We start from the raw sequence: 72,089 nt of genomic DNA, 5'->3' as shown, positions 1-72,089 counted from the left end.
AGACCCACATCAATGCGGTTGACTCTTAAATGGCCTGGCAAACCACTCAGAAAATGAGGGCTGGGCAACAAATACTGGTGTTGCCAGCGATGCCCACATTCCACCAGAAAATATGTTTAAAAAGCGTCAAGTGTAGGACATATAAGTCAGCTGGATATTCCAGATAGAAGCAAAATACTGTCGATGCTGGAAATCTAGAACAAAAACAAAAATACCTGGAAAAACTCAGCAGGTCTGACAGCATCTGCGGAGAGGAACACAGTTAACGTTTCGAGTCCGAATGACTCTTCATCAGAACTAAGGAAAAATAGAAAAGAGGTGAAATATAAGCTGGTTTAACAGGTGGGACAGGTAGAGCTGGATAGATGGCCAGTGATAGGTGGAGATAACCAAAAGATGTCACAGACAAAAGGGCAAAGAGGTGTTGAAGGTGGTGATATTATCAAAGGGAATGTGCTAATTAAGGGTAGAAAGCAGGACGAGCAAGGGACAGATAGCCCTAGTGGGGGTGGGGTGGGGGGAAGGAATCGAAATAGGCTAAAAGGTAGAGATAAAACAATGGATGGAAATACATTTAAAAATAATGGAAATAGGTGGGAAAAGAAAAATATACATAAATTATTGGAAAAAAGGGGATCGGAAAGGGGGTGGGGATGCAGGAGAGAGTGCATAATCTAAAATTGTTGAACTCAATGTTAAGTCCGGAAGGCTGTAAAGTGCCTAGTTGGAAGATGAGGTGCTGTTCCTCTAGTTTGTGTTGAGTTTCACTGGAACAATGCAGCAGGCCAAGGACAGACATGTGGGCATGAGAGCAGGGTGGAGTGTTGAAATGGCAAGCGACAGGGAGGTCTGGGTAATGCTTGCGGACAGATCGAAGGTGTTCCGCAAAGCGGTCACCCAGTCTGCGTTTGGTCTCTCCAATGTAGAGGAGACCGCATTGGGAGCAGCGAATGCATTAGACTAAATTGAGGGAAGTGCAGGTGAAGTGTTGCTTCACTTGAAAGGAATGTTTGGGCCTTTAGACGGTGAGGAGGGGGAAGTAAAGGGACAGGTGTTGCACCTTCTGTGGTTGCATGGGAAGGTGCCGTGGGAGGGGGTTGAGGTGTAGGGGGGTGAAGGAGGAGTGGACCAGGGTGTCCCGGAGGGAACGATCCCTGTGAAATGCCGTCGGGGGGGTGAAGGGAAGATGTATTTGGTGGTGGCATCATGCTAGAGTTGGCGGAAATGGCGGATATTCCAGAGTTGTTTTTATTTATCTTTGGTCTTGAGGCATAAAGCTTCCTCTGGAGGTTAAAGGTTTGGGTAGTCCAGTATCAACATTGTTTCATCTGAGTCTGGAGGTTTAAGGCCCGATTCCAGAATTTGAGTATGTAATCTAGGCTGATTCTTTGGCGTTGTGCTGAGGGAGCCCCGCATTGGTGGAGGTGACACTTTTGGATACGTTGCTGAATTTATCTTCCCTTTGGGACAGGCATAAAAGATGCTATGTTGTCAATGAAAGAAGAGCAGGATTTTAACCCTCCGTTTCCTAGCCACCATTCATTTATCAGTCAATACTGTTTAACCAGTCGTACACCTGAGTCCTGCACAAGAGCTGAATCCCAGAGATGAGGTGAGGGTGATTGTCCTTGACAGCAAGGCAGCATTTTACTGAGTGTGGCATTGAGGAACCCTAGCAACATTTAAGCCAATGGGAATCAAGGGAAATCCTTCCACTGGCTGGAGTCATACCTAACCCAGAGGAAAATGGCGGTAGTTGTTGGATGCCAAATATCTCAGCCCCGAGACATCAGTACAGGAGCTCCTCAGGATAGCATCCTAGGCCCACATACCTTCAGCTGCTTCATCAATGACCTTCTCTCCATCATAAAGCCATAAGTAAGGTTGTTTGCTGATGATTTCAGTGTCTAGTGCCGTTCATAACCCCTCTGATACTGAAGCAGCCTATGCCTGCATGCAGCAAGATCTGGACACTACTGAGGCTTGGGCTGACAAGTTACATTTGCACCAGGTAAGTGCCAGTAATGACTATCGCCAACAGCAGTGAATCTAAAGTCCCACTGACTTCAACCATTGTGAACCCCCATCATCAACATCCTCAAGTTCACCATTGACCAGAAACTGAACTGGGCCAGACATATAAATAAAGTGGCCATAAGAGCAAGTCAGAGGCTTTGGATTCTATGACAAGTAACTTGCCCACTATCTACAAGGCACAAGTCAGAAGTGTGATGGAATGCACTCCACTTGCCTGGATGAGCGTGACTTCAACAATACTTAAGAATCTTGGCCCCATCCAGGATAAAGCAGCCGCTTGACATCATCCACTGCCTTAAACACTCACTCCCTCCACTACAGGTGTATTGTGGCAGCAGTGTGTACCACATACAAGATGCTCTTGGCGAGATGCACCAGCGCAGTTACAATCACAAGGCTGTCCGAGTGTTCATGGGTAGGATCAGGGGCACATACTGGTGATCACTTCACGGAAATGCCCCTGAAGGAGGCTGTGTCAGCCGAGGCCCCTGGCAGGGGGAGGACTATTGGAATCAGGCCCAGGCTCAGCCCCAATGCTGTTGGCGAGCCTCAGCTCTTGGCTACAGAAAGCCTACTAGGGATGCAGAGATAGAGAGGGGAACATCAGTCAGAGGTGCCAGAGACTATACGGAAGCTTGTTCAGAGACTGGAGGAGTCCATCAATGCCTTGACAGTTGTCATGGCTCCAGGACCTGAGTGTATGGCTTCCTCTATGAAGAGATTAGCAACTGCCAGGGAGGGCCAGGTCCACCGTACTGCCCGTATGTTTGAAGACCAACTGGCCATGGGCTTAGTACAGCAGTGGCTAGGTGAGAGGGTAAAGGGGCATCTGGACCTCCCTCCAGGTACCCATTCTCCTCAGGCACTAAGAGGGAAGAGAAGTGCCAGCCAGCTGCCCTTGGGATATCATCTCAGGGCACTCAGAGGCTGAGCGGCCACTCCTCATCCCCCATGTTGATGGTCCAAGAGCCTCCGGTAGGTGGGGCTGAGGAGGGCGGCCCTGCACCTGTGCAGGAGTCTCCCTGTAGGCCGGGACCCTCAGGACTTCAGGCTAGAAAAGGATGGTGGCCAAGGTTATTGCAGGCAACAGGACATCGCTCTTCGCGGCTTGCCTTCTCATCAGCCTCTGATGTTGGGATCTCACCATGTGTAGTGGTTGTAAAAGAAAAATTAAGAAGTATTGAGGGCACAATGGTGACATGGGTGCTGAGATGCAGTAAAGGAATGCACATGTACATAGATATCACGAATATTTTGTTCACTTGACTTCACTTGTGCATTATGTGCATTCGTTGTGATGTCCTCCTTCAGTGGGTATTTTGCACTGTCATGCTTCATGTTTGGCAGCCATTGAATGAATGGGACTGAGGGACATACCACCTATCTAAGCAACAATGTGGCAGTTTGTTAGAGGTCAGCCTTTATTGGATGGTAATGATTTGTATTCTCTCGGTAATACGACATGACTGCACATGCAGCATCTGCTGGCCTCGCTATAAATGATGTGCCAGGAAGATTGGTCGAGGTCACTGATGAGCATGAGAAGTGATATGCTACTTGGGCAGTCTTGGCCTTGCCAATGGGGCAAGGAGCAGAGAGATGGCTTATGATAGCTTCATTGGTTTGAGTGTCAGTGCAAAGCCGGTATCCTCGGGGCCAGCCATCACTTTTTATCCCATGTGAGAATGGTCCACTCTCCTTGGGTGTGTATAGTGAGGTATCTCCCGACGGAGGCTGGCAGAGGTGGGCGCACAGTCGGAGCAGGCAAAGACTTGCAGGTGACAAAATGATGGTCAGGTAGGTGCATCACTCGTGGTCAAAATGATTGAAGATGAAGTTGTCCCTGACAGCCCTGGTACGCCTCTGCATGGCCCTGGCATCCGGGCAAGCTGCCACGAGACCTCTATCCTCCTCCTCACGCTCCTCCCTGCCATCCTCAGCTGAGGGGGTTTGCAGATCCTCCGTGTCCTGGATTGGCAATCCTTCCCCCCTTTGCAATATCATGGTGTGCAAGGACATCAGGACAACGTCTCTACTGTAAAGCTCCACCGGACCAGTCAAGGCATCGGAAGCACGTTTTGAGTAATCTTATGGTGTGCTCTACGATTGTCCTAATTGAGCCAGTCCAACCCCTGTGCTGTTTGAGAGCCCCAGCACCACACTCTCCGTGTCCCCTCGTCGTTATCACTACTACACAGCCCATCTTCCCCTGGTCCCCTTAGACAAAGACAAAACCTCAGCCTGATCCAAAGACTGAACAACCTCGCCTGGTTCAGGCTGCCGGGAAACTGTAGGCATGAGTTTCTCATGAGTCTCTGACTTACTCTGGAATGTACGGCTTAATTTGGTGAGGCTCCCATTTAATGAGTGTTCATGGTATGTAAATGAATTGTAAATCGGTAACCGGCACTGGACGGTGTGTTGCCTGCTCCGGCTCTGGCACACTTCCCACTTTACCTCATAAACCGAACCCAAAGTCAGGAAACTGAGATTTCGGCTTCCGCCTAATTATGACCCCAACCGTCATGTTTCCCACTCTTACAGACCCCATTAAATACCGGGCAGTGATAAATAAGAAGATAAAGAAGGCAGAAATACTGAGATAGCGATAGGATCTAAACAGAGAAGAGAACAAAGAGCTTCTTTATTTTTAAATATTTGCCTATTGGCTGCGCTCAGACTGAACAGACCAAGTGCTAAAATCAGATTAAATTCTGTGTACGGTGTGAGCCCGTCAATGTTAGAGATGCACTGCACATAACAAAGAGGCAGAATAAATACCCCTCTCCCCTTCTGTTTGTCCCCCCTGTTATCCTGAACTTGCTGAATGAAAGGCCCTTTGACAGGAGCACCTCCCTCGTTTTCTAGCCTCTCTGAAGAGAAATGCAAGCTCATATTTGTATAGCATCTTGTAAATTGGTGCAAATATCTCACAGCGCTTTATGCACAGGGAATGACTTTAGAATGGAGGAGCAACTGCTTAGGCAACAGAGGCAGTGCTTCCAATGTCCTGATGGGGAGAGACTTGATGGGACGAGCCAGTCAACCAATAAGGTCATTACATCTGCGCCAAGCATGTTCTCACTTAGCATCCATAAGCATGGAAATTTCCCACAGGCGTTGGTGAATTGAATCTTTTTTTAATTCATTCATGGGATGTGGGCTTCCCTGGCTGGGCCAGCATTTATTGCCCACCCCTAGTTGCCCTTGAGAAGGTGGTGGTGAGCTGCCTTCTTGAACCGCTGCAGCCCATGTTGTGTAGGTACACCCACAGTGTTGTTAGGGAGGGAGTTCCAGGATTTTGACCCAGTGACAGTGAAGGAGCGGCGATATATTTCCAAGTCAGGATGGTCAGTGACTTGGAGGGGAACTTTCAGGTGGTGCTGTTCCCATCTACCTGCTGCCCTTGTCCTCCTTGACGGTAGTGGTCGTGGGTTTGGAAGGTGCTGTCGAAGGATACTTGGTGAGTTCCTGCAGTGCATCTTCTAGATGGTACACACTGCTGCTGCTGTGCGTCGGCGGTAGAGGGAGTGAATGTTTGTGGATGTGGTGCCAATCAAATGGGCTGCTTTGCTCAGCATGGTTGGGCCGAGGACACTACCCTGAGGAACCTCTGTAGTAATGTCCTGGAGCTGTGATGACTGACCTCCAATAACCACAAGCCCTGAAGATAACTGTTCGTCCTAACCCAGGGGGACTAAGCTGTACAGCAGTGGCATCAGATGAGACTTTGAAACTTATTGTGAGGGGGTCTGAATTGCTTTTCTTTTAATGAATCCCACCAGAGACTTAAGCACAAAATCTCGGCTGTAACTCCGGTGCAGTACTGAGGGAGTGCTGCATTATCAAACGAGTTGTCTTTCAGATGAGATCTTCGCTCTCACAGATGGAAGTAAAAGATTCCGCGGCACTATTCCAAGGAAGGGCGGGGAGGCAGATTATCCGGGAGATCTGGCCCTCAATATTTACCCCTCAACCAACCATCTAAAACTGATCATTATCACGTTGCTTTGTGTGGGACCTTGCAGTGAGCAAATTTGCTGCTGCACTTCCTGTAACCTCAGCAGTGACTGCATTTCAAAAGAACGTCACGGGCTGTGAAGAACTTTGGGACACTCTGAGGATGTGAAAGGTGCTACATAAATGCAAGTCTTGATCAAATGAACCAATATTTACATTTGCTCACACAGTGTTTCTTCAAAACAGTGGGAGGCTTTTAATCAATTAAGGAGCATGTTACAGAAGATATCACTTCCTTCGGAAGGAAAAGTTTGCCCTGCGTCAGAAGATTAAACACTATCTGGATCTGCTCGAGTGAACTGAGCAGCAGAAAGGTGCTCAATTAGACACAGCATCAAGGACAAGGCTGGATAAACATTTACTAAGTTAAATGGCCTGCTAATCGAGGCTACAGAGGAGAAGGGACATTGGAAGTAGAACGAAGTGTTGAAGAAAGTCAAATTAAGAAACTTGTCCACAGTGACAAAGAGGAAACGGCAGAAAGAAGTGCAGTAGAAAGAAACAGGGAAAAAATGAGGAAAGCTTCAGACGCAGAATCTGAGGCTACCTAGAGAAATATTATGGGATGTTTGACGAAGAGTCATACGGACTCGAAACGCTAACTCTGTCTTCCTCTCCGCAGATGCTGTCAGACCTGCTGAGCTTTTCCAGCTATTTTTGTTTTTGTTTCAGATTCCCAGCATCCGCAGTGTTTTGCTTTTGTAAAAAAGGGTTGGATGTTGAATAGTTCGATAATGCAAAACAGGCATCGGCAGCTCGTTTGACATCTTCCTCAATTGTTTATTTTTTTGTTAGTCCTGCACTCTCGCCATCCCTCTTCAGTGCTTGAACACAAAGATCAGGGCTGACACTCCAGTGCAGCACTGGAGGAGCACCTTCAAGGTGAAAGGGGCCATTTTTTTTTCAGATGAGATGTTAAAGCAAGGCCTCGTCCGCCGTCTCAGGTGGATATAAAAGATCCCATGGCTGCAATTTCTTTTGAAGAAGAGCGGGGCAGTTATCCCCAGTCTCCTGGCCAATACCCGTTCCTCGGTCAACACCACAAAAACAGAGTGTCTGGTCCTTATCGCTTTGCTGTTTGTGGGAGTTTGCTACGTGCAAATTAGCTACGACATTCCCTACGCCGCACAGCGGGCAGAATTTCACAGCTCTGTCACAGCGGGTGCAGGGCCGTAAGATGCAGCGAGCCGTTCAAAGGTCCGTTGACTTTGGTAGGACCGGAAAATCCCAGCAGCCGCAAGATTCCGCCCAGTGACTAAGGAAAGAGTACTTCATTAACTGTGAAAGTGCTTTGGGATGTCTGGTTGCAGTATCTAACTGCAAGTCCTTCTTTCGTTCCTGACTGATGCCATTAATCCCGTACTGGAGCGTCTCTGGCTAATCTTATTCATTAACAGGTCCGAGGGTCCCCAGGAACTTTAATACTGTGCTTAACTGAAACAAAGTTCAGCTTCTGTCTTATCTGGTGATGGCATATCAGTCATAGTCACAAAGACAAGTAATTTGCATATGTTCTACTTACATCAGCGGTCATCATGGTCTCATCCAACTCCTGCACTTAGGCACAAAAACCAGGGTCATCATGGTCATCGTCAGCCCATTGGATGGAAGTCAAGGTGCCCCGTGCCTGAGCTGTGGTGAGAAGAACAAACTTTCACCACTTTACCCTCAACCTATAGTGATCCAACTATATCACCTGACCCTTCTTTGTCTCCTTGTCCACTTTCACAGCAAAACCAACCAGTTGTATCTGGAACAAAACAAAAACTGGACTTCTGTAACATGTGATTTCTTTTATTCATTGGATATGGAGCATCACTGGCTAGACCAGCATTTATTGCCCATCCCTAATTTCCCCAGCTCAGGGGGCATTTAAGAGTCAACCACATTGCTGTGGGTTTAGAGTCACATGTAGGCCAGACCAGGTAAGGACATTTGTGAATCAGATGGTTTTTTACAACAATCAGCCATGATTTCATGGTCATCATCAGACGTTTAATTCCAGATTTTTATTGAATTCAAATTTCACCATCTGCCACAGTGGGATTCAAACCCGGGTCCCCAGGGCATTACGCTGGGCCTCTAGAATACCAGTTTAGTGACAATACCACGATGCCACCACTTACCCTACTCAGATGTGCTCCATAATATCGAGCAACATATAGTTGTTTTTGATCAGTAGTTCTATAATTATCCCTAAACTAACATGTCCACTATTAATTATGTTATTTCTTATAGTTTCACAATCATAGGTTATAATTTGTTTCGATCTGTGCCCATATTTGGGTTGCCTGCGTGGTTTTGTGTCTAATCATATCTTGATGAGGCTTATTCTATGATTGACTTGATGTGTAGATTTTCATGAAACTCTTTATTAAGGACTATTTACAAAGCTCTGAGGATAAGCACATGTTTTCCAGGACACAGTCAGTTCTGTGTCTTGCTTTCTTGAAGACTCTTGGTAATCTGATCCTTGATGTTATGCTTACACCATCAAACGCCATCATGGTCTCATTCTACATAATCTAGGTATGATGTTATAATCTAACCTATTATCCTACTCATTCTTGTTTAAGTTTATATTGTGGTTAATTACAGGACATGCTACCTTATCTCTTTAAGGCTCCACCGAGCCAACTTTAAGGAACGTCTCAACATTGTTGCCTTGGCAACAATTCCTGATCCTGAAACTCAGGCTAACTTCTCCTTCCCATAATTCTGATTGTATCAGCCTTTCCGATCGAATGCATGGCTGCATTCCCGAAAGCCTACACAGAATCCATAAGTTGGCTCCATTGGCATTGTAAATGGGTTTGTACTCGGCCCCAAATCAGATTGAGTGAGACTTCCATAACTAACGTGGTACAAAGATGGCTGGGAAGGAACGCAAGTTGCCCCATGGGTCTCCTGTCAATTCTGCTCAATAAATCATTTGAGTAGCCGGGTGTCACAATGAAAGATGACACCACTGAGGTGATACCATGTAAAGGTTGTCATAGAGTGTAATTCCCAATAGATAATTATCACTGAAATGGACGTCTTCCTCTATTTACCTTTGCACTAAACTGTATTTATTCCAGTGGTTTGGATAGAAACTGACAAATTAATTACACGTGGAGAAGTTCAAAACGTTGCTTGCAAAACTCACTGCATCATCAAATGTCACGATTATTTACTTGTAAGAGTGGTGAGCAGTGTCAAGATGGTGAAAGGAAGCCTCAAAGAACAACACTGATGATCCAGCATTGTACAGCTTGATGCACTAAGCCAATGGTGAGCCTCCGCTTCCAATCAGAGCTGTCAACATCTTCCAACTGGTGACCAGAAGCTTCTGTAATAAACTCTGATTTTCCTTTCAGTCCAAGGTACAATGCTGGACCGCAGGGCAAGTCAAAAATGTATCTAGTGTGGTAGAAGCAAAATACTGCGGATGCTGGAAATCTGAAACAAAAATAAAAATAGCTGGAAAAACTCAGCAGGTCCGACAGCATCTGCGGAAAGGAATACAGGTAACGTTTCAAGTCCGTATATATCTACCATATATCTATAGTGTGGGATGTGTTCTCCTGTTAGCACTGGAATTAGGGTCTCTACTGGGAATTTTAGGAACAGGAGTCAGATATTCAGTCCCAACAACCTGTTCCAACATTCAAATAAATCATGTATTTTTTCTTAAATCTGATGAACGTATCTGATCAGTATCTTAACTCCATCTATCTGTCTTGGCTCTGTAACCCTTAATACCCTTGCCTAACAAAAACCTATCAACCTCAGTTTTGAAAATTTCAATCGCATGGTTGACCAGGAATCTCTCCCTCTCTTACCACCTGCCATTGGCATGTGTTGGAAGGGTTATTAGCCACATTATGAACACATCTTCCTTAGCTATAAGTTCTGGGGTAGGACTCAAACTCGGCGCTTTTAGTGCAGAGGCAGGACCACTATACCACTGTGCCTCAAGACCACCTTCATAGGGGAGGTAAGAGCATCGAAAGCTGCAAGCATGGTTGAGAAGGCTTATGAGAATAGGGAGGAAATTGACAGAATGAAGACTGTTTCGGGAAGGGTTTACAGAGGATTGGGCCCAGCTTTGGCACTGCGTGAAAAACAGTGGAAGTGGATGCACCATCGGCCAGCATCAGAGGAATGTAGGACACAGGCCGAGGTTGTACAAGAACATTGCGGAGAGAGAGAGGGAGACAAGGACATGGAGGAATTTATAGATGGCAAAAAAGGAGAGAGAGAATCACTGAATCAGCAAGACAAGGTGAATGGCAAAGCAATAACAATTAAAGTTTATAATGATTTGCAACAACTTTGAAAAAATTGGTTGCTTAATTGAAGAAACAATGATATATAAGAGAACATCTCTAAATGCTCAAACTCAAACTGATATTATATCACATGGAGGCCTTTAAGAGCATTGTTTTCATGAGAAAGAGGTTTTTTTTAAGATCCTATGGCACTATTTGAAGAAGTGGGGAGAATTCTCTTGGCCCATATTTATCCCTCAACCAAGACCGAACAAACTAATATTCTTTTTCCCTTAATTGTTGTGAAAGCTCACCGTGTGCCCAATGGTATGAGCTGGTTGGGCCAAGTGACTTCCTTCTGTGCGGTATTGACTCGATGGGCAGAATTTAATCTTGGCGATGGGGGTCTCGCCCGTTGGCTGGAGAACTGGTGGGATCCCCATGTCGTCTCTCTCGGGGAAGGCCTGACTGAATTAAATGGAGAAACCCCACCCGCTGAGCGCTGCTGACTGACCAGAGGCTGACAGCTCTCCCATTGCCAGCAATGCCACAAGGAGTTGTGCTTTTGTTGGTAAAGCAATCAGGGAGAGGCCTAGGATCGCTGAGGGACCAAGGCCACTCTGAGTGAGGGCAGGATGAGGGTCACAGAGAGGGGTCAGAAAAAAGGGTAGGGGTGTCGCTCTCGGCAGGTCCCCTCCATTCCCGATGTTGGGTTCATCAATCAGGCAGAGTGCCTCCCCCCCTCCGAAAGCCAGACACCACTCCCACCCCCCCCAACCCTCCTCATCCCCCCCAATGGTTGTATACCAGTGGCTGTACTCATTGATTGTCCACTTAAGGGCCTCAATTAGCCTCTGGGTGGAAAGGCCTTCCTCAAACCTTCCCACATCAGACTTAATTGGGTGGAGGCAGCTGGGTACCAGTACTTGAGTTGTATAAAAGTTTTTATTTAAAAAAAAAGAAAATGTCATGATAATAGTTGATTATGGTAGTGGACTCCAGTATTAGAGACTATACAGTACTCTGTACTAGATAGGGGGGTCACCTGACCTGAGGGTTAAAGGTCAGATAGCAGGTCTTGGAACCTGTCCTGATAGAGTTCAGTTACTGCAGATATGGGTTCATGTTAGGAAAATGTGTTATCAATGAAGGTAGTTCAGCTATAATATCCACGGCTTGTGTACATCATTGAAACAAAAAAAAAACAAGATAGTACCCACCAACGTCCTCCTGCCCAATCAAAAGCCCCAGCCCCCTGCCTCCAAATTCACCTCTGGAAGTGGTGGGGGGAACATTGATTTCCACCTAATGATTCTATGAATATAGTGAATACACTTGACAGTGCGTAAATGCAAGGCTTTTTTTTCCCCAGTATTTAGCTGGGTTAAATGTGACAGTGTCCTTAGCTCACCCATGTTTTGTGGCAATGCGTTCCAACTCTTGAAAGTAAATCCCCAAAAAATAAATACTCCCTGCACCTATCCCAGCTTGTTTTCTCTTCACAACCTTAAACTGGGCCACTTTTGCTTCTTATTAATTTCATGGGAGCTGAGTGTCGCTCTCGAGTCCCAGCATTTATTGCCCCAGTTGCCTTTGAGAAGGTGGTGGTGAGCTGCCTTCTCGAACTGCTGCAGTCCATGTGGTGTAGGTGCACCCACAGTGCTGTCAGAGATGGAGCTCTAGGATTTTGACCCCGCGATGATGAAGGAACGGCAATATCATTCCAAGTCAAGATGGTGAGTGACCTGGAAGGGAATTTGCAGGTGGGGGTGTTCCCACGTGTCTGCTGCCCTTGTTCTTTTATGTCGTAGAGTCCACGGGTTTGGAAGGTGTTGTCGAAGGAGCCTTAGCGAGTTGCTGCCTCTTGTAGATGGTGCACACTGCTGCCACTGTGCATGGGTGGTGGATGGAGTGAATGTTTAAAGTGGTGGAAGGAGTACCAATCAAAGTCAACAATGGTAAAGCAAGCAACAGAGCATTTTTACATGTTTCACTATGGTTTTGATCTCCCTAGGTCATCATTGCCTGTCCACAATGTATACATGCAAAGCATTACAACGCATAACCTTCCTAAGAGTTGGATTTACATGCCAGCTTGTGAGGGCTTTCTGAACTTTCGTTCATCTGCAGAAGTGAATTTGAAATTTCATTATCAAAAAAATTCAGCTTTACAAAAAATGACTTGGATCCCCAGACGCACAGGCTTTCCCTGTCAAAATACCTTGACGCTTTCAACAAACAAGCAATTGTTTGCAACAAGCAATTGGCCCGTGTCAAATTGACAGAAAATCACTACATTTTCAGTTCCATTCATTTGCCGTCAATTTTACAACATTGTAGAGCCTCAATCTAAATATAACTTTGTTTCCTCCGGTTTGTAGAGCTTCCAGAGTTTGAGCTCCAAGGCAGGCCAGACCAGTTAGCCTCCTGCCTCCTTCCATTCGAAATTACACAGGGAGCATGGCAACAACTAATGGAGTAGCTTTAACTGACACCTAGTGATGGTTTGTGTTACAGAAAACCTCAGCGTCAGTGTAGAGAGCTGGAAAGCTCGGGTTATCTAACAGGGCCATATGGCGGGTTTCACTCTGAGCTACATAGGAGACATCAAATGATTGGATTCTGATTTAAACCCAATGGAAACGGAAGTCCCTTGGGGATCTTTCTTGTGATCGTTGTTATTCTTTTGTTACATTAATGACCTCCCTTAGGTGATTACTCACACCGAAAATACTTACACCAAGAAAGTCTCACAAAGCTGCTGAATTAATTGAGGATTTTTTTTTCAGCCTCATGACCATATCTTTCTGAAATGTAGATCCCAACATTAGAAACAGTCCCGATTATACAATTCCACTACATTGATGTAAACGATTCTTTGCTTTTAGTTTTGCCAGTTTGTGTTTTTCTCATAACACAATTCAAACGCAGAGGTCTAAAATTTGCAAAAGGCATAGAGCTAACATGTTGCCTTTAACAGATCCAAAAGCAAAGCTAACTCAACTATGTTTAGTGATCAACTAACTCATGAAGTTGAGTTGTAAAGGTGTGAAAGGGCCACTTTCTGGCAAGGACATCTGAAAGGTTCACAGCTGGGAGAGCTAAGGAAGTGGACCAAACTAAAGAAGCATGGCAGGTGGGGGTGAGGGGCGTGAAGAGCGGCTTCTAAAAGTTTTCATGTTAAAGACTTCTCAAAGTCACTTTTAGAATGTGTTGAACGAGGCAAATTCGTAAGTTACATCAGCAATTTATATGTAAAATAAGGTAATTAATGTCCACTTAAGGGTCCCATTCTGCGAGGGGTTCCCAAAAAGCAAAGTTGCTCAGTGCCTGCTCGAGGGACTTGGCGTCAGGAACTGGGGTGGGGGGCACTTCTCGAAACCATCCTGTTGCCCTTGCTGCCGACCTCCCCCCCCCCACCTCCACCCTTGCCATGACCCACATCCAGTCCTTCGGCCCGAAGCCCCTCATTGAGCCTGGGCCTCAGGTGGGTGCGTTATCAGCAGCTACCACATCAGGCAGCACATCTGCCCACTGAGCCACCAGGAAAGCTGACGTACACATGTCAAGACAATGGTTTTCAACCAATCCTGAAAGGTAATTGCCCGTAATTATTGACTTACTCCTAGGCCCCAGTAAAGACTAGCACCATAGATTCCTGTTATGATCAATAGAAAATCATTTCTAAAATGTCTACAAAGCCAAATTACCTCTCTCTCCTCCTTTGATGCTCCTTAAAACCCAACATCTTTAACCATATCTCCTTATGTGGCTCAGCATTAAATTTTGCTTGATAACACTCTTAAATCTGAAGCATCTTGGGACATTTTACTATGTTAAAGGTGTTGATATCTCAGCTCATTTTCTGCTGGAAACTTCATTCATGCCTTTGTTACCTCTAGACTCGACAATTCCAACCCATGCCTGGTTAGTCCCCCACAGTCTACTCTCCATAAACTTGAGGTCATCGAAAACTCTGTTGCCCGTGTCTTAACTCTCACCAAGCCCCGTTCCCCTGTCACCCCCTGTGCTCGCTGATCTACATTAGCTCCCAGCCAAGAAACATCTTGACTTTAAAATTCTCATCCTTGTTTATAAATCCCTTCATGTCCTCACCCCTACCTAACTCTGTGATCTCCTCCAGCTCCTCAGTATTCCAGGATACCTGCTGATCTTTAATTCTGGCCTCTTCTGCATCGCCAGCTTTAATTGCCCCCCCTTTGTTGGCCGTGCCTTCAGTTGCCTGGGCTCCTACCTCTGAAATGCCCTCCCTAAAGCCATATCAGCCTCTCTACTTTGCTTTTCCCTCTTAAGACAGTCCTTACCTACCTCTTTGACCAAGCTTTTGGTCATCTGACCTCTTAGCTCCTTATGTGACTAGGTGCTGTAATTGATAATGCTCCTGTGAAGCACTTTGCGATATTTTATAATGTTAATGGCGCTATAATTATAAGTTATTGTTGCTCAGTTCGAATTGCAAGGCAGTGGGTAAATCTTGCCCTGCTGCAAGTTAATAACGTGTAAGAAATTGATAAAGTAGCACAGTGCTAAATGCAGATTTTTGAATATATGAAATTACATTACTACTGTACCTGGAAAATATAGAGTCCAACATAAATTACAATACTATATCTTCAGAGTAACTGTTTGAAATGTTAGCTCTGCTGAGGTATAAATCAGAGTGAACTCATTTAAATCAAACTTAATAAAGACACCATAACTTGCATTTTTTGGCTCTGAATTTCATGGAGTCAAATGATTACGGAGCCATTTAAGAACGACGGATGGGACCTGATTCCGGGACTCCCGCACCCCCAGATCTCTGTGTTTGGCAAGTCCGCACCCTGCACTCCTGACCTGGCCAGCTCCGTTGTAGGGGTAGGTATCCCCTAACCCCCTGCAATGTCCATACAGTCCGGCCCGCTTCTCAGATGGGTCATGAACAATCGGTCATGCCGGCATAGGAGTCGCTGAGCAGAGCAATGTCGTCAGCGAACGCCAGAGCTGAACAACACATCTTAGATCCCCTAAAGGGCAAGTGGACACCCAACTGTGCATGAACAATCGTCTGAATTCAGGAACCTTTTGAAAGGTAAGTTTAAAAGGCCCTATGCATACCCCCATGCCCCTTCCATGCCTCCTCAATGTCAACTCATGCCCCCATCCATACCCATAATAGCCCCTCATACCCTCGGTTCCAACTCATGGTGCTTCCATGCCCATTTACCCACTTAACACCATGCACAGAATCAATGAACCATATAGTAACAATGGCATGTGTGGAACAGATCAGAACAAAATAAAACATTCACAGATCTTCTTTTGAAAATAATACTGCTGCTCCTATAACCTTATAAAAGTGTCAGTCAGACATACCATTAAGGTATCAATAACAGAGGCTTCAAAAACTTTACACACTTTAATCTTTTGCAAATAAACATTGAAACATTGAAAAAGCAGATCACAGAAAGAACATTTTATTATAACCACTTAAAGATGTCAGTCAAGCAAACAGTTCTCTTCAGCTGTCAAAACAGAGAACCCTGCTGAGAAATCCTTTTGTGAGTCAATGGTTCAATGGTTCTGTACACAATGTGTACTGAGTGGATGGGCATGGGCGAGCCATGATTTGGCATGGAGGGTATGAGGGGCCATGGAGGTCTGGGTGTGGGCATGAGTTAGTATGGGGTGGCATGGGGGCTATAAGGGGCCATGTGTTGGATGAGGGCAGGAGTTGGCATGGAAGGCATGAGGAGGCATGGGGGGTGAGTGAAGGGGTAAGGACTTTGGAGAGTGAGGGCTAGAGTGCCTAACGGCCTTCAATACAACTTTAACCAGCCTGTCTCAGCACTGGGGTGCCTCTGCTGCCGCCTTGCCCTGCTCCTGGGTTCGGTGGACCCAACTCCATCCCATCCCTGCCTTTCTAGCAAGACAGGTCCGGCAAGTTGGGAAATCCCCCAACTCAAGCTAACTGCCTCACAGTGAAAATCTGGCCCTTTGTTTGCACCAGTTCTGCCAACCTTTGTAAATACAATTTAACGGGAACAATAGCCTTCCTTGCCACGAATGGCATCAAGCGACAAAGCGCCCTCGCCCTTCAACATTTTGTTTACCTCACGTTTCTTGTGGCTGTCATGGATCTCCGAAAAACGCTTGCATAAACAGTTTTACAACGCGATGTTCCTCGGCAAATGTCTGCCCATGTTTCTTCCTCGCCAGCCTGGTGGCTGCTGTTATCCCTACCTCTCCCAAAGTTCGGCAGTGACTGAATTCCTCTCAGCTATGAGACTGATTGGATAGCTCCCTCGAAAAGCCAGCAGAGCCAAAATGGGCTAAATGCAGCCTCTCCCCCACTTGTCCCCCCCACCAACCAACGTCGTATTTTGGGATTCTCTGAGTGTTCAACTGGAAGACTGTTTTGAAACCGCCTTTCAAATTCAGAACTTACACAAAGATAATATAAGCAGCACAGTCAAAGATGCAATGAAAGCCAGGCTGGTCATTTGACACAGAGCACCAACTATTACAGGCTGCAAACTTTCATACAATTTCTGAAAATGCTCTGCCTTTGTGAACTTTTGGGACTCAGCAGAATTTGTCAGGAGCTTAATTCTCAATTACGCGCATTTCTTGGTGCAACTGGTCTCAAATATTTGCGTCCCTACAGCCAGTAATTAGGAAATGAAAACTTAGCGTCCATAAATATAAGAAGGTAGGAACCAATCGGAATGTAGAACATGATACCACATGGAGTGGTTGAGGCAAATGACATCGATAATTATAAGAGGAAGCTAGAGGAGTATGTGGGATGAGGGTTACGCTGATGGGATTAGATGAACTGGAGTATGATGAGGATCATGTGGAGCATACACTTCAGTTTTTAAAAATAATAGTCAAGACTGAGTAGCCTGATTTTGGGCTGTAATCTTTATGTAATTCAATGCAACAGTGAACCATTTGCAGACTGTTGCCAAAGTTATGCATCAATGAACCTATTAGGCGTTGACAGTCTTCATTATTCCCCTATAATTTTTCATCAATATCCTCAGTGCTCATTATTCACGAGAAATTAGGAATTGCAGCAATTGTGAGGCCTTCTCAGGCCGGGATTTTCCGTGCCCACGGGTGTTGGGCGTGTTCGGTGGCATGAACGGACAATATGGCGCCAAGGCCAAAAATCGGCTTCACGACGCCGTGAAACCAGTTTGCGATCGTCCACGCAGCTCATCGATGGCGGTCCGGGTTCCCCACCATCGGACATCAGGAGCCTCAGTGTAATACATCAGCATATCATCACAAGGTCAGCCCGCCGGACTTATCGCACCCTCCCCCTACCACCCCCCAACACCAACCCACCACCCCCCCCACCCCCCCCACCTCCCCACCCCCCCGGTCGGGATCGTCCGCCCATGTTGTTGGGAAAACATACAGACGCGTTTCACAACAGCACATATAAGGTGTGCACTTGGCAGGCTGCACTTCACTTGGGACTTCAAGGTTTGTTTGCCTACCTTGCTTCGGGCAGCACTTGCAGTCATCTGCGCCAGGCTTCACACGCAGCACCACATCACTTATAGGGGGGCTCATGGGTAAGTCGCTACCATGTGTGGGTGGCTTTTCAATGGCTGCAGGGCTGGAGTTTGCTTGGGGAAGGGGGAGAAGTGGCCTCAGGCAAGAGAAGAGGCTGCAGGGCGAGGGCTGTACTGGGGAAGGGGGGTATCCCAGGGTTTGTGGGGGAGGCACATGTTGATCTGTGCAAGTGGCCTCAAGATGGTGAGAGCTGAGGAGGCAGTCTCCAGAGGAGATGAGGCCAGATGGACATGTGAGGGTGTGTGTGTGAGAATGGGTGGTGATGTCCCTTGAGCTGGCAGTGAGTGAGATGCCAGTGAATGTGTGATGGGCTTGAGTGTGTGAGTTTAGAGTGATGGGATGGTTGCCACACCCTGGCTGCATGGATGAGATCATTCATCCTCTATCTGCATTGGATGGCCAACATCTTCTGTGCAGCATTGGCACTGAGCACCACTGCCATCACCTACCATGCTGGAGTGGTAATATTGCTGTCCCTCCTGCGGCCAGAGCGGGGGTAGAGGGCATCACAGTGGGGCCTCCACGGTATCCAAAGGGCGCTCGAGGGCTGCAGTCCTCTTGCCTTTCGGGGCCATGTCTTCTTTGCTGCCGCCCTGGGCTGGAAGCACTGAGCGCGGCTGCACTTTAAATGTGGTGCCTGGTGTGATGAAGCAGCGAGGTGATGGGGTGGCAGGCGAATTGGACCCCGCCCGCCATGGAAACGCTGTGTATCCCGGGAATGCATAATTAATGCGGCGGGTTTGGGACGATACAATGTGAAAATCCGCCATTGCTACCGGCGGGTAAAGCATCGTTCTTCCTGCCCGCTATCGCAATTAATGCAAATCTGGGACGATTCCCCCTGCAATATATCCGAATGCATTGCATGATGGTGAGCAATAACCACAAGGCTGAAGAGTGTTGGTAATGTGAGCATTTCAGCCTGAAGAGCTGTTTTAAGTGGCAAGATCAAGGAAATCCTTGTTGGTAGTCAAGTGAATGCCAGCTACCTCCTTGTATTTAAAGGCACAAGGCAGGATTCGTGTAAAGGCATTGAAACAATTGCAAAAAAATCTGCTGAGAGTCTCAGTATCAGAACCACTTAGGAGACGGGAACCACCTGCAATTTTATAAAAAGCTCAGCAAAAGATATAGTTGTTCCCCTTGTTTTGTGTCAGTGCATTAATGTAGTGTGCTCTGACAATGGGTTTTACTTTATTAGGTGCCCGTATTTTTAGTCCATTCCTTCACAGGCTGACGCAGCTCGTTTGCAGGATTTTAAAGGAATTTATTTTTGCGTAACCGAGAGTGGAATTTGTACAGCAACATTAACCAATAATGCAGAGAGTAAAGTAAACCTGAGCATGTAGGACACATTTGGGTAACGAGAAAGATAAAGTTCGTGAGTGAATAACAAATATTGGAATTGCCTGAAGTGCTAATTAATCCAGAGTTTATTAAGGCAATAGAAACAGTGGCGAACAGAAATTATGCATGCGCAGCCTAGTTTTTCTCCATCTATATTTCCCAATAAGCGCTCCGCGTGAGTGAGTGAAGGTCCACCCTATGTGACTGCAACTTAACCATTTATTGACCGTGGTCAGATGTTGCTAAGGCGGTGCTAAGAAGCTCAATACACAATGGATATTGTATGGTTCTTCTTTTCCCAGAGAGTATAGAGCCTCCGGAATATGTTACCACCTTCTCGGGTGGATGTTGACTCTCTCCATGTCCTCAAGAGGCAGCTAGGCTGATTCTTCAAATGCGAGGAGATCACACCCTATAGATGCCCAGTGTTTTTATAAATAATATTTGGCCCATATGATCCTTTTTTGATCACCTGAGGGGGTTGAAGAGGAGTCTTCCAGATTTTTTGTTTCCCTTATTGGCCCTTGGTTTTTCCTCTTTTTTTGGCGTCTGTCTGGATATTGTAAGGCTGTGGAAGGTAGGTGGTGGGGAAGGGGTTCAGAAGGGTTTAGTCACAATGCTTCAACCATCATAGACAGCAGGGCAGGCTTGATGGACCAACCGGTCATTTACACCTGGAAATTTTGCATATCCACATGTTCATAAACTGTTGTGATCTCACTAGATTCAGACACCCTTCTCAGGACTTAACTACCTCGCCCACTGTTATGTAAAGATCTGTATTTTCAAGGTGTTCTTGGACTGCTGAACCCATTGAAATGCAGCTTCTGTAATGTTTTGAAAATTGCATAGTGCATTTTGTCTGCTTGAGACTACCATATGCACAAGTACCAGCAGAGGGAGTCCGCTAGGCAGAGCTAATATAGGATCCACGTTTAACAGCTGGTGCAGTTCTAAGTCTAAATGTCTCTGAATGAATATATAACTTATTCTGTCCCAAGAACCTCATAGCCCCTCTAATTCTACTCTTTTCTCTGTTTTAATTGCTGTGGGGAAGTTTTCTATTCACAAGGATGAGGGATGTTAGTACTGAAGAATAGAGCATTTCCCATTTTGAGTATCCGGGGGTCAGCATTAAGCACTTTCTGGCCAGGTGCACTGGTTAGTAAGCCTGCCAATGAGCCTCAGCCTTATTCTCAAACCATTTGCCAAGCTATCGCTGCATTGTTCTCCTTCCCTCACCTCAGCATCCTGTGACTGCTCTTATTCAGCCGTGACTCACTTCTGACTCTGAAAGTTGAGAATTTAAACTAGAACACAAAACCAAAGGTCCTCTGGTACTAAAGGAGTGCTGCACTATCGGAAGTGCAGCCTTTGATCTGCCCTCTAGGGTTGATGTAAAAGGATCCAATGGCACTATTGTGAGAAATTGATTTTTTTGGAATTTTTGGGGAATATTGTGTTATTGTGTGTGTGTGTGTTTGTTTGGGAGGGTGTAAAACATGAAACGGGTACATGTGTTAAGTTTGAAGGACAAGTGAATAGGTTAGATCTAACATTTGCATTTTTAGATAAGTGGAGAGTTTGTTTGAATATCAAAGGGGAATCGGAGGCACAAAAGAGACATGTTTGCATCTTGCAGGAGTTCCATAAGTAAACATAAGTGTAGTTATTATATTTTAATGACCCAAAAGCAAAGACAAGATGAAGACATGAAAGATCTTATACTTGGAAGAGTTTGAGTTTCAAAGAGGTGTGAAAACAATGGAACCTGAGGTGGAAGGAATAAAAAGGTATTTTGAGTTACTGTGGAGAGTTTAAGTGGGCTGTAGCTGTTTGAGCTGTTGGGCTGTTGAGCTGGTGGTGTAAGACGTAGCAGCTGGAGCTAAAGCTGGAGCTGTGGCTGAGAGAGGATGCAGTTTGAATCAACCACCTATTCAAGCCAGAAAAGTCTTAGGCTGCAAAAAGCAGTTTTATTCTGAAGTTTGGATTTTCAAAGCAGAGCAGAAGAGAGTTCAAGTCATGTGGTATACCTTTATTGAAGCTACAGCAGTTTTCCTTGGGTAATATTACTGGATTTTTAAAAGTTAACCATCTATCAGGGAGTATTGCCTGGAAGCTGTTTACTTGTGGGTCTGATGAAGTGTGAAGTCTTTTGGGGGAAATGTTTTGTAAGACTAAGCTTAACTGTGTATCTGTAATCTTGTATGATTAAGTTTTGTTTTATTCTTGTTAATAAAACTTGTACTTTTAATTTTTAAAACCCCAAAAGTGTTGCTAGACTCATTACTGCTGAGATCAGTATGTCCCCTTCTCATTTTCAGAATACAAAAAAAGGATATGGCCCATTAGCCAAGTTCCCCTCTGAGATTTGGTTTGCACAGCAATTAACACCGGCTATGGTCAGAACACTATTCAAAAGAAGAGCAGGTGAGTTCTTCCCAGTGTGCTGATCAGTATTTATCCCACACTCAACACCACATAAAGACAGACTATCTGGTCATTGTCACACTGTTGTTTGAGGGAGTTGGCAGCTTCATTTTCTACATTACAACAGTGACAATGTCTCATGAGAAGTATTTGGCTGTAAAGCACTTTAGGACTTTTTTAAAAAGTTCTTTCCCAGGATGTGGGCACTGCTGGCTAAGTCGGTATTTGTTGCTCACCCCTAATTGCCCTTGAGAAGGTAGTGGCTCGCCACCTTCTCGAACCGCTGCCGTCCGTGTGGTGTAGGTACACCCACAGTGCTGTTAGGGAGGGACCCAGAATTTTGGCGATCTATTTCCAAATCGGGATGGTATGTGGCTTAGAGGGGAACTTGCAGCTGGTGATGTTCCCATGCATCTGCTGCCCATGTCCTTCTAAGTGGTGGAGGTAGCGGGTTTGGAAGGTGCTGTCGAAGGAGACTGATGGGGTGTCAGTCAAGCGGGCTGCTTTGTCCCAGAATGGCGTCGAGCTGCTTGAGTGTTGTTGAAGCTGTACTTATCCTGCCAAGTGGAGAGTATTCCATCACACACCTGATGTCTTGAAGACTTACAAGTCTTCTTTTTGGACTGATCAAACAATTTGTGCCTCAAGCCCAAGTATCTGAAGCTTATTACAAGCAATAATTATATATAGTTCTGCAAGGCCTTGACTTGGCCTGGGTCCTACCAGTTACGTAGGCTGATTACTTGACTATTTTCCTGACTCAGAAGATGTACACAGATGGGAGCTTGTTGATACCGGGTCACAGGCAGTAGTGAGCAATGGAGAACACAGGCAATAATGAGCGCCCAACATGGAGGCTGTACTTTTATACTCCAGCCTCACACACAGTGGTGTCACAGTGATGTCACCCTGCAGTTTCTTAAAGGTACATGCCATTGTCTGCATTGACATGTATATAATGTCGCAAGAGGTACCTTCACAAAATATAGATCAAAGACTTTCTTGAATTATAAGTGCAAGCTATCATGTCACCACTCCATTGCGCAGCATGTTGGAGTATCCTGTGAGAGCATGTCAGCTTTTCCTTCTGCTTTAAACTCTACCTAGAAGCCATGACCTTTTAATGAGAGCATGGAGGGAACCAGAAGCATTTTGGCTTTTGTATGGTTGCAGAATTTAATCAAAGGAAAGTAACTTGCTTTTAGCCATGACAACAAGGATTCGCAGCAAGAATTCAATAGGCCCCAACAATAGTCTTTATAAAATGTATTCTTTCATGGGTCGTGGGGCATTGCTGGCAAGGCCAGCATTTGTTGCCCATCCCTAATTGCCATTTCAGAGGGCAGTTGCTCTGGGTCTGCAGTCACACATAGGCCAGGCCAGGTAAGGGATGGCAGATTTCCTTCCTTAACTGAGATTAGCCAGATGGGCTTTTGCAACAATCGATAATAGTTTCAGGGTCACCATTACTGAGACTAGCTTTCAATTCCAGACTTTATTAATTGAATTTAAATTCACCAGCTGCCGTGGTGGGATTTGAACCCATGTCCCCCAGAGGATTAGCTGGGGCACCTGGATTACTAGTCAAGTGATGTTACCACTATCCCCTCATCTCCCGCCCATCAACACCCTCCAGGCCCAATTTTGTCAATATTTTAGCTACAAATCGGGCAAGGCTGAGATGGTAAAAGAGGTCAAATTCAAAATAATTTAGCTTTTAAAATTTTAGGCTTGTACTTCTGCGTAACTAATTGTGAACTTAAAGAGCCGCAGGCTGTTTAAGCGCAGAAAGAGGTGATTTGTCTCATCTTCTACTTCTTTGAGAATACTACCCATTTATTCCCATTCCCTAGATTTTCCTTATGATATGACAGGTGGTAATTGCTGGGCTGACCAAATCCCAAGGGGAACCTTGGTCAAGCTATCACAATGATTTGCAATTTGTATTTTATTACGAGAAAGTATGCGCACTGAAGTCAGAAGTAAATATTAAATTAAAACATCTATTAACAAAAGAAAATAAAACTTAAACACACAAAATTACAGTTACACACTTAAACTTAGTCTTATAACATTTCCCAAAAGATTTCTACTTAGCCAGACTCCTAAGTAAACTCCCTTTTCCAGGCAACAGTCCAAATAGATTCTTAATCTTTAAAACATCCAGTAATATTAACACAAGCCAACCGCTGTTGCTATAAAGGAGGTATTTCACAAGCTTCCCTCTCACTCACACTCAACAATGGAAATCCAAGACTTGTAGCAAAACCTTGCTCTCTGGAACAAACAGGCATATCTCTGGTGTGGCTAGAGGCTGCTTTTCACAGGCTTGTCTTTGCACAGTCCACCTTTGAAGATCTCACATGGCCACTCACATACAGCTTTCAATTTTTCCTTAAATATATTTTCTCCCCTTTGATATTTAAACCCACTGTTTTAACTTTGTTTGGAAGTTACCTTTCACAGAATATAAAACATCTTTCATGTTGTCATTATGGCCAACAATTGCTGGAAAAATAAACTTTGCCATATTTATTTACAATTTTTGACAGTTGTAAAACTTCCTGTTATGTCTCCTTGAAATTCAACAGCTAACAACTCACTCCGCACTTATCTCCTAATGCAAATTCCATTCACACTGCATTTATTGGGATCTCATTTTAGCTTATCCATCTCCATTTCAAACTGCCTGCTTTTTCACCTAACCCTTTGATGATTTAAACCTTGCTGTCTGACTGTCTTCGGTTAAATTAAATTAGCCACACACACACATCTAACACACACATACAAACAGTCCCCACTGTAATATTAGGAAAAATTATATCCTCTTTACACTTAATATCCTTTTAGATCATTCTTTTTTCAAATATTTGTCCACTTTGCTCTAAAGTGCCATTATGGATCCTGCACTGTTTCTTGCCAAGTCTTCCATGACCCAACAACATTTTCGTATATATAAAAATAAAAACAATTTCACTAACTTCCCCTTCAATGAAGATTTGATATTGTTACCTTTTAGCTATTGCCCCAGTGGTAAGGCAATAGGTAAAAGGTAACAATTTAGCCAGAAGCTTCTTTTCCATTGTAAAAACTCTTTATAATCCTGTGCATCTTTCAGTTCTCTGCTTAATCTAGTGAAAAGGACCCAGTTCCTGGAATCTCTCCTCATAACTGAAGCCTCTGATCCCTGGGACCATCAAAGCAAATCTCTTCTTTGTTCTCTCTGTGGCCTTGATATTAAACCTGAGGGGACTGCACAGGGTAGATAGGGCGAAACTGTTCCCAATGCCGGGAAGGTTAAGTGCCAGAGGACCCCGATGTAAGGTGATTGGGAAAGGGGACATGAGGAAAAACCTTTATACGCAGCAATTAGGATCAGCAGGACACTGCCTGAGAGCGTGGTGGAGATAGATTCAATCATGGCTTTCAAAGGAAAATTGGTAATTATCAGAAGAGCAAAAATTTGAGGGACTACTGGGAAAGGCAAATTCTGGGTAATGGCATTGGCCAAGTTGCTCATGCAGGGAGCTGGCATGGATATGATGGGCCAAATGGCCTTTTTCTATGCTATGAAGATTCTATGATTCCTAAAGGCCATCCAACAGTGGACACAATAGCATAACTACCAGTGGATTGCTTTTGCTTTGTGCCGCATTGCTGTTTATAAAACTTGGAATTGCATTATGTTTTTTTTAAATGGCAGCATCAGCTTGTGCTCCCATGTTTAAAGGCTAATGAATCTTGGTCTCTGGCCCACGCGTGCATGGAAATGCACAAACCTCCGCCCCTTGCCTGGGAAAACTCCCCCCACAGAGGTCTGGGCTGTGTGTTGGGCTTGGAAAGCCCCAGGAAAGGCTGCAGCCAAGTAGAAGTTAACAGTTAATAACAGTTAATATCACTTTAAATGCCCACATTTAATATTTCTCTTTCCTATGTTTATACGATAGGAAGCTTCACACTGGTAGGAGTTAAAACTCAAAGGTGGTCAAAGAAATCCACACTTCCTTGTTTCTGCACCATAACCCTGCCCCATGCTCCTAAACCCTCCCCAGAGCAAAACACTAGAACTGTCCATGTATGGTGTTGGCAACAAACTCAGCCGTATCAGTTTATATCAGCGGAGGCATTTGATACTCAGGGACTAGAAAGGACTTTGTCAAACTGTATGGGGAAGAAATTCCTCTCGCACGGTGTTGCAAAATGAATGGCGTCATACTGAATATCAAGCACTCAGCATAAGGGGGAGGTGATGGCATAGTGGCATTGTTGCTGGACTAGTAATCCAGACACCCAGGGTAATGCTCTGGGGACCCAGGTTTGAATCCCATCATGTTGGAGTTTGTTGGTGGAATTTGAATTCAATACAAAGGTGGATTTAAAAGTTTAATGGTGACCATGAAACCATTGTCAATTGTTGTAAAAGCCCATCTGGTTCATTAATGCCCTTTAGGGGAGGAAATCTGCCACCCTTACCTAGTCTGGCCTACATGTGATCTCAGGTCCACAGCAATGTGGTTGACTCTTAAATGCCCTCTGATCAAGGCCAGTAATGCCCACATCCCATGAATCAATTTAAAATAAATAAATAAATAGCGGGTAGCTGATATGGTATCCCAAAGCCAATATCAATATCAATTGCCATGCGTCCATTCAGTATTACAAAGGTTAATCCTGCGATATAATCTATAGCAGCTATAAGGTTAGCCTTTTTGAAAAAATGTTCTGATATTCTATACATTACACCTGCCTTACATACATTAAATCACTAATTATATTCACATAATGAAAAGGTATGATTCACACATGGGCTGTATTAAATTGGAGAGAAACAGCTCTAAATGATTGAATTGGATGTGCGCATTTGCTAAGGAGTGAAAAACTAAAGTTATAGACATACGTTAGGGTGGAAAAGCTTTTTGTAAGTCCTATGCTGATCTCGTTTTCATAAACGATCTAGTTTCTGAAATGCTGCGACTGGAGAGAGGCCAAGAATAGCACTGATAAGTGAGTGAGCATGATTCGCACTGCACGGGTAAGGGCAAGCGAGTGCAAAGGTGAATGAAATTGGATGGCCACCTATTATTCGGGTGAGCAATGAGTTGTGGGTGATCCGGCGAATTGGCAGCAACACAGCTGGGAAACAAAGGATCTGTGTGGGTGAGGGAATGCTCAAGCACATGACTCAACAGGAACAAATCTGCCAGATATTGTAAGCAACTTAATTGGCAGCTGGTCTCATGCCTTACACCCTTATTTTTTTTTTAAAAAAAAGCTTCTATTTGGTTTTACAAACTAGAATAGATATATATGAGCCTTCTTGACCAGTGCAATACTGTACTTTTTCAGATGGTAGGTCTATTCTATATATATATATGGGGAAAAACACAGTTTTGCTCCATATTAAAATAAACGGATGAAGGAGATGTCAATGCATTTTCTTTTACTGAAATCAACTGGTTAGCTCCTAAAAGCAAAATCTTACATTACCCAAGCAAAAAAATAATAATTTGTTCTACCTTCACTGAGTGATTATATTCTCTGACTGCCTTTGAGTTTATAAGTGCCCATTATAATGTACAACTGAGACAGGACAGCATGAGATAAACGTTAATTCACTCTTGTTTTAAAGATGAAAAATAAAGGTTTTGAAATTCCATCGTGGGATAATGGTATATGGATGTGTGATATGTATATCTGAGACTCCTCCATCCAATATTTCAGGGAAGATGTTAACTGTTTTAAATGGATTAATGCCCTTGCTACAGAAGTGCTCATACATAGAAACTTACAGCACAGAAATAGACCATTCGTCCCATGTGGTCTATGCCTGTGTGCTTCCCATAAGCCCCCTCTCACTCTACTTCATCTCATCCTATCAGCATATCCTTCCATTTCTTTCTCCCCTATTTATTTATATAGCTGTCCCTCAAAGGCATCTCTACTATTCACTTCAAACAGTCCATGTGGTAGTGAGTTCCATATTCTAACCCCCTTCCCTGGGTAATGAAGTTTCTCCTGAATTCCTTATTGGATTTATTTGTGACTATCTTATATTGATGACCCCTAGTTTTTAACTCCCTGTGCAGTGTGTAACATTAGCAGATAGAAAATCTGTGCTTAAATCCACATCCGTGGGGTAAAACTGGACATGGACATGCAAATCAAGTGGCACCACATTAGGTACCTGTTACACAAACCACTCAATGTTCGGTTGCACTGACTTCAATACAACCGGGCATTGGATGTGCGGCATAATGGTAAGAAAATGCAATTCTGCCTAACTTATTCCATCCGCACGATCACCACACAGCATCATTTGAAGGGCAGTGGTGTGCTGATGTGTAGCATCTAATTCAGATTTGGGAAAAAGCCTTATTGAGAAAAAGTGCAAAAGAGCAGGAGCCAAATGAATGAAAATAGAACCAATATTCAAAATTTCAGACGGGTGAATTAATAATTGTGTAGAAGGGAGCCTCTGATGATAGGGGTCAACTCTAGATTTAATGGAGAATGGAATGATGGCCGAGTCCAATTGGAATTCGTTGTAGGGATGACTTGCAGAGTTTGGAAAGAATACCAGAAATTGTTCAACTTCACTTTAACTTTAGCTACATCTGAACAGTTTCAAGGCCCCACGGACTGGCTGTTGCTAAACAGGTGCAAGCGACTGAGAAGGGGCAGCAGGGTCAAATAGAAAGAGGGCTGAAAATGTTGGAATGAAATGAACTGCCGCAAATCATGAAGCTCTTTAGAAAAGATCGCTCTTGCGTTTTGAGTGTAAGAGACCTTAGAGGTTTCTGTAGTTTCCACATCAATATGTTAAATATAGAGCTTAACCACATAAGAGAAAAGGCTTCCACTTATAAAACGCTTTTCACAATTTTGGGACATTCCTAAGTGCCTTGCCGTCAATGCACCACCTGTTTTTGAAGTGTAGTCACTAGTGTAATGTAGGAAAACATGGCAGCCAATTTGCACACAGGCAGGTTTCTGAGCCAACTCCTCAACCAGCTTCACTAAAATACAAGATGTGGTTATCGCTATATTGCTGTCTGTGGGATTATGTTGTATCGAAAGTTGTTCCCTCATTTCCTACATTACAAGAGTGACTTTTTAAAACTTTTATTCTTTCATGGTATGTGCCCAACACTGGCAAGGTCAGCATTTGTTGCCCATCCCTAATTGCCAACCGAGTGGCTTGATAGGCCATTTCAGAGGGCTGTTAAGTGGCAACCCCATTGCTGGGGGGTCTGGGGTCAACAAGGCTCCTTAGACAGCACCTTCCAGACCCATGACCGCTACCATCTAGAAGGACGAGGGCAACAGCTAGATGGGAAGACCACCACCTGGAAGTTCCCCTCCAAGCCACTCACCATCCTGACTTGGACTTGGAAATATATCGCTGTTCCTTCACCGGCACTGGGTCAAAATCCTGGAACTCCTTTCCTAACAGCACCGTGGAAGTACCTACACCACAGGGACTGCAGCGGTTCAAGAAGGCAGCTCACCACCACCTTCTCAAGGGGAGCTAGGGATGGGCAATAAATGTTGGCCCAGTCAGCAAAGCCCAAATCCCGTGAATAAAGAATAAGAAAAATGTAGACCAGACCTGGTAAGGATGGCAGATTTCCTTCCGTAAGGGAAATTAGTGAACCAGATGGGGTATTAGAACAATCAATAATAGTTTCATGGTTACCATTACTGGGACTAATTTTATACTGCAGGTTACATCCTCCAGTTGCTATGCTGGTGTTTGAACCCATGCTCCCAGAGGATTAGCCTGGTACTGGGGATTATTAGTCCTGTGATAATACCACTATATTACTGTCTCCCCCACATTGCCTGAAAATCACCTTGGGTCAGCCTCAGCTGGAGAACGATGCTATATATATGCATCTTGCTTCCTTTTATAGTGCCCATAAATTATTTAAAAAATAATTCCACAGCAACTATCACTTAGTTCAAGATGTTCAATAATTTCTTATCAGCTCGGAACAAAATATCCCTCAGCACATCAAGGATTAAATGATATACAGGTAGAGCCGCTGCAAAACTGCAATAAATTTTACAGGGAAAAGAGAATTGGTCTCCGCACAGTTGCTGCGTAACCAGTATCCATCTATTCCCAATTATTCTGAACACACTGGAGAGGGTAAAGGTTAGACAAAAGAGCAGCCTATTAACTTGCACAACAGCAAGCTATTCATTTTGTGGTGTTTACTCATTTTCCTTTGGAATGCGATCCTCTGCTGATGGACCTTCAGAGCATCACATCAGTGAGCAGAACCCAACGGATAAGTTCGGAGCGCCATTTTGAGAGTGAAAAGAGAAAAGCGTCGGCGAAGCTAAAGCCTTGGGTAAAGGTTGGGTAAGGACTTAATTCAATCTGAAGCCAAATCTGATCACTGAACGAGAGGTTGCGCTGAATAAATCTGAGTGGAGTGTTTGTGGAAATTCGAACAGCTTCTTACCGTTGCTATTGCTAACGTCGGTTGCTTTCGCAGTGATAGTGTGCAGACTTCAGAAACATGTTCCATGCTCTAGGTCAACCAGACGCATCTAGTGATCGTGTTGATACTAGGGGCCCTGTTCTATTCAAGCAGTTTGTTCAGATTAAAAGCAAGTAACCATCAGCCTTGTCGACTCAAAAGGCCATTTTAAACCCAAATACTGAGGCAGTCCCTTCAACAGCTAGAGGATTACTGGTGTAAATAAATACCTTAGCCTTTTGCACAAAGCTTGTCATCATTAAAGGCTGAGCGGTGATCGAATGATTTCTTCATGGTCAATACACATCCTCATGCAGGGATGAGGAACATAGGGGCACAGAAACAGGAGTGGGCCATTCAGCCCATCGAGCCTGCTCTGCTTCTCAATTAGATCATGGCTGATCATTTACGGCAATGCCACTTTCCCACGCTATCTCCATATCACTTGATGTCATTAGTCTCCAGAAATCTACCGATTTCTGTCGTGAACGTGATTGAGCTCCCACAGCTCTCTGAGGGATGTCAGTTCAGTGGACAGGCTGGAGAGCATTGTTCTCCTTAGAGTGGAGAAGGCTAAAAGGAGAGTTGAAACAAGCAGCCAAAATCATAAAAGGTTTAGGTAAATAAAGGGAAACCGTTTCCAATGGCTGAAGGGTTGGTAACCAGAGGACACAGATGTGAAGTGATTGGTAATACAGTCAGAGGCAAGATAAGAAAAAAAATGTTTTCATACAACGCAGGATTAAGGTTTAGAATCAGAACAGAAGAGCATAAGAAATAGGAGCAGGAGTAGAGCATACGGCCTGTTAAGTTAGCTCCGCCATACAAAGAGGTCATGGCTGATCTTGGGCTTCAACTCTCCCTTTCCTGCCCGCTCCCCAGATCCGATGAATTCCCTCAGAGACCAAAAATCTGTCCAGCCCAGCCTTAAATACACTCAACATGGGAGCATCCACAATCCTCCAGTACACTACCTAATAGGGTAGAGGAGATAGATTCAATATCAGTCTTCCAAAGGAACTTGGATAAATACTTGAAGAAGAAAAAATTGCTGGGTTTTGGGAAAAAAGTGGGAACTGTGAGACCAACTGGGTTACTCTCCAAAAGAGCCTGCATGGACTTGATGGGCCAAATGGATGTTCTGCACTGTACGATTTTATAATTGCATTTCTAACACTGAATGGAGGGCTGACATTGGTTGTGGGCAGGTACACAAAACAGTTAGAATCTTCACAGGACAGCACAATATTCACTTCCACTGACTTCAATCAACCAACACGAGCATATACTGAGGGATCAATGCAATTCCATTTGTTTTGTGTCCACACCCATGCCCACTTTCATTCTCTTCAACTCTTGCTTGCCACGGTCTAAAGAAAATTCTGTTCGAATCAAACAAGTGCCCTCAGCACCAGATTCAGTCTGAGATGAGAATGTAGCTCTAATCTTCAACTGGGAATCTGCCCAATTTCGGCTGGGTGAGATGGGAAAGGGTAGAAAATCAATGCTGGGTGTGGGGATGGGGGGGTGGGTGGTTTGTCAGATGTGCTTTCCATCAGCAAGCCCATCACTCTCCATCACTTGGAATTAGAATCGCACAGCACAGAAACAGGCCACCCAGCTCACTGTGCCTGTTGTGCTTCTTACAAAGAACTAACTAATAAATCCCACGCCCCTCCTCTTGGTCCATAGACCTGTTAAATTTTGTTTCCCAAGGATCTGTTCAGCTTGTGGGAATTGGTGTCAACGATGACAAGGACCATTGAGTAAGCTCATCCACACACAGCAATTCTGTTTCTTAGCAAGACCAGTACATCACTGGTGTCCATTATGGTTATGGTAACCTGGAAGGGATTTACAACTGCTCTTGCTAAGGGAATGGGATAGCTTATACAGGGTGATCGGTTACACTTATAGGGCCAGATTTTTGTGGCGTCGGGAAGACTCCATAGTGTTATGATGTGGCAGGTGGCATTTGCTGGGCTGAGCAAATCCCAAAGGGAAACTTGGACAGGCTAAAACAATGGGTTTTGCAATTTGCATTTATTACAAGAAGGTATATGTACTGAATTCAGAAGTAAAAATTCCACTACTGCTTTTGGAGATTTTAAGCATGAAATTAAAACATTTATTAACAAAAGAAATGAAAACTTAAACTACAAGATTATAGTTACATAGATAACTTTAGTCTTATAACATTTCCCAAAAGGTTTCTACTTAGCTAGATTCACAAATAAACACCCTTTTCTAGGCAACAGTTCCTATAGATTCTTAATCTATAGAACATCCAGTAATATTACCACAAGGCACTCACTGTGGCTATAAGGGAAATATTTCACATGCTTCTCTCTCCCTCTCACTCGACAATGGAAATCCAAGGCTTGTAACAAAACCTTTGCTTTCTGGACCAACAAGACACTTTTCTGGGGTGGCTAGAAGCTGCTTCCATCACAGGACAGTCTCAGAGGTCACATGACGATACGCACACCTCATACAGCTATCAATCTTCCCTTAAATACCTTTCTTCCCCTTTTGCCTTTACCCATTGTTCTTAACTGGCTTTTGAAAGTTACCTTTCCCAGAATCTAAAAATCTTTCACGATGTCTTTATGACCACTACTTTTGGGAAAAATAAACTTAATAACCTTGCTTCATTCATTTATTTATTTATGGTCTTTGCCAGTTATAAAACTTGCTTTGATTTCTCTTTAAAATTCAACAGCTAAAAATTCAACTCCTCGCTCAAGTCCGAATGCAAATTCCTATTCATGCTGTGCTCACTGATATCCCATCTTAGCTCACCGATCTCCACTTCAAAAATGCTTGCTTTATACCCAACCCTTTGATGATTTAAAACTTGCAATCTGACTGTCTTCAGTCTAATTAAATTAGTTACACACACACACACACACACACACACAGACACGCACACACACAATCTACACACAACCCCCACAAGCCTGCTTCACAGCATCCCACAGTAATATTGAAAAAAAAAACTACTTTCTTTACAATTGGCCTTTCAAAAGGCGGGGAGACATGAACGCCACCCCCACCTCTGCAGGAGGAGCTTAGCTCCGCAAATGGCCATCCTAACCCCAGGGCACTCCCACCCATTGTCACCATCAGCAACTCATGGCCCAAGTGAGACCAGTTCGCTCAGGATATTATGGGGTGCTTTGCCACACATTCGATCACTGATTTAACTGGGAGGAACTGACACTGGTGACTTTAATTCCATACTATAACCTTCAGGCTTAGCAAGTATACGTCACCAGTTGTTCAGTGAGACACAGATCCGGGTGGTGCTTTCTCCATTGTATTGGGAATGTACATTTTGCACATGGCTGTAGAAATCCAGACAGATCCAATTTTTGCTGAAGGGGAAGGGGATGGAACGTGATTCACATGGGAGGTCAGTCCAAACTCAGCAGTGCCATTTGAACTTAGTGCCGAGTTCAAACAGACCCCATTTTGGCTGTTGCAAAGGCTTTAACCCATAATGTGAGGGTCATGGATTGTTGGAGTAGTTACACGTGCTCTTGGAGGGTGGGTAAGGTCTCTTTAGCACCATGATCTGTAGCATTTTAAATCCCATGCTCTCTAAACATGAAGAAAACCAAGGTTAAGCTGTCGCTGAGAGTTTTTTAAAAATCCTCCGCTGGACTGCTTTGATTGACAGATCATCTGGTGTAGGTTAGAAAATAGTGACCATATGTTCATGCAGTTTTAATAGAGGTCTTTGTTGACATTTTTCAAGGACTAGTATTATGCCATTATGAATGCTTGGTTGAGTTTTAAAAGCTACAATTATATAAGCTGGAGATTTTGAGCTCACAGTTTGATTGATAGGTTAAAGAAGCTATTAAAGGATTATCTGACTTTGATGTGGCTACTGACTAGAAGTATGTTTGTTTTTATAACAGTTTAACCACTTGAGGAGATTTAAAAGCATTGAATGTGTTTCATGAATGGGAGTTTTTTCACTATCAAGCATGTATGAGTAAGAGCTGTATTAGATTGTTAGAAGTTTTTTTTAGTCTCCACATGGCTCCTGAGGTCTGACCATGGTGGATACTGTATGAGAGGCTATGGACATAGCATGGGGGCATGAGGGTCAATGGGGTGTATGTGCAGTGTGATGGAGGTGAGATGAGTAAGGGCTAGAGGGCCAAAACAGCTTCTAAAACAACTGGGTAGAAATCTCAGAGAACCAAGGTGAGCCTTCTAACCAGCCTGCCTCTGGACTCGCCCGCCCTCTTGGCCATCTAAAATCTGCTTCTGGGGTCAGTAGGCCTGACTGCATCCCGCCCAGCCCCCCAGAGTGAAAATTGGGTCTAACGTTGCCAGTTAAACCGAAGCGGGTCTGCTGAATCAAGGAATCATCTGACTCGAGCTACCTGCCCCAGTCTTGAACAGTCCTCCAAATGCTGAAAAGAGGCCATTCTTCCCATTGTGCATGTGCTAGCTCTTTGGTAGAGCTATCCTATTAATCCCACTCCCCTGCTCTTTTTCCATAGCCTGCATTTTTTTTTTGCCTGTCAAAAGTTTTGGAGACCTTGGTAGCAATTTTAAGAGGTTTATTTTATATAAAGGTAGATAGCAGAAAACACAATACAGAAACATCGTCAACGATTCAGAAGGAAGCATATTACCTGACAGGAACAGTTTGTCCAGCCCTGCGCTGTTAACCTTGGGCTGAAACTACTTGCCTCATTTACTAAGAGTCTTTCAGTTCAGTGAAATTAATTGAGAGAGAGAGAAACAAAGACATTGTGGCATAGTTACAAAATAGCTTATTATATAGTTCTGATCGCGAGTCTATGCTGTCAGACTTGCTGAGATTTTTCCAGTGCTTCCTGTTTTCATTTAATATCACCAGCATCTGCAGTATTTCGCTTGTGTTATTAAGGAAATTATAGATCTGTTAGTTTAATATTTGCTGTTGTAAAGTTATTGGAATCTATAATTACGGAGAGAGTGACTGAGCAGATAAGAGAAACCCAACATGGATTTAGTAACAGGCAGGTCATATCTAACAAATTAATTGAATCTTTTTTGGAAGTAAATAAAATGGTTGATTGGGGACTGTCTATAGGGATTTCCAGATGGCTTTCAATAAAGTTCCATATAAGAGACTGTTTGTTAATATTAAAGTTCTCCCCATCAATCTGGGCTGCAGCCTCCTGGAACTCTGTGATGGCGATGATGTCAGCCATGTCACCACACATCCCCCACCCCCCAACCTCCCCCCCCACCCCCCCACCGCCCCCCCACACCCCCACCACCCCCCCCCCTCACCCCACCCCCCTACCCCCGTCCCTGGTCTGGGAGCTTTCCCACCTGTTGTGGGCAAGTTTGGCCTGGGTGAAGACACAAGAAAGGCATGTGATGAGCAGGGATGGAGCATAGGTTAGCAAAGATTCAGGCCCCCTGTGTGTGGTGAGCCCTCCCCAGCAGGCCTGGGGATGGAGAGTGCGCAGTATGATAGATGGGGTGGTGGTGATGGGAAAGGTTCCTTTAGTCTATTAGTGCTGACATGTGTCTCCTGGTCATGGTTGTGTGAGATCCCTGAAGAGTGCATGATGCCATGATGAGAGTTGGATATTGGAGGGAGTTGAAGGATGACTTACCCTAGCAGAGCGGATGAGATCATTCATTCTCCTCCTGCGCTGACCTCCTTGGCGATGGCCCTCCAGGCCCGAGTGGTGGGGCTGGTGTGCCTCCTGGAACCGTCCCTGGGATAGATCACATCCCTATGCACCAGCACTCCGCTGGTTAAGACCTAGAGGACGCCGTGGCTGAAGCGAGGAGGGGGGGTTGCGATGCAACCTGCTTCAGGTGGAAGACACCTGTAACAATCTCCTGGAGACAGGTGGGCTGCAGACAGTGAGATGCATGTGTTCAACTGGCATTTAAATATGGCGTCCGGACCTTTGACCCACCAGCTGATGGCGGGGAAGAAGAATCAGCTCCCGACCCACCAGGTCCTTCAGCCTGATACTTGCCTGTGCATAATTAATGAGCTTCCGAGCCCGAGCTCCCCCCGCCATTCTGAACAATGGCGCAGACACCACCCACCATTGCACTTAGCCTCATAAATGGGAAGTCCCACCCGCAGTTAGCTGCCATGGTGGGATTTGAACCTCTATCCCCAGAGCATTAACCTGGGCCCCGGGACTATTAGTCCTGTGACATTACGCCATTATTCGCACTATGAGTGTTTCACTGTATGACTGCAACAGCCATGACTCAGTTGCTAACACCCTCGGAGATGAGTCAGGACTTTGTGGGCTCAAACCGCTTTCCAGGACTTGAGCAGAAAAATCTAGGCTAACACTTCAGTGCCATATTGAAGGAGTGCCGAACTATCAGATGAGACATTAACCTGAGGCCTTCTCAGGTCAATTTAAAAGGTCAACGGTACTATTTTGAAGAAGGGCAGGGCAATTCTGGCTGGTGTAGACTCGATGGACCGAAAGGCCTCCTTCTGCGCTGTAACAATTCCGTGATTCTGTGCCCTGGGTGTTACATCAATGCAAGTCTCTCTTTGAATAGGAGGTTTGGTGGGCCGGTTTGACTTATCTATGTTTTTTGTCTGCCTGTATATCGAGCTGGTCGGGTTCTCATTATGTAATAAGAAAGTCAGCAAGGTGGCAATTTTCGGATCCGACTGCCTTGAGTGTAAATTTGTTTTTGTCTTGGGATGAAAAACATAAATGGATGTGTCCTGTTACCCTTTTTAATTTTAAAAACACAACCGGTTGTTGACAGATGATGATAGATTCTCTGATTTCCAAATAGCAGTGTGAAAATAACATATTTAAATCTAATGAAACATCACCACACAAAGCATGGAATACATTCATCCCCTGGTCTGAACGTGCAAGAATTAATCTGTTGTAACCACAGTCATTTCTCATTATTGTAATGGATATGCATGTATCACAGGCTGAAGTTTGATGGAAAGAATAATTTAGTGGATAATCTGAATCAACTATGAAAAACTAACTATATTTATGAAAATATTGACAGTTCAATTGCTGAAACATTAGAAGACATGGTGAGAATGATGAGATGGCAAAAAGTTAATTGCTAATTTCAAAAAAGTACTCTAAATCATAACACCACATAATCCTCTCCTGACATCGACGAAAGTGAAATCTGCTTTTAGCGTTTGATAGAAATTTGCATAAAAAGTCTTTTGAGGCTGCTTAAAAGAACTGCTCAATTTTGAAAGCTTCGAAGTTTAAAGCAAAAAGTTATTTGACAAGGACTTCTTCCATTATAACCACCCCCTGGTGTGGCCCAATTTAGAAAGCAAGGAACATTTTGCATTTATATGGCGCCTTTCATGACCTTTGAGTGTCCCAGTGTTGCCTTAGAGCCAACGTACTGCCTTTTCTTGAAGTGTAGTCATTGGTGTAAGAAATGCAGCAGCCCATTTGTGCACAGCAAGCTTCTCACAGGCAGCACAGCGTGAATGACCAGGTCATCAGGATAGTTTGAGCTATGTCCGTTCGAATGATTAAGTATTGGCCAGGCTGCTGGTGAGGCCTCGCCTGTTGTGCTTGATATGGCGTCATGGGACCTTTCGTATCCACGTGAGAGGATAGACCAAGACTTTGGCTTAAACCAAGGCAACGTCTCCAACAATGGTCCTGCTTATTATTGCAGCCAATGTACCAAAGAATAATGACCCCAAGGAGGCGCTATTGAATTCTGCAGCACCTCATGGCCAACTTCCTTCACAAGCCCCATCCAATCTCTGTGGCACCAGATTTCTCAATGCACATTTATATCTTAGGGGATGGCATAACGCGGCAATTTTTAGATTAAAGCACACATTTCCAGAGGCGCTTGGATTATGAGGAGGAGAGGACAATATATAAGACTGGAACAGCAGAACAGAGGCGTGAACAACTGGAGTACATAGCTAAAAGCAAAATGCTGCAGATGCTGGAAATCTGAAACAAAAACAGAAAATGCTGGAAAAGCTCAGTAGGCCTGACAGCATCTGTGGAGAGAGAAACAGAGTTAACGTTTTGAGTCCGTTTGACCCTTCTTCAGAGCTTCAGAACTACCTGGCTATTAGAATTTAGTTAGGGCACACAAGTTTTGACATATGAAGCTGGCCAACAAGGCATCACATAGCACTGGCCCCAAGCCCAAACAGCCAGTTACCAGCAACAAGTCAACTAATCACTCAGATCTCCTCCAGCCAGGAGCAATGTTAATTTGTCTTTCTCTTCCAAGACACTGCCAGGTATGTAACTCCAAAACAAAAACAGAATTACCTAGAAAAACTCAGCAGGTCTGGCAGCATAGGCGGAGAAGAAAAGAGTTGACGTTTCGAGTCCTCATGACCCTTCAACAGAACTAAGTAAAAATAGGAGAGGGGTGAAATATAAGCTGGTTTAAGGTGGGTATGTAACTGATGGTTATGGTGCTCCAATCGTGGTACTCGTTGCTTTAATTTTACTCTTATCAGCTTTGGATATGTGAAACTGACTGCTGAGTTCATCAAGCCTTCCCTGCATCTTGATGGCTTCTGATTAGACACTCCCTCCTTCCTCCCCTCCTTTGTCCCACCAGCATCCTAGAAGGAAGAAACAGTTCGGACCAGTGCTCTTATTTCCCAATTTTTACTGGCGTTCCATTTTAAGGTATACAAGACCAGTTCGGACCAGCATTCTTATTTCCCAGTTTTCACTGCTTTTACCTTCTGGGATCTCACAGCCCCAAAGTTGCAGTTGAAATTGTGCAATGCAAAATTAGTCAAATGGAAGGTTGAGAAGAGTTTGATAGAGGTACCCAACACCATGAGAGGTCTAGACCTTAAAAGTATTCAATGACCTCGCCTCCACCACCTTCTGAGGAAGAGAGTTCCAAAGTGCACAACACTCTGAGAGAAAAAAAATTCTCCTCGTCTCGGTCCTAAAAGGGCGGCCTCTAATTTTAAACAGTTACCCCTAGTTCTGGGCTCACCCACAAGAGGAAATATCCTTTCGACATCCACCTTGTCAAGGCCGTTCAGGATCTTGTACACTTCAATCAAATCACCCCTCACTCTTCTAAACTCCAGTCACAAGCCCAGTCTGTCCAACCTTTCCTCACAAGGCAACCCACTCATTCCAGGTACCAATCTAGTAAACCTCCTCTGAACCACCTCCTTCCTTAAATAAGGAGACTAAAACTGCACACAGTATTTGAGGTGCGGTCTCCCCAATGCCCTGTATAACTGAAGCATAACATCCTTACTTTTATGTTCAATCCCTCTCGTAATAAAGGATAGCATTCCATTAGCCTTCTTAATTACTTGCTGTACCTGCATACTAACTTTTTGTGACTCATGTACTAGAACAGTTAGATCCCTCTGCACTTCAGAATTATGCAGCCATTCTCCATTTAAGTAATACTCTGCTTTTTTGTTCTTCCTGCCAAAGTGAACAACTTCACATTTTCCCACAATAAACTCCATTTGCCAGATCTTTGCCCACTCACTCAACCTATCTATAACCTATCTGAAACCTCCTCATGTCCTCTTCACAACACACTTTCCTACCTATCTATGTGTCATCTGCAAATTTAGCTGCCATGTCTTCACTCCCCTCATCTAAGCCATTGATGTAAATCATAAAATGTTGAGGCCCCAGTACAGACCCCAGTGGGACTCCACTCATCATATCCTACCAATCTGAAAAAGACCCATTTATGCACAATCTCTGCTTTCTGCCAGCCAGCCAATCTTCTATCCATGTTAATATGTTACCCTCTACATCGTGCACTTTTATTTTCTGTAATAATCTTTGATGTGGCACCTTATCAAATGCCTTCTGGAAATCCAAGTCTAATATGTCTACAAGCTCCCCTTTATCCATTGCGCATGTTACTGATTCAAAAAACTCCAATAAATTGGTTAAACATGATTTTCCTTTCACAAAACCGTGCTGACTCTTCCTGATTGCCTTGAGCTCTTTTAAGTGCCCAGTTATAACCTCCTTAATGATCGATTCTAATAACTTCCCCATGACAGATGTCAAGCTAACTGGCCTATAGTTTCCTGTTTTCTGCCTCCACCCCTTCTTGAATAGAGGGGTTATATTTGCTACTTTCCAATCTGATCGAACCTTTCCAGAATCTAGCGAATTTTGGAGAATTAACACCAGCACATCGACCACCTCATTAGCCAACTCTTTTAAGACCCTAGGATGTAGTCCATCAGGACCCAGAGACTTGCCAGTCCGCAGCTCCGTCAATTTGTTCAGTACCGTTTCCCCAGTGATTTCAATTTCACCAAGTACCTTTCCCCATTCGCTTCCTGATTTGCAGCTATTACTGGAATGTTTTTTGTATCCTCTATAATGAACACAGAAGCAAAATATTTGTTCATCTCTTCCGCCATTTCCTTACCTACTATTAACTCGCCACTGACACCCTCTAAACGACCAACACTCACTTTACTTACTCTTTTCCTTTTTAAATACCTCTAGAAATTCGTGCTATCCGTTTTTACATTTCTAGCTAGCTTCCTCTCCTATTCTAATTTCTTTCACCCAATTAACCTTTTAGTCATTTTCTGCCGTCCTTTATATTCCATCCAATAATCTGTCCTGCCACTTCTCTTTGTGCAGTTATAAAACACTGGTGAGGCCACAACTGGAGTAATGTGTGCAGTTCTGGTCACCACATTACAGGAAGGACGTAACAGCTCTGGAGAGAGTGCAGAGGAGGTTTACAAGAATGTTGCCAGGGTTAGAAAAGTGTAGCTACGAGGAGAGATTGGATAGGTTGGGGTTATTTTCCTTAGAACAAAGAAGGCTGAGAGGTGACTTGATTGAGGTGTACAAAATTATGAGGGGAATAGATAAAGTGAACAGGATAAAATTGTTTCCCTTGGTGGAGAATTCTAGAACCAGGGGACATAGATTCAAGATAAGTGGCAGAAGGTGTAGGGGGGACATGAGGAAGAACTTTTTTATGCAGAGGGTAGTGGGCGGTCTGGAATTCACTGCCCAAGTTGGTGGTAGAGGCAGAAACTCTAAACTCTTTTAAAAAGTTCCTGGATCTGCACCTTAAGTGCTGTAAGCTGCAGGGCTATGGGCCGGGTGCAGGGAGGTGGGATTAGAAAGGGCACCTGGGTGTCCTCGGGCTGGCATGGACAAGATGGGCCGAATGGCCTCCTCCTGTGCTGTAACTTTTCTATGGTTCTTTATGCTTTTTCCTTAAGTTTGATGCTTTCCTTAACGTCTTTAGTAAACCACGGATGTTGGGTCATCCCTTTAGAATTTTTCTTTATAGTAGGAATGTACTTATACCTCAATGGACAAACTTATTATTCTTGCACAGTTACACTAATAACCAATATTCACAGACTTAATTGCTGTAGTATAAGTGCATTACAATTTAACAGTGAGGTTAATTGTGCATATATGAATCACAAGCAACTTAAAGGCTTAATGATCTAGAAAAAGCAGTTTATGTGGAATAATATACCAACAGACAAACATCTCTGTATTTCATTTTAGAAGCTGTTTTATTGTTTGATGGTATTGGGCGTATTTGATATTAATAAACATTTTTGATAGTTAAAGCTAATGCTGCTCATAAAACAGCTTGGAGATGATTCACAGCTTATTTCACCTACACCGTAGCGTTCGATAGACTTGCAGTTCCAAGTGAGTCTAATTGGACACCGATTCATAGACTGTTGGCCTGAAGCAGTATGACCCAGCATAAATACAAGTCAATTATTTGAATATTGCTGAAAAGAGAGACACGTTGCCAAAGCTTTTCATCTTGCCCTCATCAGGACAAACGCACGAGCCCCAAATTTCAAACGATCACAGCAATTTGCACCGATTTGTTGGCGAGTCTATTCTGATCACTGAGGTGCGGTGATGGAGCCAACGACAGGCTCCCCAAGCTCCCGTAACTCAAAAAAGGTGCAAGGCTTGAACATATTCCTTTTGTTTGCAGAGAACGGGTCCATTGCCAATCCATGGTGAGGGTCCCACTGTTGGTGTAGTATAAGAGGCTGGCACATGTAGGATTCTCATGAGGCTAAGTACAGTGCCACCCGTAAAGTGATGTAAGAGAGCACATGACCCTAGGAATCAGTCTAGCGTTGGACAGAGCCGTGTGCACAGGCAAGCACGGAGACAGCTCCTAGCTTGATCCCGTTACTGTATATATGTACGTAGTCCTTGTAGTTAATGAATACAGAGAGTTAACCTACTTAACGTTATGAAGACCTCATTAAGGCACACTGAATGGTAACCAACACCCTACAACAGTAGGCTCCCAGTGGCGCTCGCAATATAGGAGAGTTATCGGCCTCTATTTAACTTATAGCTCTAGGGGGTGATATTCCCACCCACTGGGGGCTTAGTCGGATGGAAGGCCCAATGCTGTGCTGTTAAGCACCTGATCAGAATGTAATAACATCAGGTCTCTTGGAGAAAAGCAACATGAGACCCTGTCACCCTCATTACATCCCAGCCATCACATCAACCTGGTCGCTAAGATCTGTTGTGGGAGGCATCATACTTCCACACTCAGGACGCCATAAAATGGATAGACAAACTGGATATCCCATTATAAACTTTTCCCATCATATGAAAGTAGTAATAGTGCAATACTTCACACATCTTACAACATATTCCATAGGACAGTTGACATTTCTACAAAGAGTAATCACAAGCTAGCACTGATGATAAGATAGATGTTAAACCCATCACAACACCCTCGAAAGTTAGACTTCCTGTTCTGCCCAATATAGATCCCTCAAGAAACAGGTTATCTGGTCTTTAGCACATTGATGTTCGTGGGAGCTTGCTGTGTGCAAATTGACTGCCGCATTTCTTTTAGGACAATGGTGACTACACTTCAAAAAGCACTACATTGTCTGCAAAGCGCGTTGGGACATCCAGAGATTGTGAAAGATGCTCTATAAATGCCAATCTTCCTTTTAACTCTTTAAGCTATGAACAGGCCTTCAACAAAAGTCACTTTTGAAGCAAGAGCCTTGAAGCTGCGAGTGAAACATTCTTGAATCTTAACAGGAAATTCTGAAACAATATGTAATATAATCAAATTTCATCACAAGTGTCAATTGAACTGAAATTCCAGCAGTGAATGGAAAGGGAGATCAACATTCAAATGAAGTCTCAGCTGTTAAAGTCAGATAACCACATTTTAATAAGGCCCAGCTAATAAAATGGGCAGGTCTTCCTGCTGCCATTCCTGGACGGGCTCGTTGATCAGGGTTGGCCAGGGATGGGCTCGTTGATCAGGATGCTACTTTGCTGTTTGGGTGTTAAGATTCCCACCTTAGTGTTTGGAGACAAATCTTTATCCATTGTCATTTCAAGGCCTTGGGTTGGACCTGATGGGTTGCATCCTAGGATATTAAAGGAAGTAGTTACAGAGATGGTGGATGCATTGGTAGTAATCTTCCAAGAACCCTTAGATTCTGGAAAAGTCCCAGAGGATTGGAAAGCTGCCAATGTAACCCTTATTCAAAAAGGAAGGGAGACAAAAAAACAGGTAACTATAGGCCAGTTAGCTTAACATCTGTCATTGGAAAAATGTTAGAGTCTATTATAAAGGATGGAATAGCAGAGCATGTAGAATTACACAATCTAATCAAGCAGGGTCAGCATGGCTTTATGAAGGGGAAATCCGTGCCTGACAAATTTATTAGTATTCTTTGAGGAGGTAACAAGCAGGATAGATAAAGGGGAACTAGTAGATGTAATATATTTGGATTTCCAAATGGTGTTCAATAAGGTACCGTACATAAGGCTCCTTAAGAAAATAGAGCCCATGGTGTTAGGGGTAGTATATTAGCATGGATAGAGGATTGCCTAACTAATAGAAGACAGAGAGTTGGGAGAAGGGGGTTATTTTCAGGATGGCAACCTGTAACTAGTGGAGTGCCACAGGGATCAGTGCTGGGGCCCCAATTATTTACAATATTAATGACTTGGATGAAGGAAGTGAATGTACTATCACCAAGTTTGCAGATGACACAAAAATAGGTGGGAAGGCAAGTGGTGAGAATGACACAAAGAGCCGACAGAGGGATATAGACAGGTTAAGTGAATGGGCAAAAACTTGGCAGATGGAATATGATGTGGGAAAATGTGAGGTTATACACTTTGGCAGGAAGAATAGAGGAGCTGGATATTACTTAAATGGAGAAAGACTGCAGAAAGCTGCAGCACAGAGGGATTTGGGGGTCCTCATGCATGAATCACAAAAAGCTAACATACAAATTCAGCAGGTAATAGGGAAGGCAAATGGAATGTTGGCCTTTATTTCAAAGGGAATGGAGTATAAAAATAGGAAAGCCTTGCTAAAACTATACAAGGCACTGGTTAGGCCACACCTAGAATACTGTGAACAGCTTTGGTCCCCTTATCTAAGGAAAGATATACTGGCATTGGAGGCAGTCCAGAGAAGGTTCACTAGGCTGATCCCGGGTATGGAGGGAGTTTCTTATGAAGAGAGGTTGAGTAGGTTGAGTCTGTACTCATTGGAATTTAGAAGAATGAGAGGCGACCTTATTGAAACTTATAAGATTCTTAGGGGGTTTGAGAGGGTAGTTGCTGAGAGGTTGTTTCCCCTTGTGGGAGAGTCTAGGACCAGAGAACATAATCTCAGAGTAAAGGGTCGCCCATTTAAGACAGAGATGAGGAGGAACTTCTTCTCTCCGAGGGTAGTTAATCTGTGGAGCTGTTTACCGCAGAGGGCTGTAGAGGCTGGGTCATTAAGTTTATTCAAGGCTGAGATAGACAGGTTTTTAATCAGTAAGATAAACAAGGGTTATGGGGAAAAAGCAGGAAAGTGGAGTTGAGGATTATCAGATCAGCCATGATCTCATTGAATAGCAGAGCAGACTCGATGGGCCGAATGGCCTACTTCTGCTCCTACGTCTTATGGTCTTATGTTTAAAGACTATTGTTGGTGCAATTTTCTAGAATTTTATGAAACACTAAATGGTTGATTCTTTTTGTGGGTTGTTTGGATCCAGCAAGCTTGGAGAGCACAGTACAGGTCATTGGCTGAGCAACATCCTGTACCTGGCCTGGAAACTATGCAAGTGTTTCACTCAGCCTTTGAAAACCAAGCAAATCAATGGAATGTAAATGGCATTGTTTTGATATCTTCTCACAATAATGTGTCGCAATCTTTGCTCGTTTATACAGAATGGATGATGCCAGGAAGGCATCGTTGAGAAACTGATTTCTTAAAAAGCTCTTTTGGAATTTTCCATTTGGGGTTTTACTTGTTCAGTTTTTGCTTCCTGTCTTAACCCGGCCACCTGGAAAGGCAGGAGGACTTGCGTTTATGTCGTGTCTTTCACAAGCACCAAACGCCTCGAAGTGCTTTACGCCCAATGAAGGGCTTTGTGAAGCGTAGCCACTCTTGCAATGTCAGAAATGCAGCGGCCAGTTTGCGCACAGCAAGCTCCCACAAACAGCAATTGTGACAACAATCGGTCCATCCGTTTCTGCGATGTTGATTGAGGGGTAAACGTTGGCCAGGACACCCAGGGTAAACTCCCCAGCTCCTCTTCAAGGCAGTGTGGTGAGACCTTTTACACACACACACACACACACACACACACAGGCAGATGGGACTTCAGTTTGATGTCTCAACGTAAAGATGGCACCTCCAACAGTGCAGCACCCCAGCGGTACTGCACCGGTGTGCCAGCCTAGGATTTTGTGCTGAAGTGGAACTTGAACCCAAAACCTTGTGAGTCAGAGGCAAGAGTGATGCCCACTAAAGTACCGCTGGCACACGGGGTGGAATTTTACATCGCAGTGGGGAAGGGGCTGGAAAATGCGGTGAGCTGTTCAGAAGCCCATTGGCTTCAGTGGGACCGGAAAACCCAACCCGTGGGAAAGGTGGTGAAATTCTGCCCAGCGTCTGTGATTTTTCTTTGCTGGATTGTTTTTTTACCTTCAGCAGCATTTCCTAAACTGTCTTATTTTTTGACCCTGTAGAATGAGATTGATTTTTTTTTAAAGGAGAGAAAAATCATTTCACCATATCATCTAATATTATTAAAAATGATGTGCAACCCTCTATCTGTCAACATTAGTTCCTGTTATTTTTGGTTGGCATTTGCCCTCAGCGTTTACCATGGGGAATTTATATCTTCAGTCTGCCAATAAGATCAAGGGCAGGGTTTTTACCTCGTCGGGTGGTCCCATAGTGTATTTAAGACCGAGATTGATAGGTTCTTGATTGGTCAGGGGACCAAAGGTTACGGGGAGAAGGTGGGAGAATGGGGTTGAGAAACTTACCAGCCGTGATTGAATGGCGGAGCAGACTCGATGGGCCGAATGGCCTAGTTTCTGCTCCTGTGTCTCGTGGTCTTATGGTCCCAGCAACGTCCGCAAAGTCGGCTGCCGCCCACCATTGGGCCCTGACCGCGATTTCGCGCTGGCCGGTCAATCGGCAGCCAGCCGGCGTGAATCGCGCTGGGGAGGAGGGCGGGCGCGAAAGTTTGCGTGGGTGGGCGGGAGCATTGAAAGCTCCCTGAGGCACGGAGCTCCCCCAGGGAGCTGAAGATTTTTAAAAACACAAATGAAGGATGAAGACTTGAGCAGGGTGCGGGGAACGCGATGTAAACGAGATCTCAACGTTTTGATTGTATTTTTAACTCCTGTTGGAAACCTCATCCCGCCCGTGGATGAGGTTCCATAGAAAGTCCGAAGGCCGATTTGCCTGCCCACCAACTGCAAAGTTGGACAGGCAGCGACAAATGTCATTTGATGATGACTTTAAAGGCCTTAAGAGTCCTGTTAATTGTTGGTGGGAATGCTGCTTAGTCCCGCGCGCGCCCGCCGACCGAAATACCGCGCAAGACGCTCGCCCAGTGTCACCATGCGCCATTTTCTGCTTGAGTGGGTCGCCCACTCAGTGAAAAATCCTGCCCCATGGCTGATCTCCAACTCAACTCCAGAGTTCTTGTTACAGCTGGTATAAAGCATATCTAGACCCTTGGCCCTATAAATAAAGATGTAGGGCAGAATTTTACCCTTGGCGGGCGGGTGTCCCCGACACGCCCGTGTGTGAAATAAAGCATGTTGATGTCGGACGAGCGTCCGATGTAACCCGTGCGAGTTTCCGGCCACCACACGGGCAGGCGGGCAGGCCGCAATTTGTAAAACCTCATCCACGGGCGGGATAAGAGGAGACAGTGGGCTTCACAAAGTGAATAATGAGTAGTTTTGGATATCACTTGCTGCTGCTTGCTTCTGTGAACAGGAGGGCTTCATTTCGCTTCAGCGCTGCATTCAGAGCATTTAAAGGCTTCAGTTCAAGCCTCAGTGTTGTCTTCCAGGCGTGGGGCCTTCCAGGTATCAGACAGCCTTCCCTTACCCTGGGAATGGGGACTGTGGTCTCCGCTGGAGACACCTCCTCTGAGGAGGAAGAGAGGGCCAGAAGGGGGAGGAGGCCAGGTTTCCCTATTCAGCCTCCAGGGGAGCCACCTGTGAGAGGGGAGGCACAGGCACAAGGGGCTCAGGGCCAACAGGAAGTGCAAGGCGGAAGGGGCCGCAGAAGAAGCCACTATCCTGCTGCCAGGGTTTACAGGCAGCAATGCAGCTACCTCACTATGCTTGGGGTGCAATGCCAAAGGAGGCTCCATCTCTCAAGGGACGCAGTGACCTCCATCTGTCAGAGGTTCGGCCCTGAGATCAGTTCTGACTGTGTGGCTGGACACCCCATGTCAGTGACTCCAAAGGTCATGGTGGCCCTCAACCTCTATGCCTCTGGCTCTTTCCAGGGCTCAGTGGGGGAATCTGTGTGGAGTCTCCCAATCAGCTGTCCACAGTTGCATCAAACTGGTGACAGACGCTCTGTTCAGGCGTGCATTGACCTTCATTCACTACCGCACGGGTGACATCAGCCAGGTTGAGTGAGCCAGAGGCTTCGTGGCCATTGCTGGCTTCCCCCGTGTCCAGGGTGCTATAGACTGTACACATGTGGCCATCAAGGTGCCAGCAGGTGAGCCCGGTGCCTTCGTCAACAGGAAGGGCTTCCACTCCATGAAAGTGCAGATAGTGTGTGATCACAGGATGCAGATTCTACAAGTCTGTGCAAGGTACCCAGGCAGCTCCCACAACGCCTACATCCTCAGACACTCCCAGGTGCTGGGGCTCTTCAGTGCTCCAGCCCGGCTGGATGGATGGCTGCTGGGTGACAAGGGCTATCCCCTCAGAAGGTGGCTCATGACGCCTCTCCGCCATCCAAGAACAGAAGCTGAGCAGCGCTACAATAGGAGCCACGCCTCCACAAGGGCTGTGGTGGAGAGAATTATCGGACTTCTCAAGATGCGCTTCCGATGCCTGGACCGCTCGGGGGCGCACTTCAGTACCCCCCAGACCGTGTGTTACTGACAGTGGTTGCACATTGCGCTCTCCACAATCTGGTGCTGGAAAGGGGGGAGTGCAGTGGAGGAAGAAGATCTTGACACAACTGCACAGGCTGCACACGATGAGTCCAGTAGTGAGTCCGAGGACAAGCACGCTCAGGAGAACGCTGAGGGGATAGACACCCACCCAGGGAACCTCCAGGGAGGCTTTGATCCAACGCTCCTTCAGCTAGCCTACCAAAGAAGAACCACATCACATGCCAGGGTTGCAGGCTCCATACTCGATACCTGACAGGACCGGTTCCTTAGTCAACAACATACACTATGTGCCAGTGCAATAAAGTGTAAGGAGTCACACGTCCATCATAATATCATGGCCTACCCCACACCTACAGAACAAACGAAGCATCCAGAGGCCAGTTGCAAAAAAAACCGTCTCATTTACTTGTGAAGGACAAACATAGCAGAAATTAACACTCACCAGTGTTTTACATCATTAAAAAAAACAGAAAAATGCGGGGAACAAATATCACCCGTGATCAGGCCAGGTTGTGTTTAAGGTGCTTTACGTTTTCGCTTGCGGGTGCTCTGTCTAGGTGCTTCCCCCTCGCTGGCACCGGCATTGGAGACAGCCTGCTCACTCTGCTGTCTTGTTGGCCTCGATGACCTTGGCGGGTGTCCTCTGGCCCGCGGAGCCTGTGCTGGCCCCACCTGGGATGGAGCGGCCAGTGCCATGGCTGGCATCTCCCCAGTTGCCGCAGCCTCAGCAGGTGGCAAGGTCACTGGCAGAGGGGCGGGGGGGGCTGCTGCTATCATCCAGAGTGGCCTGAGAGGAGCCCGCAGAGACAACAGGCAGCTCGTGCACCAATGTTAGGTCGCTCTGGACCTCCCTGCTCATCTTTGATGGATGGGCACCTAGCTGGGATACTGGGTGCCCAATTCATCTCCCACACTGACACTGACCAGCTGAAGTCATTGCCGGTGTGAGGGCTTGCAGGTCAAAGAGCGTCCTCAGGAGCCCCTGATTGAGTCCCTGGAGGAGCCTCTCCATGAGAGTCGTCACTCTCTCCATGGAGGAAGCATTGCGCTCGGCCATGAGGGTCAATGCAGTGATTATGCTCTGCATGGGCCCCTCCAAAATGGACGCCATGGCATGCATGCCATCATGTATCTCCACCTGATCCTCCCGCACACCCTGCTGGTCATCCAGCACCTGCTGCCTCAGAGACGACTGCAGATGCCCATCATCAGCCACCGACTGAGCATGTTCCTGGTTCCCAGCAGCCCTCCGACTGCCAGCACCCTGGGCACTCTCTGCCTCCGTCTGCACCTCAAGTGAATGCGAAGTGCCCTCACCAATGTGCACCGAGATACTAGACGCTGATTTATGCCCATCAAGGTGCTGGTATCTGCGCTGCTGCATGCTGTAAAGAGAGAGTATGACACTGGTGCGTGCTTAGCATGCTGGTCCTCAGGGGTCAGGGGTCAGGGGTGGGCCTTCAGGCTCCTCACAACGAGGTGAGCCTAAAAGTGAGAAGAAGGACATGTGATTAGTCTAAGCCATTAGACTGTCAGTGTGCATGCCTGGCAGCCTCATGAGACAGAGATCTACATCATGGTGCCCTCATCTTTCCATTATCAATGAGGATTCTAGGTTCTAGGCTCACATAAAGATAGAGACTACACTCCAATGGTTGCAAAAAGCCACATTCTCACCTCAGTGCATTGTTATGAGATGTTTCCTCCTGAAGGGAGAGAGGAGCATTGATCAGTCCACCCTCTACCTGCAGCACCATTGCAGCCTGGCCAACCCCACCTGAGGAAGACCTCACTGGGTTCAGCACATACATGACCCTGGAGCCGCAAGACACTCAGTCCGAGCAGCCGGGGCTCACGCCCTTGGCCAGCTCCTGCCTCATTGACATTTGGCACTCACACTTTAACCCCTCTGAGATCTGGGGAGGGGGATGGGCAGCTCTTACCTGTTCTGCAAAGTGACCTATGCCAACACGGTACTCACCCCTCCCAATCGCAGGAGATCATTCAAGCGCTTCCGCCACTGGTCCCATGTGCGCCTTACCACGTCGTGGCTGCTGACCCTGGATGCCACCTCCTCCCTGGCCTTTTTGATGAGGTGGGCGCAGGGGGGGTGGGCCTCATCCTCCCTCCCCGGGGGCGTTTCTCTCCCAGCTGCCCAGGAAGGCACCGAGGCACTCGTCCGATAAACAAGGGGCCGATTGCCCCACCGACCCGCCCTCCCCTTCCGTGTCCTTCGGTGGCGGCCTTCCAGGGGCTGCCTAGGCCCAGCGGACATTAAACCCCCTCCCCCCCCGCCCACCCCTTCGTGCTCATTCAAAGGCCGCATCTCACGCTGGGCTGGCCTTAATTGGCGTAAAATCGCGGTGCGCGAGCGATCGTGGTTTCCCGATCACTCCTGCCTGCCCTCGCCGAGCCTGCCAAGGGCAAAATTCTGCCCATCGAGTATAAATCAAAGCAAGGAAGCCATACTAAATCTTTACAAATTACTGCTTAGGCCACTGAAGGGTTGCCAACCCTCCGGGATTGGCCTGAAGTCTCCAGGAATTGAAACTCAATCTCCAGGACACTGCTGTGTGCAAACCCTGGAGAAAAATCATCGGGGCATTAAAAAGGAATTTTGTTTTGGCATTTTCTTTAAAGATTTCTCTCCACCAGATATAAAAATATTGAAAATGAGGGGGAAAAAAGGCTGATTGGCTGACAGCCAAGCATCGTCCAATTGGGTAACGAGTCTCTTTGTTTTCGAGTTGGCGTAGGGAGGCAGTGTGTCACAAGGATGGATGTGTTGGCCGACTAATGGCTGGAGTGTGGGGGCAAGTCATGTGATGAAACCTCCAGGAATATATTTAATCACAGTCGGCAACCCTAGGCCTCAGCCTGAGTTTTCTGTCCAGTCCTGGGCACCAAATTGCAGGAAGGATGTTAAGGCTTCAGAGAAGGTGCACTGGAGATTTATCAGAATGATACCAAGGGTAAGAGACTTCAGTTACGTAGAGAGACAAAAAAGGCTGTGACTGTTTTCTGAACATAGGAGGCCAAGAGGACATTTAACAAAATTATAAGGTGTTCTGATTAAGAAAATTTCCGCTGGGTGATGGATTAGTAGCTAGAAGAGGCAGATTAAAGGTAATTGGTGAAACAACAAGAGGGCTATTTTTGTTTTAAATACAGCGATTTGTTATGATCTGAAACGTACTGTGTTATGATCCCAGCTGAGATTAGCCCTGGACAAACCTGATCTCAGCTTGATAGATCCTAACTTTTATTTGTTTGCTTAAATACGTGGAGAGTCGTGACTGAAAAGGGTCACAGGAATCAGCTGATGAACTTTTAACAAAAGAATAAAACACTTATTCTTCGAGAAAAGATGAACTATATTACAATACTCCTTCACCCACAACTATGCATTTACAGGTATATACAGATTTGTAAGGATAACACAAGTTACAAAAGCTATCTTATACTCTAATGTTCACAGTAAGTACACAGTCCATGTAAACCTATGGCACCCTGTGGTCAGACACACCACACTCTGAAACCAAGTGACAGATGCCACCTCAAACAGATGCTATGGATCTCTCCTGAACTCCCCCAAGACGCTTGTCACACCATGAGCCTCACTGAATTCAGCCCTTCACATGAGGGTTTCCAATCTCCACTCTCCAGGACCTTGCCTTGGAATCTTCTCCCAAAATAACACTTTCTCTCAGACGCCTTCCACAAGGGTTCACCTCCAGCGTTTTGAACTCTCCTTCTGATGTTCCTCATCCCTGGGTCACAACATGCATTCAAGCTGTCTTCCATGCACTCCCTCTCACCAGCTCAGCCCTAACAGTATGCCACTGCTTCACATGCTCATAGCAAAGAATTACAGACCTTCAGATTTTTCCTTGAACCTTCTTGCTTCTTGCAAGCTATTCTCACTTTAAATCTGAAGCTTGGAGCCTTTTTATCTGCCCCTCACTCTTAACTTCACTTAACAGGATCTTTTCCCAGGTTCCTGTCCTCCCTTTAACTAGAAGGTCTTCTTTGGACTTTCTCTTCTGCCACTCCCCTAGGCTTTTGGTGTTTTTCTTAGCTTGGGACTTGCTATCTGTCTGGGGCTTGCTCCTTCAAAGAGCCAGCAAGAGCAGAATGGAACAAATGGCTTCCTCCTGTGGTGTATGACTTGATATGATCTCTCAACAAAAGTGAAGGTATATGGAATGGTTGTAATTCCCACTCTCTTATATGCTTGTGAGACGTAGACAGTTTGCTCCAGGTGCACAAACAAGCTGCACCACTTTCACAGGACTACTCAAGGTCAGACGGCAAAACAAGGTTCCTAATATTGAGATTATCTACCTGACCGACATGCGTAGCATCCACACTCTACTGAAGAGAGCTCAGATAAGATGGGCAGAACATGTTGCCAGGTTATCTGATGAAGGCTTGCCAAAAAAGCTCTTCTACAGCAAGCTAATTGAAGGAAAACATTCACATGGAGGCCAGAAAAAAAAGCTTCAAGGACACCCTGAAGGTCTCACTGAAGTGTTTCAGCATTACCACTGAGACATGAGAGAATATCGCACAGGATCGCAAAGTATAATCAGCAAAGATATCACCTCCTATGTAGAGAACAAGGCCTGCGTGTGTGTGTGTGTGTGTGTGCATGTGTGCATGCGTGCATGAGAGTGTGTGTACCTGTGTGTATGTGCATGTGTGCATGTGTGTTTGCGCGTGTATGTGCGCATGTGTGTGTGTGCATGTGTGTGCTTTAAATTTGAAGCACAGGTAAGATGCCAACAAAGTTTCATTTGAAATTGAGGGGTTTATACATTCTTAATCACATTTGGAAAACATCTGTAGAGGGATATTTATAAATATTATGAATAGCAGCATTCAGTTGTTTCTATCTAATAATATCAGTATGGCTGAAAAAATACTTTTTTGTCAAAACTTTTCATCTTGCACTCCTCAGGACAATTTGCAAGAATACTAAATGTAAAGAGAACAACAATTTATAGTGTATGAGAAAAGAGTTCATTGGTTGGCAAGTGGACTCTGATTGGTAGTGGCATTACCATGGGGAATGCACCAGTTGATGATGACTAACAGTAAACTGCCAAACATTGTTTGAAATTTAAACCAAGCAACTTGAGCCTGATCCTGAGGAATGAACCAGCGAATGGCTGTTAGTTATATTGTTTAGCTGAGACAGACACAATGTGTATGCATGTTATTTGTGCTTGCAAAGAACAAGACCCTATGTATTAACATATGTAGCTTTCATTACACGCAAATGCGACACATTGCAAGCCTGACTGGCAATTTTAAATTGGTAGTCAGTGTAATTCTTAGCACGTTGAAGATTATTTAGCACACGTTGTCCAATCACGGAGTCACATCTAATGATGGACACTGTGATTTGAGTTTTGCAAGTACAGGCAGGTTGGTTACAGCCTGTACCTTGCCCATTGTGAACAGCAGAAGGGACATGCTGTTCAATATAATCCGCCAGTCTTTGGGATGTGCGATCTACATACCTAGCATCACACTGTCACTGAAATTCATATACCACATTACTCATTTGTAGCTGTTTGGTAGTACAGAGTTTGAGCATTGCTGAAAAAAGACATTTTGTTGAAGCATTTTGTCTTGCACTCATCAGGACAGTTGCAAGAATACCAACGTCGGGGAAGTAACAACTTTATACTACATGAGAAGAGAGTGATGATTGATTGGCAAGTGAACTCTGATTGGTAGAGGTGTTGCCATGGAGAATGCACCAGTTAATGGTGACTGAAAGTTAACTGCCAAGCATTGTTTGAAATTTAAACCAGGCAGCCTGACTCTGATTGGTCAAGGCATTGCCCCGAGGAATGAACCAGCCATTTCCTGGTTCTTTCCTTGGGACAATCTGCTAATTTGTGGGTTGGCATCCAAAGAATGACCATGAAATCTGGTGTAAAAACTCAACCGGTTCACTAAGGTCCTTCCAGGAAAAGTAATCTATCTCCTTTGCCCAGTGTGTCACGCACAAGACCCCCAGCCTGATACTATGAGCTTGACTCTTAATGCTATGTGAAGTGATCAAGCAAGTCACCCGGTTGTTAGGCCAACTAGGGATGGGAATTTTTATTTTATTCATTTATTTTATTTTTTATTTTATTTGTTCTTGGGATGTGAGTATCACTGGCAAGACCATATTTATTACCATCACTGACTGCCCTCGAGAAGATGATGGTGAGCCACCTTGTTGAACCACTGTGGCGCTTTATTCTGTAATGGTTTGATACAACTGAGTGGCTTTCTAGGCCATTTCAGAGATCAGTTAAAAGTCAACCACATTACTGTGGATCTGGAGTCATATGAAGGCCAGACCAGGTAAAGGTGGCAGATTTCTTCCACTGAAAAACATTAGTGAATCTGATTGGTCCTTTCCCCAGATGTAAAGAGGAGAAAAACACTCTTTTAATTTATTTATCAAAAGCTTTACAAACAGGGGAGGGATGTGAGACAATTTCCCCTGTTTTCGCACCTCTTGACTGACCACAACAAGATATATTTTAGAGAAGTGTCTTGACCCTTTTAGTGCTGTGACTTTTTAGGAACCAACACAAGACAAGTTTATAAGTCATAAGTTTAAATTAAAAGAAAGGATAAATGTTTATTTTCACAGAAACCAAACTGTAATTGCAACAAACACCACTCCTCATTCACAAAACACACACATGCACACACACACACACACAAGAAAAGATAATTTCTAAATATGCAGCATGCACTTAGACTCCTTGAAGTCCCAAAAGACAATATTACTCTAGTTCTTCAGGAGGTCAAGCATTGCAGGCCTGAACATTCTCTTTTGGTTCACTGAAGGGCAAATGAAGGCTGAAGGTTTCTCCTGATGAATTCCAATGTTTTACTCCAAGAAGCAGCAGGTTTCTGGCTTTTCCAGTTGAACTTGTAGTCGATCCCCTGTAGTGAAAAAATACAATCTTGTAGGTGAGACAAATTAGCCCCGCACCACTGCCTGTGCTGCATTTTCTAAGCAGGGTCCTTTCTTCTGCTGGGCAAGATGGCTTTCCTCTTATCTTTGTATCCCAGACCGCCTCACTGTGGATTAATAAGGTGTTTCCTATCCTGAGACAGTTTCTGTCATGTGACAACAGTGTTGGTGCCTTCATTGTCCACACAACGAGTTGCTGACTAAGCAATAGGTTACACAATGGAGGATATTTGACATCCAGTCAACATCCCAGTTACGAATAGCCTCTGGATGTCTTCATTTGTAATTCCATCTTCATGGGACCAGCAAGTTTCACAGCCATTGTTACTTTAAGTTTCTTCAATTGAAACGGAGAAGGGGGACCATCAATACCTGGAAAAGGCCATTTACATTTTAAGCAGCTTCCCAGAGATATTCCCAGACATGTCTATACAAAACACACACAAAGTCACCTGGGCCCCTGAATTAAAACAAAAGTAGCTGGAGAAACTCAGCAGGTCTGACAGCATCTGCGGAGAGGAATACAGTTAACATTTCGAGTCCGTATGACTCTTCGTCAGAACCCCTGAGCCCCTGAATTCTTGGGTGAAGGTAAATTGTCCATATTCCATTCTGCCTTTTAGATGTAAAACATTCGTCTTCCTCATAAGTTTACGGGCAAATGATGTGAGCACAATAAGAGTAAGAATTTTCAATATCAAAATCTACCATGAACAAAACCAAAAGTAATAAACAAGGTATCAAGGAAATCGATGTATCATACCATGTTCAAAAAATCCAGCTGGGCATTTATGGCCCAGATGTTGTCTAAATTGGATAATCATAGATCATGACATTAATCTAGGTATCAGTGTAAAATTGTGGTGTTTGGCAAGGATCCATACAATTACTCAGTGAATTGTCAGCTTCACAATGGAATGCTGGGCCATAGTAAATTTGACTTGTTGCCACTTTGAGGCTTCTTCGAAGAAGGACAAATAACCCAGATGTTCCTACTGCTGCCGATGTCACAGGAATCTCTTTGCTTTTAGCTATAAACTGATTTCAATGGATTCCCCCCCACCCTTTTCTGTTTTTCCCCATTGTGTTTAATTAACATTCTTATAAGCACACACTCTCGCTCTCATCCCTGCTGGGTATAGTCAATAATAATCACATATATTTGGTTTAACATTTTGTCTGAAACCTCCCCAGTCATGCAGCACGCTCAGCAAATGCCAGGCCAGGTAATGTCCTCAGGTCCTGGAGCGGTTACACGGACACGAGTTTTCCCATGTACACTGATGATATCCCACCACCACCGTCTCTTTCGCCCCTTCACCATTGCTAAATTATCAGACTGCTTACCCAACATCCGGCACTGGATGAGCAGGAATTCCTTCCAATTAAGTACGGGGAAAACCAAAGCCATTGCTTTCAGTCCCTACTCCAAATTTCATTCCCTAGCTAATGGCTTCATCCCTCAACCTGGTAACAGTTTGAGATTAAAGCCTTGGTGTTGCATTTGATCCCCAGATCAATTTCTGAGCTAATATTCATGCTCTTACTGAGGCCTCTTATTCCCACCTCTGTAACATCGCCTGACTTGGTCCCTGTCTCAGTTCATCTGCTGCCAAAACCCTCACTCATGCTTTTGTTACCTTTGGACTCAACTATTCCAATGCACTCCTGGCTGCTCTCCAACATTCTACTCTCCATAAACTTGAGATCATCCAAAACTGCTGCTTGCATTTTAACTTGAGGCCAAATCCCATCCCCCTATCGCCTCTGTACTCGCTGACCTACATTGGCTCCTGGTCAAGCAACAACTTGATTTAAAAGTCGCATCCTTATATTCAAATTCCCCCCAGGGCCTGACACCCCTCCCTGTCTCTATAATCTCATCCAGTCCCACAATCATCCAAGATATCGGTCAATCTTTAATTCTGGTCTTCTGTGCATTCCCAATTAGAATTGCTCTACGATTACTGGCATGCCTTCAAATGCCTAGGCTCCAAGCTCCCTACACCTCTCTACTTCTTCACCTCTCTTTCCTCCTTTAAGAGGCTCCTTAAAATCTATCTCTTTGACCAAACTTTTGGTCATCCAGTCTAATATTGCATTATGTGTCTCAGTGTCACACTTCGTTTTATAATGTTCCTGTCAAGTGCCTCGAGACATTTCATTACACCGAAGGTGCTATATAAATATAAGTTGTTGTTGTTGTTGCCTTTCTCCTCCTCCTCCCGAAACCCACGACCTGTTGACACGGAAGCAGGCTGAGCCACAGTTGACTGTTAAGCAAAATAACTAGGCAAGACACCTTTGTGACACTTTACAGACCAACAGACCATTCAGACCAACAAATCTATGATCTGTTAAAAACAAAAAAAAAATCTATGATCTGTCTGGGTCTCTTACACCCTATTTCATCTCAGCCTATCTGCATATCCTTCTTTAAAAAAAATAATTGACCATGTGCTCTCTCACTGAAAAATCTTGCACTTTATTCCCCAGAACGAGATCCAACACTGCTTCAAAGAAACAGGCCCAACTGGTCTGTACACAAGCCACATCTCATTTTACTTCCTCTAACCCCATCAGCCTATCCTTTTATTCCTTTCTCTCTCATCTATTTAACTAGTTTTCCCTTAAAAGCATCTATACTATTTGGTTCACTACACCACGTGGTAGCTAAATCCATAATATCACCATTCTCTGACTAAATTCTTCTAAATTCCTTATTGGATTTATTAGTGACCATCTTATATTATTGCTCTCCCTCATAAGTGGAACCATCTTCTCCACACCCACCTTATCAAACCCCTTCATAATCTGAAAGACTTTGATCAGGTCATTTCTCAGCCTCCTCTTGTCTGAAGAAAAGAACCCTAACCCTAGTTCACAACAAAGAAAAGGACAACCAACGTCTAAAGATTCTGTAGCCTAGCATTAATGGTGTTATATTGGACTAGGGCAACCAGAGGTTCAGTCAAACATAGTTTTTGTCATTGTTTTTCTGAAATTTTGATCTCCTTGGAAACGCTGACCAGCACCTGATGACACGCCAATCACCCTCGACCAATGCCGGCTAAAGATTCATTCGGGCAAAACAAAATGGCGCTCTCCATAGTTTCCTCTAAATATAGATGTTTCTCTTCATCTCAGTTTAAACTCATCTCAATCTGAGTTTAAAGGTGAGGGATAGAGAGCTTCAGAGGCGCATCATGTTTAGATTCCGTTAAATAAAAAGCTGAATCGACATTTTGCGGCTACTGAATGACTTACAGTAATGAGGCTGCCTAAATAATCTATAGACGTAATTGAGCTGACCTTATGAGTGAGGCAGTGATGGGTCATGAGATTCAGGCAGCTTACCTGCTGGTGACAGCTCTATTGGAAAAGTACTTTGTGCTTAACAGCACAGATGGGAATCCAGCGCAATTATATAGAAATTTAATGAACGTGTAACATAAAACTGCAAAGTTTTCACCAATCAGTTACTGGAGATACTGTCACTGCTCTACATCAAGTGAATGAAAACATCCCTTTTTGCTCAACTGACCATGATTTTCAGCATTATTGCAGACAATGATTTTGTTTTAATTATTTCGGGAATGCGTACTGTGAACAATAATTAGAATTTTCCAAAGAATCTTCATTAGTTGGCCCCTCATAAATGTGTATGATTGTGAGCCCGGCAACCTAACAGGCTTGGAAGCACAATGATTTCATCAAAGAAAGCGGTGAAGTTTTAAAACTTTATCACCGCCTCTTTCATGCCAATAAACGTGAACGCGTCAATGTCATTTTATGCTGCAGTACAAAAGGCCACCTATTCCCAATTTAATACAAGGCTAAAAGTCAGCATAGAATTGTAGGATGGCTACAGTACAGAAGGAGGCCATTTGGCCCATCGAGCCTATGCTGGCACCCTTCAGGAGCAAATTAGCTAGCTCCACAGGAGATGGAAGATCCCTTTGTCCCCCAAGACAGCACAACTTCTCGCTATGGTATTGGGGACACCAGAAATCTGGCATTCCTCCTCCTTAGTTGCTCCAAGTACAATTGTGACTGAACTGAGTGAAGTAAATTCAACCTGATTTGGATCTCCAGCATCGACCCGGAGAAGAGGATCAGCTGGGCTCTGCATTGTGCAAGTTGAATTGAGCTGGGTAAGGAGTTACACACGGGACAATGGGGAGACAGAAGGTACTTTACTCCATTCCAATACTAGACGTTGGTCAACCAGTTAATACAGTAAGCACACTCTTCCCGTTCTTAGACCGTCCCACGGGACCGAGGGTGACTTCCTTCCACTCCGAGGTTGTGGGTCCTGAGGTGACTAAATAGTCCAATGCCGGACCCGCACACTTTGCCACGGGTGGGGCAGGTAGTGTTTGCTGAGGCGGGTGGGTGGGATGCCCGGATTTGGGTCCGTTCCTTCCGCTGTTTGCGCTCGGCCTCCAGCTGGGCCTGTCGGAGACGTTCGAATTGGTTGGCACCTTCGCGGGTGCCTCTTCTCCATCCAGTCTGGGGCGGCCTCGAACAGGAGATTCCCACAAATCAGCGGGGGGGGTTGCATTTTTTTCAGGGAGCCTTTGAGGACGTCCCTGAAACGTTTCCTCTGCACCCCCCCTGGTAACTGCTCGCCGTGACGAAGCTCAGGGAGCTCGTTCTGGGAGTCCTGTGCCAGGCATGCGGACGATGTGGCTCACCCAACGTGACTGATTAACCATAACCAGTGTCTCGGTTATGGGGGTGTTGGCCTGAGAGAGGACACTGACCTGGGAGGGCCTACCCCTGCCATTGAATTTGCAGGATTTTGCACAGGAATCTCTGGTGATATTTCCCCAGGGATTTAAGGCATCTGCTGTACATTGTCCATGTCTCTGACGTTTACAGGAGGGCAGGCAGTACTGCAACCCTGTAAAGCATGATAAAAGCAAAATACTGCAGATGCTGGAAGCCTGAAATGAAATCAGAAAATGCTGGGAAAGCTCGGCAGGCCTGGCATTATCTGCGGAGAGAGAAACAGAGTTAACGGTTCAAGTCTGAAGAAGAGCCATATGGACTTGAAACCTTAACTCTGTTTCTTTCTCTGCAGATGTTGCCAGACCTGCCGTAGACCATGAGTTTGGTGCTGGTTTTGAGACCTTTGTCATCAAACACTCTTTCCCTCAGGCGACACACTACTGTAGGATAGAAGCTTCAAGCTATTTTATTGGCGAAGGTGAATTTTGTAAGAGGCATAAATGTTTAGGCCCCATACAATCAGGGTAATGTACTTCAGGATAAAGATCAGATACCAGGTTAAATGTGATACAGAGCTCTCCGCAGCTAATGCTCTGACATTCTCGCTTTAAGACCAGTTGCCGCCAAAGGCTGATTGATGAAGCATTGGAAGAGTTTTGTGCTGTGCTGTGACCACTGGGGAACGAGAGAAACTAAGAACTCATTAAGATGGTCTATAATAGCCATCAGCAGGAGGAGACATTTAGTACTGCTGTGCCCGAGATTTAAATCAAGAGGTGAAGAAACAAATGGACTATAGGCTTTTATCAGCGCTCCTTTTAACATGTCTTTTCATCACTTTGCTCTTGGAACACCTCAGGCACTGATAAAGCTGCATCCAACAACCATCTCTAACTGCCAAAGAGAATTTTTTTAACAGCTGCTGGCCATACTAGGCTGCTTCGGAGGCCATTAGCCTTATAATCTGGACTAGAGTCACATGTAGGCCAGGCCAGGTAATGGGTGGGAAAGCTGTAATTCCTGAAGGAAGTTTTTACAACAACCCAAACAGCTTTCACGCTGTTTGCCCCCATCGACAAGAACTTTCCAGATCCATTAAAGCCGATTCCGCGATTGCCACGGCAGGATTTAATTTCGCCACCTTAGGGCAGTATTTTACGCTTCTCTCCCGAGGCAGCGGTGGTGGGTGGAGACCCTGCCACTTTCCCGCCTCCTCACCACCTAAACCTGTGCTGGGAAGCCCACTCCGCTGCCGACTGAGGCCCCTAAGTGGGCCCATTAATGCCCGATTAAGAGCCTCTTCCCTCCACCCCTGGTATCCGTGCAACAGTGGGTGGGAAAGCTCGCCTCACGGGGAACAGGACAGGCCGGCCTTTGTGGGTTGCTTGCAGGCTTCCGGTCGGGGGGGACGGGTCCCTTGTTCAAAGGCACTCAGTGCCTGATCGAGTGACTGACATGGGGGGAGCGGGGGGGGGGAGGGGGTTGGGAGGTGTGGTGGGTAGGGGAGGGTGGGGGCAGTGTCCCACTGAGCCAAGCCACTGCCCTTGCTGCCAACCCCCGACACCGCTTTCCCCCATGAGTCCACCCCCACGAGGCTTGTCGTGCCATCACTTACCTCTGGCCTGGGTCGCTCCATGACCCTGGGCCTCTGCTGGGTGTGTTTTCTGCAGCGACCATTGCCTTCCCCATGGCAACGCTGAGCGAAAGAGCTGCTGGCTTCTGATTGGCCCGCGGGGTCCTGATCCCGTGCAAGGCCCGCTGGTGACCTCTCCACTGCCTGGCTGGGGCTCGTAATACCGCGGACTTTCCTAGCGGGGGCAGCAGTGTGCATCTCTCGCCAGCTCTCCAGCAGATGGTCAAGACTCCCATTGCCCCCATACGATCCTCCCCTTAAGGCTGCCAGTTTAATTACAGATTTACCAATGGGTCCAGGGATGGGGGAATTAAGCTACAAACAAAGGTTGGAGAAGCTGGGGTTGTTCTCCTTGAACCAGGGGAACAGATTGAGGGGGAATTTGATAAAGGTCTACATGATTATGACAGGTTTGCATAAAATAGAGAAGAAAAACCCATTCCCGCTAGCTGATGGTATTAGGACTAGGGGGTCACAGATTTAAGGCTTGGGCAAGAGATGCAGGGGGAATGAGAGGAAGAGTTTTTTTTACACAGCGGGTGGTGATGATCTGCAACTCACTGCCTTCAAGGGTGGTGGAAGCAGAGATGATCAATGATTCAAAAAGGAAATTAGACACCACTTGCAGGGCTACAAAGATAGAGCGGAACTGACTGGATTGCTCTACATTGTGCTGGTGTAGTCTTGATGGTCCGAATGACCCCCAACCACCCTCGAGACCCTATGATCACAATTGGGTCCTCCAACTGCATTGGACCCAGGGAGCAGTGAGAGTGTAGCATTCACCATCGCAGTTGGGACAGTGAGAATAGAGATATTTAAAGGGAAGCTAGACGACCATGTGAGAGGGAAAGGGGCTGAGGACAGTGATGCTGATAGGGTTCGATGAAATAGGTTTGAAAGAAGATTCGTGTGAGCATAAACTTGGTTGGTTGAATAAATGGCCTCTTTCTGTGCTGCACGTTCAATGCGATTCTACGAATGCCATTCCATAACGGGTCTATTCAGATGATCCAAGATTTTCCCTCATACACCAGCTCATCAAAAAAACCTCATTTTTACCCAGCGGCCAATGTCAAATAAAGGTAACAATCTCGGCGCACATGAGTGGGCAAGATCAGGCTCAATGGTGAGACTCGCTGCTGGCAAATAACTTGCCAACCCTCACCGTCAATGAGCAATGGACACTTGGGTTAGGCACTAGAGGAGGACTACAGCAAGGAGTCACCTGCATCAGGGATAGGACTGCCCAATGGTGAGAAAAATTGACTTGCAGCATGGATTCAAAACCTTCTTCTTTCTCCTCTTTTTTTTTTCTTTCACAGGCCATAACCCTTGGAAATAAATAAGCTGTGTCTGAAGTAGAACTGAGAGCTGTTACCTTTGTCTTTGGATTGATTTATCTTGGTAAAGTTGTCACCAGTTCCTCCCTCTCTCCTGTCAGAAATACATGCTCCACACAACACAACTCTCCAACGTTCACCATGGTGAGAACCTTTTGGTACAGGACTCACTGCCTTTTGCCTGATCCTTGTGTGGTGCATTCTTGGTCCTTTATCTTACACAGTTTAAATGCCTTAAAGACAAAACATTAGGTTTTTCCTCACTGTGAAAGGCTAAATGTTAGCAAGTAACATTTAAGACTTGAAGTCACTGCATTTATCCAACTTCTACTGCACCCGGTGACCATAAGGTTGTCCATTTAGGAAGGTCCTTCACCACAGTTTCCATCGGTTTCACATTCCTCACCATGTCGCAAGTGAAAGTCACGCAGGATCCTCTTTAGCGTGGCAACGTTTTATGAAACGCAAAAACCAGCTGGCAAGCGAGGAAAGGGAGTGGGGCTTTTGACTCGCGTTCCGAGGGACAATTCCACTTTCCCCTGCTCCAAGTTTGACAGGAATGTATTTCAGGTAACTCATTTTCCTTCACTGACCTCCCCATAGGTTCAGGGGGTCACTGGAATTGTAGAATCTGTCCTCGAGCATTTAATGATAATTGAAACTCACAGAAAATTAAGGGCTAAGAGCTGGGTGCCTTTGATGCAGAGTAAAATTGGGGGCGGAACAAGTGCTGAACGCTAAATCAGTGGTCAGGCTGGACTAACAGTGTAAATCCAACGTTCTGATCCAACTCAAATGCAAAATGCTGCAGATGCTGGAAATTGTGAATAAAAACAGAAAGTACTGGAAATACTCAGCAGGTCAGGCAGCATCTGTGCAGAGAAACATCGTTAACATTGGTCAAGAAGCATTCCTCAGAAGCTCAGGTTTCCGAAGAAAGGGTTTAGACCTGAAACGTTAACAATGTTTCTCTCTCCACAGGTTCTGCCAAGACCTGTTGAATGTTTCCAGCATTTTCTGTTAATCCCCTCGGTATTGCAAATAAGGGAAGTGGGAATCTAGTCGAAGTATTTTACAGAAGGTGTGTGATTGGTTGACTGACAAAATCCATAGGATGGTGATATGTGGATTGCCATCATCAGCCTGGGACAATTTTACTACCTAGGGTCCCATAGGGGTCAGTTTTGGGTTGTCCTTTGTTTAATACCTTTATAAATGACCTGGGGCAAAGCGCCATAATCACGGGTGCTATATTTGCAGATGATACAAGGCTCATGAAGGCAGCAGACTCCAAAGCTGAACAGGACTAGCTACAAGAGGGCTTGGGCCTGAATTTTGCGCTCGTCAGGCGCACGCTATCAATGGGCCCAGGAGCGGACGGGAAACCATCCCCCTGACCGTGATTGGCCCCCTGACCGTGATTGGCCCCCTGACCGTGATCGGCCCCCCTGACCGTGATATCATGCCTGCGGCCGATTAACGGCCAGCCAACGTGAATCTCGGCCTGAGGAAGGCTCAGGACCTGCCGAGGTGGGGGCCAGGAAGAGGGCGGGCACCGACGTCACCGTGGGTGCTGGCGAGCGCTCCCACTCAGCTCCCCGAAAGCAGACAGGTGCCTCCGGGGGAGCTGCCGACCCCCAAATAAGAAAAGAAAGCCCAAAAACGCTGCAACAAAAAAATAAAATGTCCAGGCAGCGCAATCAAGTACCTGAAAACAGACATCTTAAAAAAAAATAGCCCCCCAGATATTTCTTTCCATTTTAAATCCTAACGGAGATTTCATCCCGCCCTTGGATGAGGCTTCATCGAAAATGCGAAGCCCGCCTGGCCGATTGGCCATAAGGTTCGTCAGGCCATGAAAAATCGCTGACAATCGGGCCATTCATGAGCTTAATTGCCCGCTTACTGATTAACTTAATTACCCGACTTATGCGTGTGCCCGCTGAGCGAAATATCACACCAGCGCCTGATAACCTCGGGACACACGCCCGACGTCATCTCGCGTGGTTTTACGCCCGTTCGGGTCGGGCACAGTCCAGTTTGAGGGATGGGGTGAGGTGGGAAGGGGTGGTGGATTCACTGAGGGCAGACAGCGCCACTGCCATTGCTGCTGGGATGCCCCTCCATGGGCCCAAGTGTGCCAAGGGTTTACCTGGCGATCTCCGCATGTGGCAGAGGCCATCTTTCCAAGTGCTGGTAAAATTCCAGTGGAGGATAGAAGAGGCCATTAATTGGTCACTTAAATGGCTTAACTGAGCTCCAGGGGAGTGGGCTGTCTGCCATCTTTCCTTGGCAAGTTGCCACTATGGCAGGAAGGTGATGGGCATGCCACCTGCTGCCTTCCTGTGCCACTTTTCCAGTGTTCCCACCTCCTAACCCACCCCAAAATGGCTAGCAAAATTCAACACTGAAAGTGTTGAATCTATGTAACCAGAGATGGTGGAAGCAGTGTTCGCCTTGGTTTAAAATGCCAACGCGTTAAGGTTTCTTGCAGAAAATAGCATTTTAAGTTATAGTATTGTTATAGACAAGAGAGAGAGGCAAACAAAACTTCTTTATCCTCTCACCTTCTGTCCGTGAGCAGAGGTGATTTGTAATTGTTTAAAACTAGGCCATGGCATGTTTTCCCAAACCTTCTGTTTATGTGGTTCAATTTCATAAGGAATACGCAGTAAACTCTCCTTATGATTAACTAAGAAGGTTAGTTTATTTCACATTCAAACCTGCAGGTGGGGGTATGGAGGTAGTGGGGTGGTGTTGGGATGTTCGCAACCTCACACAGACACACACACACACACACAGAGACACACACACAGACACACACACACACACACACACACAGTAAGGGGGATAGAAAAGAGGGAGATTTTGCAACTTTGAATAACAACAGCAAAAGAGCCACAAAAATCAATATTAGTTCATGTGATTTCTAGATCCCAGAAAGTCAAAGTCCAGAGGGTATTTCCTTCGGGGCAGAGTTCAGTCCAGATGAGTTCCTGATTGGAGACAGCAGCCCGAAAGTTCTTGAAAGCGAATGAGGATGCAGCATGATGAGGTTTCCCTTTCCTAGGCTACTTGGCAGATGATGATTGGATGGATTTACAATAAAACAGGCTTCGAGGAGCTGAGAGATAGTTGCCAGCTGCTTGGTCAGCCAGGAGACTGGCTGGAGTTCTTTCTGGTTGGTGTTAAATCATCGGACTTGGCCTTGAGGCTGGAAATGTAATATTAAAATGGTCCAAAAGGCTAGAAGCACGGCCGTCATGTGATGTGGCCCATTAATGAGCCAATTGCAGCCATGTGAGCAGTTTTTGGGCTTATGGCCAAAATCCATCGTTTCACTTGGGAGTGAAATGGTGGCTGCTAACACCTCTTCAGGATAATGAGTTTCGGTGTCTCTGCCTTATTGCCTCAGCTGGTGATCCAAATCATCTGTTAACATGTTAGCTTTGTGACCATAATGTGGCCTTACAATGGAATGTGAGATTCCACAAGGATGAGAGTGGAACTCTTAATTTTCTCGTAATCTCTGTTGGAAGCTTCCAGAACAGATGGCCAGACTTGTGAGTCATGTGACCTGTATCAGCCATCTTTTGGTTCAGCAAAAGCCCATTTTAAAATAGCAAAAAAAAAAAGAATAGTTTTGACATACACAGTTTTGAGCAGTCCCTCAAGTACAGCAGTCAGGGTGTCAGCCTAGCCAACATGCTTTCACCTCAGCACACAAGCAGCTCTGTAGAAAAGGCAGAACACGTGAATTTGATCTGAAAACAGTTATGAAAAATACACGGCACAAATCATGAGGCAAAATAAGTCAAGCCATCGCCAAACTGATCAAATTCTTTACACAAATAATAATGCTACTGTGTAAAAACTGCGAGGAGCAGTAAAAAACTCCATTGATTTAGCACGCACTCCGATTGAAAAATGACAAGACTTCAGATACAATTTAATATTGCCCCGGTATTAAACTATTCAGAACTAATTGGAGCATCTTCCCATTGATATTACTTTATAATGACGTTTTGTAGTCTTGCCACTTTATTCTACTTGAATTATGCTTTAAGTGGTTTTTTCTTAGCATATGAAATTTGGGATTGAAATTGACTATTCTGTGAACAGCAAGACGACCAATCCCTGGAAGCACTTGTTTTCGGGTCAAAGGAATGAAGCCTTTACAGAAAGCTTGAATATTGCTGCAAAATGCTTGTCTGAGCATTGAGTTAAAGCCAAAACCCAAAGCACAACCCGATTACTTCCTCCACCAGCACCTGAGTGTCCCAAATTACATTCATTCCATTTAGAAAAATGCCAAGTGTCAGATAAAATAAAATTTTCCTAGTCTTCTTCGTCAGGGCTTGTCGAGGGGTGTACGTCAGATAGACAGCTGGAGGAATTAGATTGGATTTTTTTAAAAAGGGAATGGAGAATGAACAGTGTTTAATAATCAAATGGAAAATAACCATGGACTCAGCATTCTGAGGGATCGGCCATTTCTCCAACTAGTTATCACAGCGCGTTTAAAAGTCATGTCTATTTTTCTCCCTAATTAAATTATACAGTCACAGATTTCCTGGCTCAAAGCCACATGTTTGTGTTATTGTATTAGGTGATTATAAAGGAAAGTCAGGGAATTCCCTTTGTTACACTTCCTTTGTTCTGAGATACTGAGCCACAAAATCAATCAAATCACTAAAGTTAAACTTGGCAATGTCACTCCTGGGCAACCCAGCTTCTGCTGAAATTTCCTGTAATAGTAAAATGATAGATTTTTGTTCCAGTAAAAACTTTGTACTTTAATGTTTATAGTAGCTTGGTGGTTGTCATGAAGCTATTAATGTATGTAATATTTTGGAAAATATTTTTCTTTTAAAATAGAGGTTTAGTCTGTGGGTGTGTCTTAATTGGGTTAAAGCCAGCTAGTCTGGGTGCTTTGATGTGTAGTAGTTTTGATATGTAAGAGAGATAGTGTGCATTTGCATTTTTGAATAGAGCATTCAAGAAGTGGGGTGAAATCTGACACCTAGCTAGCAGAGACCAAGCCATATCTTTATATTACTAATAAAATTGGTACTACGAAAGAGGTTTTATTGTTAGAGAGGTTTAGTTCAGAGGTTGTTGATACAATGAGAATTAACATTCAATGGGCAATGGTAGGTTTAACAAGACAACTGTTCTGGGCGTGCAGAGCAGAGGCAATGTGAGATCAAAAGGCAGCTGAAAGCCTCCAACTGGCTCCACAGGAACCAAAGTGAAAAGAACCTCATTTTGAATTCATAAGGTGAAAATGCTTTGCCTGGTGTTTGGTTAAGCCTATGGGTTGCTGTTGCCTTAATGGAGATTAGTTTGGGAATTTGTTATAAGTTATGATAGTAGTAATTTGTAGCCATGTGTATATTTTAACCTGTGTAAATTAATAAAATGTTTCATTTAGTTTAACGTAAAACCTCTAGAACTGATGGTCTGATTCCTGAATTTAGAGTCGCATTTCAAACACAACACTTAAAATTTTAGGTTATGACAGTTGTTTAAAGTTTCCTTCTAGGATTTTTAAATAATTCTGCTTTACCAACTGCATCAGTCATAACAGTCGTACAGAGCTTGAGTATTGCTGAAAAGAGAGGCATGTTGCCAAATCTTTTCATTTTGCACTCATCAGGAGAAACGCGAGAATACCAAATTTCAAATGATTATACTATGGAAGAAAAGGGTTTCTAATTGGTTGTTAAGTCAACTGATTTTCCAAGGCATTGCCATGGAGAAAGCAGCAGGGAAATGTAGCCCCCCCGAGCTCTCGGGTAATTCAAATAAGGTGCAAGGCTTGAACATATTCCTTTTGTTTACAGAGAACAGGTTCTACATATGAATTGTGTCACTTCTAGCATGTGTAAATGAGCCACATTACAATCTCAACTGATTTATCTCAAATTTGGTTATTAGTGTGGCTATTAGTACACTCAGGATTACTCAGCAAATGTTCAATAGAAATTTTTTTTTGGTTTTGCATGCATAGGCTGGTTGAGTATCATCTGTACTCTGCCTATTATGAACAACTGAAGGAACATGCTGCTTGATTTGATGAGCCAACCATTTGGATGTACAGCCTTCATTCCTGGCATTGCACCAGCACTGAATTTCAACTTGCCAGCCAATCAGCACCCGCTTTCTCTGTAGTATATATTGCTATGAATGTTTGAAATTTGGTATTCTTGCATTTGTCCTGATGAATACAAGATTAAAAACTTCGGCAACATGTCTCTCTTTCCAGCAATAATTCTTTGTTTATCAATTTTCAACATATACGCTGATGATACCCAGCTCTACCTCACCACTCCCTTGACCCATCGACCATGTCCAAATTCCCCCTGTTTTTCCGACATCAAGTACCGGATGAGAAGAAATTTCCTCCATCTAGATATTGGGAAGATCAAAACCATTGCCTTCTGCCCCTGGCATAAATTCTGTTCCCCAGCTACCCAGCCCCATTTCTCTCCCTGACAACCCTCTGAGGCAACCTTGCTGTCATATTTGATCCCAAGATGAGTTTCCCAGCACATCTCCATGCCATGACTAAAACCATTTGTTTCCACCGCCATAGCATTGTCTAACTCCATGGTGGTGCAGAGGTAATGTCATTGGGATAGTAATCAAGTGACCACAGGCTAATTCTGTGGGGGCAGAGGTTCAAATCCCACCACAGTAGCTTGTGGGCATTTAAATTCAATTAATAAAAACTGAAAGAGTCATGCTGTAGAAGCTTTTTGTCTTGCACTCATCCGGAAAGATGCAAGAATGCCAAATTTCAAAGGGAACAACAATTTATACCGCATGAGAATTCTCAGCCAAAATTCTCATGCGGCATAAATTATTGTCCCCTTTGAAATTTGGCTTTCTTGCATCTTTCTGGATGAATGCAAGATGAAAAACTTCAAAAACATGTCTCATTTTCAGCAATATCATGAAGGTATTGATAAACCTCCATTTAGATGTTCTTTTATATCTGGAGTTTCAGGCTTCAAAATGGATTTGTGAGATGACAACACATTTAAGGACATTAGAAAGAGAACGTAAATGCAAGATAGAAAAGCAGATTGCTGACAGATGGCTCAAGGGTGGGTTTTGTGATGAAGCCTGGGACGATTAAGGTGGTTTTGCAAGAGAGGGGGCCTCTACCTGAGGAGATGGGACCAGTTATACTGTCAGTTAGCATGGAGAGAAGGTATTGGGTCAGCAGTTGAGTGGGGATGGGGATAAAGTTGCTGGAGATGGATTTAGCAGGCAAGATAAATAAACCAGAGAGAGCAGGGGCGGAGGTTGGGAAGAAAAGAGAGGAGATATACAGGTTCAGGGTGAAGGCAGTCTTGGTGGGAAAAAGGAAGAGTGAAGCAGCCTAAATGGCTTAATGGGTTAATTCAATCTTAGTGACAAAGATGTCCGTGTAGTCCAGATATTTGCTTAGTACCCTACGTATGATCTGTTATTGAGCTGATTTGGCCAGCAGTAACCCATAAAATAACAGCAATTAGTACTATTCTCGTGCAGATCCTCATGAAAATGGTTGTGTTACAGTGGGGAAACCACAAGGGGCTGAGATTTTGATGAAGTGTTGCAGTCTACAAGCCTCCAACATGACAGCAGAATATCAATTATTCCTAGAATATATAACTGCTGACTGATTAATTTTATGTATCATTTATAGTGCTTACTACCCTTTGAACACTTCGAACTTGGATTTCAAATGGACAACTTTCCGATGTTTGTGCACAGGTTTTTTCTAGACGTTTAATTGCTTCCTCCGTAAGCATGACCTGGCTGCTTTAAAACCATATTCGTTTCCTGGTGGGTGATACCCAGCAGGAGAGACCGCAGTTTAATTGAGCCCAACAGCAAACTAATAAAAAAGGTTCTGCGAGATCCTCGAGACCACCAGTTCAACAAACAGAACTCATTTAATTTGGTAGCTTTTGTTCAGCTGGGGCTTTGAATCAAGGGAATTTGGGGCTAAATGAGTTGAAGCATTGATAAAAGTGCTCTTTGTCTTCATTCCTAAGCTACAGCAGTGAGAGCCAGAACGAAAATGTGTCAGCGAGGGTCCGAGCTCGGGAACATGGAGGCGGGAAGGTGCACACTAATAGCGAGGAGAGGTGCAGGTTTTCACTTGGAGAGTCAACAACGCTGAATGCAGACAGGAGCGCACAGGAGCTCAGAGTGTGGACTGAAAGACTGAAAACCCTCGCGGCTGACGGAGAATTCACGGTGATCAAGGAAAGGTTCCCCGTCTCCACGCGCATCTACATCTCCCCTTCAACGCTACGCCCTTACCTTTCCACAATGCAGTTGAGTCAGGGGAAGCTGAAGATTAGAATTTTGCCCATCCCAATTTTACAGAAGAGAGCCCCAACAGCTGTGCCCTTTGTTTTTAGACGTTCTTGGAAAGGCCAGCGTTTACAGCCAACCCTAAAAGCCATTGAGAAGGTGCCTTCTTGAGCCACTGTGGGCCATGTAGTGTAAGTGCACCCACAGTGCTTTCTGTAGCAGTTTGATAGAACTGAGTGGCTTGTTCAGCAATTTCAGAGGGCAATTAAGAGTCAACCATGCAGGAGTCACATGTGGGCCAGACTAGGTAAGGCCTGCAGATTTCGTCCCCTGAAGCACATTTGTGAACCAGATGGGGTTTTTTTTTTACAACAATCTGGTCGTATCATGAACATTATTAATGAGATTAAAGTTTCAATTCCAGATTTATTAATTAATTGAATTTAAATTCCCTCAGTTAATGGAACTCCTGT

This window comes from Cetorhinus maximus, chromosome 30 (genome assembly GCF_964194155.1).
Source record: "Cetorhinus maximus chromosome 30, sCetMax3.hap1.1, whole genome shotgun sequence".
Classification (NCBI taxonomy): domain Eukaryota; kingdom Metazoa; phylum Chordata; class Chondrichthyes; order Lamniformes; family Cetorhinidae; genus Cetorhinus; species Cetorhinus maximus.
This window is presented reverse-complemented; position numbering follows the sequence as displayed.